Source organism: Xenopus tropicalis, chromosome 2, assembly GCF_000004195.4.
Source record: "Xenopus tropicalis strain Nigerian chromosome 2, UCB_Xtro_10.0, whole genome shotgun sequence".
NCBI lineage: Eukaryota > Metazoa > Chordata > Amphibia > Anura > Pipidae > Xenopus > Xenopus tropicalis.
In genome coordinates, this window is record NC_030678.2 from 150,478,816 (window position 1) to 150,550,904 (window position 72,089).

The following is a 72,089-nucleotide window of genomic DNA, read 5'->3' on the forward strand; positions in this document are numbered from 1 at the left end:
TTTAGAGAATGTCTGAAACACCTTAGAATCACTGAAAACAAAGAAATCAAGTGAAAGTGAAGACTATTTCTGCAGCCTTCAAAAATAAGAGCGGCATTTGTTTCCAATGTCATTTACTACCTGGGACTCAAATGGCAATTGGATCACAAATCAGCAACCATAAGATGCGATTTTCTGCTCCGGCTGGATGCATACACCTGTTTATACACTTAATATAGTTTAATTAAAAGGTTAATCTGCTCTAAAAATTGCTTTTCTCTGAAGCCACCTGAAATCAATTTAAACCCAATTACAAATGGTTAGCCATTGTTTACGGAGCCTAAGATTAGCGTATACATGACTGCTATCAGTGGGACGGCAGCGTGTTCTGTTCACTGGAGAATCGGATCCTTGAGTGCTCTTTAATAGGCAGGGAGAAACCATTAGCAAATGCAATCAGTCATATTTGACAATTTTGACCTTGGTGCTTGGTGGACATTAAGGGTCTAATAATTTCAGTTTGGTGGGTGCTACCATTTTCTATTGTGCTGATCTTCCTTCATCAAGGCATTCTAAAGAGCGTGTATTTCACATTGGCTAATGGAATAAGAACTGCATAGGGAATCATTAAATGTTGTAAATGGCACCTTTTATAGTTTTGGAAAGCCCTGAGATTGACAGCTACCTTGCCATGCTAAGCTTTGACATGCTTCTGTGCTTCTTTTTCTCTTCTTACAATACTAATCTGATTTTAAAAGACTTGCTATGGAAAAGAGAGATTATCTTATTTTATGCAAGGCACATTTCATAACTTTATAGGGCCACAACTCTTTACACATAGGGTGCCAGACCACTGCTTTCTATCTAACTAGCCAGAAAGACTGCTCTAGAAAACCAGATGCTACCAGATGTTTTCAATCTATCATATTTTAAATGTTTTGTTTTTTTAAATGCAGAATCTATTATTTCCTAGCATGGTTTAATTAATATTATACAAGTGTATTGCGGCTGATCACTTCCAGCTGCAAGTGATATGTTGCAGCAATTAAGAAGTGATTTCCAAATAGTGGGGCTTCCCTTGGGGGAGGGCTAGGAGCAGTGGCCTGAGGGCAAGTTTGGGCGATGTTTGTAAAGAATGACGCCATGAGGTCCCCTTAATAAACCTTGAAGCTCAGTTTGTAGGTCAGCTAGGGTAAGATTAAGGGGCACATTTACTTACCAACGAATGGGTCGAATGCGTCCGATTGCATTTTTTCATAATGATCGGTATTTGGCGATTTTTCGGAAAATTGTCGCAACTTTTTCGTTGCCATTCCGAATGTTGCGCAAAATTTGGCGATTTTTTCGTAGCGTTACTACTTGCGCGAAAAGTCACGACTTTTTCGTAGCCTTCGCGCCGAGTACGAAAGATTCGGATTCATTCAAGCCTGAGTCTGAAAGTTTCGCCCGCCGCTTACGAGCGTTCAATACGAAAAAGTCGCAACAAGATACGAGCGCATCGTAATGGCTACGAAAAACTCGCGGTTTTTCGAGCAAATCGTATTGGTAACGAAAAAGTCAGCGACAATTTCCGAAAAGTCATAAAGGCGCCGAAAAAAATCGCAAAAAATACGAAAAAGTTGCAAAATGTTCGTTTTCCAATCGGAATTTTTCCAATTCGGATTCGTGGGTTAGTAAATGTGCCCCTAAGGGTTGAAATATATATGATTTCATAGAAATTTTTGAAGCTGTGCTTGAATGATTGATAAATAGATATGTTCCTATACCTGTAACCTGCTTTTGTGCTATGGGAGCCCTGACAAGAGGTTGGACATCCAAGGGAGGCTTTAACTGAAAAACCAACACTTACATGAAGGAAAACTGTAAAGTCAGGGATTTGAAGTAATTTCTATCCATTGTCAGACCCTTTTTATAAGCAGTGTTTATATTCATTGTATTTTTTGTAAGTACAGGTATAGGACCCATTATCCAGAATGCTCGGGACCAAGGGTATTCCGGATAAGGGATCTTTCCGTAATTTGGAACTCCATACCTTAAGTCTACTAAAAAATCAATAAAACATTAATTAAACCCAATAGGATTGTTTTGCATCCAATAAGGATTATTTATATCTTAGTTAGGATCAATTACAAGGTACTGTTCTGTTTCTACAGAGAAGAAGGAAATCAGTTTAAAAATTCTGAATTATTTGATTAAAATGGAGTCTATGGGAGATAGGCTTTCTGTAATTCGGAGCTTTCTGGATAACGGGTTTCCGGATAAGGGATCCCATACCTGTATTTATTAAAAAATATACTTATTCCAGATTATCGGATGATTGTGTTTATGTGTTGCCATTTCCAGACCAGTTGCTATGATGAGTACATGTTAAACCAGATACATTGATGATAATAAAACATTTACTTCCAACTGTTTGATCTGTTTTGCTTCACCAAAAGAAATGCATAATTGCTGGACAATTTACATAATGGCGACATTTTGCTAATTTTCACCTGTTACATTGGAGACTACATTCCAAGACATTTTTTTTAATGCTACAATAAGATATACACACATATTTCCAATTTCTTCCAAACATGGTGCCCGGACAGCTCCTTAGATAGAGAGTGCTGAGTAGGGGCACATAATAATGATGCAAGGGGTGCATTATAATCATGGTGTTTTTTTCCAGCACAAAGACCCATTTTTTCTGGTTAAAGAAATGGCAAAATTGTACGACAGATTTGTGAAACTTTAAACCACTGGCCAAAATTGCAAAATTGCAAAATTGTACTGGGCTAAAAAGTTCCCAATCGCTACTCCTTTATGTGACCATATAGGCGACCATACACAGCCCAATTCTAGCTGCTGATATTGTTCCCTTAGACTGATTCGGCAGCTTATCGGCCCGTGTGTGACACTAATGACAGGCCTCAATCGGGCAGGTTTGTTTTATCGATGGATAGGGGACAGCATAAGCTCGGTGATGCGGTCCCCTCACTGACGGCGCCTATACCTGCCGTTCTAGTTCAATCGTAAATGAGAAGATATTCGTGCTTTTTGAAAAAGCAAGTTTAGTTATGGTAGAAAAAAAAAAAACATTTCACAAACATGAATTTTTATTAATATGCCACTGTGACGGTCTTTGCCAGTATTTTTGCATCTTTATTTTTTTTTAAGTCCCACGTGGCATAGCTCAGGTAAATTGATTGCACCAGTTAGCTCAGAGTTTAGTGTTTTGAAATAGATTTTATATACAGGTATAGGACCCATTATCCAGAATGCTCGGGACCAGGGGTATTCCGGATAAGGGGTCTTTCCATAATTTGGATCTCCATACCTTAAGTCTACTAAAAAATTAATAAAACATTAATTAACCCCAATAGGATTGTTTTGCATCCAATAAGGATTATTTATATCTTAGTTGGGATCAATTACAAGGTTCTGTTTTATTTCTACACAAAAAAAGGAAATCAGTTTTAAAATTCTGAATTATTTGCTTATAATGGAGTCTATGGGAGACGGGCTTTCTGTAATTCGGAGCTTTCTGGATAATGGGTTTCCGGATAAGGGGTCCGATACCTGTATAACCTTCAAGGGGGGGGGGGGGTTAGATTTAATCAGGTCATATATGGTTGGAAATCGTGTCCCTTCTGTGCATGCACTATTTAATCCTAAGAATCTCATCACTTCATAACATGGATTAACACTTGTACTTGACGACCATCCAGCTTATCCATGACCTGTTTATTACACAATAAAATGCTGAGCCTAGCTCCCAATTTGTCATTCTATTTTGCTCATTTCAGGTAGGAGATTTCTTCCTGTCTTTTCATGCAGGCTCTTTAAAGTAACATGAGTGCTGAAGCTAATGAGCCGAGGGAAGGCAAGCTGGTGCGCTCAGTGTGGCTAATGGCTCCATTCTCAGGAGCCTAATCAGAGATTGGGATATATCATTTGCTGTTAAGTCAGCTTTAGCCACCTGCCAGTTTTCAGCACCTGAAATCGCACATTTTCTGTTTCTATTTGATTCCATCACCGTTTCTAAAGGTTAAAAAGAGCCTCACTACTAACAGTAACTCCTTGCCCATCTACTGATCAAACAGGATGCTTCAAACTGATTGAAAGGTTTAAAATCTCTAATCTAATGTTTAAAATCTCTATTCTTAATATACATGTGTGTGTGTGTGTGTGTGTGTGTGAGACATCTTTTGAGATTTTTGTAGAGTGTTGAGATATCTTGAATAACATGAACTTGAGGAACATGTAGGTGCAGCCCGGGATTGCCTGAAATACTCTACTGAGGAAAAGCACTCATTCTAGACAAAACCGCCAAGACCCTCTGCAAACTTGTGTTACTTGGTATGGTCTGGGACATTGGGAGTCAAGGTGCAAAGTGCAAGACACTAAGGGGTATATTTATCATGCTGTGTAAAAAGTGGAGTAAAACATCACCGGTGATAGCAGCCAATTAGATGCTTTGCTTTGGTTTTCTAACTGTTGAAATCTAGTTGCCAATTGGTTGCCCTAGGCACCATCACCAAAAATGCTTCACTCCACTTTTTACACAGCATGATAAATATACCCGTAAGACTGGCCAAGATATTTATCAATTACCTGCAAATGTCTACTGCAAAAACGATTAATAAATAGAATCTAAGGTAGTGTCCTAAACTTGAGTACACAATGAGCCAAAATAAAATGTTTTTTGTTCTGCCAAGCAGAATGTGTTTGTGTGGGATTATTATTATTATTGATCTTTTGTAACAGCTTAATTGTACTGTAAATACTATTGAATTTACAGCATTGGTAACAGCTTCAAACAAGTAGATACCTCACATTTTTAACTCATTGCTGACCAGGCTTGTCTGTATACAAATCAAGTCAAGTGCAGTGGTTTTAACTATGTTAATAGAGACTAAAATAATAGTAGACTTTGCCCACTTGGCTGCCACAACTTTGTAACCTTTTTGTCATGGGATTATAGAAAGGCTATAAATTCATGTTAAACTAAAACTAAACCTACAAATGGAATTAGTCATATATTCAATGTTTCCGTTAGAATTAGATAAATGCAAAATTGTAAAAAAAAAATATATATATATATAATATATACTGTGTATAAGACACCACTATAGGTGAAAAGTTTGCTTAATTTTTTGTTACCCATAGCAACCAATTAGCAGGTCTGTTATTGGAAAGCTAGGGCTTAATAGATCCACAGACAACTGCGCGTGCTGTTCCATTGCTCCATGAATGTATTATCCTCATGCTCCAGAGATTTATTTGGGAAATGGTTTATTTACTTTATGGTCCTTTTATTAAATTCTCATCGCAGTATTCAAGATTTTACTTTTGATTTAGCTCTTGTTTATTTCTTTGCATTATACACTGTATATGACATCCATCATTCTAACAGGTTTTTTTTGTGTCTAATTAGATTAATTACTTCTCTCACCTCATTGGATATTTTGTAAAAATTCCCAATTCAAAATGCATCTTTGTGCGTTTTATTTTTCATTAGCAGCTGCATGTAGGCAAAACACTGGCACAATTGGCTGCATCAATACGGCATTTGTCCCATTGCCATATTCACACAATAGCTATTTTTTATGCTTTTTTTGTGCCTTTATTCAAAAGTGTATGAACAAGTTTTATTTTCCAGGTTTGGAATTTTTAAAGTTTTAAGTTAAAACTTATGCAGAATTGGTACCTAAAGATACTTTGCTTTCTTTTGTACAACAAACAATTTGAACTTGCTGCTATGGCCACTTCAGTTCTTGCATGTTCTGAGAGAACAATTGTTGGTTGCATTTGTGGTACCAAATACTTGTAGTAAAATGATCCATCAAATGAGCTTGTTGTATCCATATGAGTTTTTTGGACAGAGGGAAGCAATGCCCTAAGCCAGGTTGTACAATGGAGGGGTTGCACCTGGAAAGCTATTTAATCTCCCTACATCCAGACTACATTGCTTGGAGACAGTTACAGAGTTATGTTTCTTCCAATATAACAGGCTGGCACAAAAGTGGACCATCATGCAGAAGTGACGCAGTTAAAAAATGGTTTATTTAGCAAAGAAACAAAAAATAAATGCTGAGCGCTGTATGTAGATCTCTACCGCTGTTTAGGACGGCGCCACAATAGGGCGCAACTACGCAACCCTGCCTAGGTATAAGTAGCTTTCCACCCTTTCATTTTGTTTTCTCAAATAAACGGCAACTAAATGAGGTGTGGGATTAGAACAGCTAAACGATATTTTTGCAGTTCATGACTAGGATGATAGCTACTATAACCAGCGTTTGTGATTGAAATTCTGTGAATGGATGCATTAACAAGGAGTTTCTTAGACTGATTAACAAACGGCTGGTATAAACACAGCATTGCCATGATTGGCTCTTAGCCCTACTCTCAATGAATTTGTGATTTTCTTCACACATGTATATATTGTATATAGCTCACCCACTTATGAATTTGGCGCTCCCCTATCACTCCATCTCCTTTTTTTCCGGGGGTAATTTAATGTATAATATTGATGGGTAATACAATGAATTCCCTTATCATTGTGCGTGAATGAAATGATTTGAACTGGAATAAATCTGTCACCCGGAATGTTATCAGTTGATTTTGAGTCGATTTGATTTTACAATTTGTTTGTAGATTGGATATTTAATGAATTTATAAATTAATTTTAGTATATCAATAAAGATGAATTTTTAAGGCATAACACTAAATATAGATTGCTTCAAAAAATAAACAAGCCTTACATGTTTGAGCACCCATTCCCCCACCTCTTTTGGCAAGTCTACCCCATACTTTGTATGAACTGGATTTTCTTTAGTTACCAAGTTAACCTAAACTAAAATCTATACATCTTTATGATACCATAAGGTAAGTTAAACCCTGGAAATCTGAGGCATTTGGCACCTTTTCCACCTCCTGCTGCTGAGCTGAGTCCACAGAGTTGAGCTTCTTATAAAAGAATAATGTATAGCTCTTCTAAAATCTGTCCCTCTAATGCAATGGTTCCCAAACTGTGTGGCAGGCCTCCAAGGGGAATTGGAGAAGTGGCATGGGCCTCAGCCTAAAGGCCAATTAGGATGAAAAACTGGTGACAACGGGCATTTGCTGTCCTATATATTCTCAGAACTATGACTAACTATGACTGAATGATACAGGGATATTTTCCCACTGCTGTAATGGCTACCTGGCCACCAGCCCTACAGTTTGCTGAGGCCTCGGCAGTAGGCCCTGGGGGCGCCAGTGTTTGTTCAAGTCATATTGCATTCAACAAAGACCAGAAGCAACAAGTCACAAAATAACCCTTAGCAGCAGGCACATGGAAATATTTTCCTACTTGCATACACTAGCAAAGTTCACAAATTCACTAAAGGAAAGTCAACAATAAAAAATGAAGGAAATTAAAATCAAAGGTCACTGTCACTATATTGTTAGCTCACTAACAACAGAGACACGGTCTTTATTATTTTTACACATAAAAAATAAGGGATATCCTAATGGCAATCGTCCAATTCCTCTTATTTATAGGGTATGTACCAAATCACTGCACTCATTAGAGCTGAATTGAATCAAGACCTTAAATGCACTGGATAAATGAAAGTGGCAGTTTTTCTTCAGATGATGCTTTTTTTTCCTTCCAGTTGTAGGCAATAATTTAGCACTGTGAGAGTACAGTAGTTTGAAGGATAGCTTCCCCTTTATAATAGAAATATTTTGAGATACACATATAACATTGTACTATATATTGTTGTATGGTCTTTTCCCTATATTTCCACAGAACTGGCTTAGCATGGGGGTGTGTGGGGCATTTGCATGATCACATGTGAGATAACTGGTCAAACGGAAAATCTATTGGGCCATTACCCCCCCCCCCAGTAACCCCAAATCTCCACATGATTTTTCAATCAGTTTTAATAAACCAGCCTTCCTGCATCACGTGGACATTGTCTGTGGTTGGATTGTACTATTCTTTGAGGCAAAATTCCAGAAGTGCAGCATTTGGTCATTTTTGCCCAAACAATGAGGTTGCAGCTTGGCAATGGTGTTGTATAGTGATGAGCAAATCTGTCCCGTTTCGCTTTGCGAAACAGCAGGAAAATTCACAAAACGGTGAAAAATCAAGTTGTTTTTGACATGACCAGGCCCATTTTGACACGACACACCTATTTTGACGAGCAACAATTTTTTTTTCTCAGAAAATTTTTGCAGAAGTTTCGGGAAACAATTCGCCAATGACGAATATTCGCTCATCACTAGTGTTGTACTCTGTGGTGTGTTTCTAAAAATATCATATTTTAATGTTTTGGTCTCTTTTGGTCTACAAGTTTCCCCTTTATTCTAAAAACTCATGAAAATACCTTTATATTTTAAGAGCTCATTATGAAGATTTTTGTTGTCATTCTAATATTATGGAAGAAGTGGAGCCATTAGTTTGTGGTGAAATAGTTGCAAAATTAGCTTAGAGGTGACACAAGTCAGCCTCATTACTTCCCTAAGGACATGGACATGTCTATTATATATACATATTAATGGAAGAATTCTTTTCTTCCTTCTACATAGTTTGTGATCTGTTATGACGCTATAGAAATGTAGATATGGAAAGGCACATGGATATATAGATGATAAATATGGGTAGATAGATAGAAACAGCCCCTTCCCATTATTTGTCTTATTTTTAATTAGAAGCTTATTCGCCTCATAATGAGGAGAACCTGCGACCTACATTTTCAAACCTGTCAGGGCATGGAGGTTCCATAATTAGGCTGTCTCTGGCTTCTGTTTCAGCGCGTCATTAAGTCACATGGAAGTCATTATGCAAAATGAAAAAAACAAGAATGATATGCCTCATTTTTATAGAAATAAGGATTATGTTAGAAATTGGGTTATCTAAAATTATATTGCAAGAAATCTGTCATCACTCTTAAGGAGTTTGGTTCTTGTGACTGAATCTCAATGAAATATAATGTGACAGTTGTAGGAATCCTTGTGCCATAAGTCAACAAGTTTCCGGGACTGAAAAGCTGGAAATGGTTTTCTATCATGCTCCCCAGAACCCCCAAACACAATATCAGCTTATTCAGGTTTCCACAATTCAACAAAAAAACAACCAAAAAATGTGAATATACTTAAGAACATTTTTTAAAAACTCAGTTGCAATTTACTAAAGAAAAAAAATATGAAATTTTGCATTAAAAAGCTGCCATATTTCTATAGAAGGTAATGTCAATTGCCATGGCAGATTTCAAGCAACTTGATTTCATTGTTTATTACAATGGATATAAAACATAGATTATATTAAAATAGATTTTCAGCCTCATTAAAAATGATCAAAACAATGTGATTTTCGTTTGTCTGCAATTTTTCCCCCTGCGTTTATGTTTTTCTTCCCCTCAAACTGAAAAATGAATACGTTCCTTGATCTGCTGGTGTCCCGCCATACTTAGCACCTAACATGACTTCCTTGATTGCTTTAAAAACCCTGTAATGCACTTTGAGTCCCATGTATGAATAGTATTAGCGAAGTTCCCCTTCCCGTACTTACTATAATACCCAATACAATCTCTAATAAGAATAAGTATATAGCTAAGTTAGCGACTGACCCATTTGTACTCGAGTCACCCAACCTATCACTATACTATATAATGGTTTGCTTTGTGTCTGTATTTTTTTACATTGCTTCTGCCCTGCCACCCCCTTTGCCAAGGAACCATATGTTTTATATTGATGACAATATCCCTTTTGTAGTTCTAGTGGATCCTTCAGTATTCTTTATAGGGCTCATTTTCATCTGCAAGTACAATATGCGAAGCGATATTTCAGGTGCAACCGGCATGTTTTTTTTCCCATATTGTAGAGTTTTCTCCCAGAATTCCAGTGGTATTGATGCCATTGCGATAACAGTTTTCCAAGCCTGGTTGACATCATTTGCGGTGTTCAGTGTGCGCCTGATTGTTTAAGTGCTCTATACAGGGAACTGAGGGTCTGTTACGGAGGAGCCATTAGCTATAGGGTTCCTATATTATTATTATTAACAATTATTTATAAAGCGCCAACATATTCCGCAGCGCTGTACAATAAGTGGGTTTCATACATTGGACATACAGAGTAACATATAAAGCAATCAATAACCGAAACAAGAGGTGAAGAGAGCCCTGCCCAAAAGAGCTTACAATCTACAAGGAGAAAGAGTTGATACATCAATAGGTGCAAGTGTGCTTGATTCAGAACGAGCAGCGTTGAGCACAACTATACACAAGTGCAAAGAGTGCATTTTTACACAAATACCATTAATGAATGGAGTTTTATGTGAAACTCACTGGACGTTAATTTGTACAAACACAACTGTTGTAGCAGATGTTAATAAACCCTTGTGTGTCTATCACATATGTACTATTACTCTTTGCTTTGCTTATACCAGGAAGCACAACATTCTGAGCTTAAAACATGGAGTACAATGAAAGAGAGGAAAAACTCATATACTGTACGCTCCAATATAGGCAAAATTGGAAATATAGATATTTATTTCCATTGCTCTTATTTACTTAACCAGTGTGTTTTACTAAAACGAACTCATTACAGTTACCAGTTGGAAAGCAGCGAACCTTTCCATGTATTGTTCCAGTTGTTTTGATATAGAATGCCTAATGAATGGTCCCCCCAGCTTGAAGCCTTTGTGACATGATCTGATCATTATCAGCTCATTAGCAATAAGCCATAAAAAGGGCAATAAAGCTCTGCCAAATTTTCTCTGAGTCACAATCTGACTTCCTGTCTGAGCTTGTGTCTCATTTTCCACTGGGCTAAAAATGGCAGGATACGATGCAAATGAACGTGTTTATGTCTAGAAAATAAAAACAATTCAGAAAATGTTATTTGTCACTGTAGATCCTTATATAATGTTATGGAACATAGGTAACTGTAAGGTAGGAAGATGTTTCTGCTATAAAGGAAGCTATAGGATCAGGGCTGTGGAGTCGGAGTCGGAGGAAATTTTGGGTACCTGGAGTCGGAGTCGGCAAAAAATTATAAAGCAAGTTTAAATGTCCCAATTCACAAACAGTCATAATTAATTACTTCTCTGCTATAAGAATAAAGCCCAATGCAGAGCCAGTAGTTCTGTGGTTAAATGACATGTATGTCTCCTTCCTTTCCTTCAATGAATGTATAAAATACATTAGCATATTAAAAACAGAGGAGTCGGAAGTATCAGAAACTGAGGAGTCGGAGGAGAATTTATCTACCGACTCCACAGCCCTGTATAGGATTTGCAGCTAGTGGAAAAAGATTCCTAGATTGTCCCAAGTCCCAGATTGCCATGTCTTTTGTGGAAAAGAACTAGGGATTTTCTTTAAACAGGTTGCTAAGAATCACTGAACTTTAACAGAAGTTTTATATACATTAACCAAAATATTTTAAGCAAAAGGGACTTCAGTACCCAGATTTAGCCTAGGAAGGATAGCCACCTACCAGATAAACTCGGCAGTCTGACCCTTTACCTGATGTAGTATTATCTAAACTGACCATACATGATAGGATCCGTTAATTTAGTGAGCAGATCTTTATCTGGTTTGACCACCAACACAGTGGACCAAATAGGAATAACCCAATAATTTGGCTCCTGGGCCCAATGATTGGATCAAAATAGAGGCCTATGGAGACCCATTGGGAGAGGACTGCATTATTGCCAGAAATGTATACTTATTTATCAACACTGGGCAAATTTGCCCAGTGTTTGTCCAGTAACCCATAGCAACCAATCAGTGATTGGCTTTTTTCAGCCAGCTGCAGGTAGAATAATGAATGCAACATTTTGATTGGTTGCCATGGGTTACTATCAGTACTTTGACTCTGGAGATGTGAACAGGGCAGAACTCCATGGCTGACCGGCAGCAGTGCAAGTATATGAAGTCCAGGTTTCTATACAAAATTAGAAGTCATCAGTGAAGATGGCAGTTCAGGCAGTGGAGGGTAAGAAGTTAGGTAGAGGCTTAAAAAAATTTTTTATTAACTAAAACCGCAAATGCCGAGTAATTTATTAAAACAGCCTAATGTAAAAAACATGAATGAAAAATCCCACAAAAAAAACCCTCAAAATTCTCCTTTTCCCTAAATTTTCGTGTGCTTACAAATGAAAAATAAACCCAAAACCTCTAAAACTACCAATTTAATAAAGATTGTTATAATGTGCCTTGGGCTGCTCCCATTGACTTGCTGATTAGATGGCATAGTTTTGACTTTTTTTGGGGAGGGGGTTACAGTTAATAAAGTGCAAATTTTTCATGTTTTTGAGTAATAATTATAATCCACGAATTTTAGCACTAAAAAATACAATTTGTGAAAACAAAAAATGTATGAACATTAGTAAATAGGCCCTTTAGTGTCTGTGTTAGATTTGATCCATTCTGACAATAAGGGGAGTAGTGATGAGCGAATATGTTGCGTTGGTCATTTTTTTGACAATTTTTTTTATGACGCATATCATTGTTTTTTACGCGGGCTATAATTTTTGCGCAGTGAATTTTTACGTGGTGAGCTTTGTCGCCTGGTTCACAAAAAAATCCGCCGATGGTGAAATATGGAGCTTTGAAGTGAATGCATGTCTGCTGAAAAATTTTGCCCATCACTAAAGGGAAGCAAGTACTAACGCTTGATTCTTTTTTTCCGGATTCGTGTTTTTTGCAACAAAACACAATTTTGTCGTGGAAAAAAAATGTTTTTTTTCCAATATTTATTAGGGGACAAAACTGTGACAAATCTGAAAGCAAAAATCTGTCGAGATTATGTAAAAGTCAATGGCAGGTGTCCCTTTTACATCTGGAATATCTTTATTTGCGATTTTAGAGGTTTTCTGGGGGTTTTTTTGATGCTGTGAATTTGTGTGACAATACAAAAAGGTTTGCATTTCCTTCTGTGTCTTTTTCCATTTGTGCTATTTCAATTCGGATCTTTTGATAAATGACTGAGATTCGTGAAAATGAGTTTAGCTGTCGTTCCAAAAATCTCTAAAGCCACAAAAATTGAAATGTTGATAAACGGGCCTTTCTGTTTTACCTTATATATAAAACATATACTTGCATGTAAGGCACTTGATCAAGCTGTGATGTTCCACTGAGAGGCCAATGCAAGTTCAAGACCACGTAGCAGATATTTTTAAGTGCAGTAAACACTTGTCCTCATATAATCTTGAGTACATTCCTAGCATCAAGGATAAATTGCTTCTTAATCCATGTTTGTTTATTGACTAAGTGAATGTAAATTCCATTCATAGACTGCATGGCTACTCAAGGAACGCAAGTGGTCGAACGCATTGATAGAGTTCAGTAAACTCATATGCAGTCCATTAGGGTACCCAAAGTGCACTTCAAAAATCTATTTTTACAGTGAGGAGAACAGGCTTGACTTATAAAAATGAATCTTGTCCAGTAGTAAAGGCACAAAAACTAGTCATAATGTTCAGTGATGGAGTTTCTGAGGACTAAGTTAACATATAAAGGAAATATTTTCTGCAGGCAAAACATAAATAGAATATTAAAAGGTTCATTTACCTTAAAGAACACAGTGTGCACAGTGCAAAGGCCGCAGTCACCATATTTGGGCACTCTGCAATCCATTGGGCGCAAGTGCTTAAGTGAGCGCTGAGGGCCACACTCTTGCACCCTATAGCACTCTAGCATCGGCATCCTGGGGGTATGTGCATGAACCCTACAGTTTTTTCCTGAAAACTAAAATATTAATTTCATACATTTTCAATAGTAGCATCATATTCCCCATTATTATACTACAGGTATGGAACCTGTTATCCAGAATGCTCAGGACTGGGGTTTTCTGAATATGGGACCATAATTTGGATCTTCATACCTTAAGCCTACTAATAAATAATTTAAACAATATTTAAACCAAATAGGATTGGTTTGCCTCCAATAAGAATTAAATATATCTTAATTGGGAATCGAGTACAAGGTACTGTTTTATTACAGATAAAAAAATAATTTTGTAAAAATTAGAATTTGATTAAAATTGAGTCTATGGAGATGGACTTTCTGGATAACCGATCCCATACCTGTATATACCAACAAGCGTTCAGCACATTATTGTCTAAATATAATAACAACAGGGGATCCATGCTAACTAAAGGGACAAAACATACCTATATTCAATAGCATTATGCAGCCATTATTTTTATAGGAAAATATTGCTTTTTTATTTGATGCACTAAGCAGTGCAGAACAATAAAAGTGAAAGTAATTTATTTATACACTCAATCACCACTGCACCCCCTTGGTAAATTTGGAAACTATGAGAAGATAATTATTTGGATGACCCTTCCAAGTTAAATCCCCCATGTAATAACCTGAAAACAAAGGCAACTGGTTGTAAGGGGTTTCTTATACAGAACCCATTTCTTTCTAAAAACGAACTCCTTGTGCACTGCTGCAGCACTGCAAGTAACAAATGACATTTACGAATTGAAATGCAAGCATGCAAAGTGCAATTTCGGACGCAATTCAGTACATTTTTTTTTCACCCACAGCATAATTTTTCTATTGTATCTGGTGCATTTAAACACATGCAATTGTGCTTGCGCATTGTGACAAATCAGATGTAATTGTGATGAAAGAATAACATCTGCACAACAAGGTGTTATATCAGTGATGCAGTACAGTAATGCAGGCAGGCTTTTAACAGTTGACCATCTTTATTCCCTACACACAGAGACTTGTTTCCCAGTCTCCCTCTACTATTTCCCAAGGCTGCAACATTCTAAAACCCTTCAAAAAACACAGTTTATGCAAATACATAACAGAAGGAAAGGTAAAAACTAAGTAAGCTTTATCACAAAGGTCTATGTAAATACAACACTTACAAAACTGCTGCTCTGAGTCCTCAGTGAAAAGAAACATTTCTTTCCTTTTATTCTGTATACATGATCTTCTGTGCCAGACTATCTTCTTTTAGAAAAATCCTTCAGGGCACGGCACGAGTCTGCTCAGTTTGCTCATATATATATATATATATATATATATATATATATATATATATATATATATATATATATATATATAATATACAGTGGCTTGCAAAAGTATTCGGCCCCCTTGAACTTTTCCACATTTTGTCACATTACAGCCACAAACATGAATCACTTTTGTTGGAATTCCACGTGAAAGACCAATACAAAGTGGTGTACACGTGAGAAGTGGACCAAATATCATACATGATTCCAAACATTTTTTTACAAATAAATAACTGCAAAGTGGGGTGTGCGTAATTATTCAGCCCCCTGAGTCAATACTTTGTAGAACCACCTTTTGCTGCAATTACAGCTGCCAGTCTTTTAGGGTATGTCTCTACCAGCTTTGCACATCTAGAGACTGAAATCCTTGCCCATTCTTCTTTGCAAAACAGCTCCAGCTCAGTCAGATTAGATGGACAGCGTTTGGGAACAGCAGTTTTCAGATCTTGCCACAGATTCTCCATTGGATTTAGATCTGGACTGTGACTGGGCCATTCTAACACATGGATATGTTTTGTTTTAAACCATTCCATTGTTGCCCTGGCTTTATGTTTAGGGTCGTTGTCCTGCTGGAAGGTGAACCTCCGCCCCAGTCTCAAGTCTTTTGCAGACTCCAAGAGGTTTTCTTCCAAGATTGCCCTGTATTTGGCTCCATCCATCTTCCCATCAACTCTGACCAGCTTCCCTGTCCCTGCTGAAGAGAAGCCCCCCCCAGAGCATGATGCTGCCCCCCCATATTTGACAGTGGGGATGGTGTGTTCAGAGTGATGTGCAGTGTTAGTTTTCCGCCACACATAGCGTTTTGCATTTTGGCCAAAAAGTTCCATTTTGGTCTCATCTGACCAGAGCCCCTTCTTCCACATGTTTGCTGTGTCCCCCACATGGCTTGTTAACAATGGCTTTCCTCTTGCCACTCTTCCATAAAGGCCAACTTTGTGCAGTGCACGACTAATAGTTGTCCTATGGACAGATTCCCCCACCTGAGCTGTAGATCTCTGCAGCTCGTCCAGAGTCACCATGGGCCTCTTGGCTGCATTTCTGATCAGCGCTCTCCTTGTTCGGCCTGTGAGTTTAGGTGGACGGCCTTGTCTTGGTAGGTTTACAGTTGTGCCATACTCCTTCCATTTCTGAATGATCGCTTGAACAGTGCTCCGTGGGATGTTCAAGGCTTTGGAAATCTTTTTGTAGCCTAAGCCTGCTTTAAATTTCTCAATAACTTTATCCCTGACCTGTCTGGTGTGTTCTTTGGACTTCATGGTGTTGTTGCTCCCAATATTCTCTTAGACAACCTCTGAGGCCGTCACAGAGCAGCTGTATTTGTACTGACATTAGATTACACACAGGTGCACTCTATTTAGTCATTAGCACTCATCAGGCAATGTCTATGGGCAACTGACTGCACTCAGACCAAAGGGGGCTGAATAATTACGCACACCCCACTTTGCAGTTATTTATTTGTAAAAAATGTTTGGAATCATGTATGATTTTCCTTCCACTTCTCACGTGTACACCACTTTGTATTGGTCTTTCACGTGGAATTTCAATAAAATTGGGGCGAATACTTTTGCAAGCCACTGTATATATATATATATATATATATATATATATATAGGAGCAAACTGGAATATATATATATATATATATGTAGCCCACTTTAGTGACAGTGCTGCTACCTGCTGATCCTTTTGGCGCTAACAGGAGTTCTGAGCCCCCGCTTACTTGGGGGAACAGGTGTTACTTTACTTGATGGTGTGCCTCCACCCAGGATAGGGACAGATTAAACTGTAACTCCCCTCCCTGGGAACTTGATACTGTACTGTACTCTGGTCAGGACTCCTAGCACTCCTGGTACCTTGCCCCTTCCCTTTGGGGTAGCTGCTTACCAGGCAGTGAGGATCCTCTTTGGATGAAGAGACCAGGACACTGGAATGATGCTTAACCAGTGGAACTTATTTATTGCAGATAGAGCAGACAGGCAGGTTACACAGGAGTACTGCTAAACATCAGGTTGCACTCTCACTTCCCTTTGGAGACCCTCTCTCCCTGGGGCTACTCGCAGTACTCCCGCCAAGTGATCCTCCTTTGGGGTTCCCTCCGGTACTCACGCCAGAAGACCCTCTCTAGGGCTCTCCCCGGTACTCCCGCCAAGCGGACACCCCCTTGAGACCTCACCCCGGTACTCACGCCCGAGCACCACTGGATTAGGTAATATCCTGATCTAAACACTGTTATCCCTGACTCCAGCTATGAGTGCTGGGGGATCTTAATCCCTCTATCTCCTGTAGGGGTGATGTCTGCCCACTAATTAACCTGTCTCCCACTCCTAGAGTGAGCTAGTACCTCTGTACTGCTACCTAAGTGCTAACCCGTTATAAGCCTCTGAGGGAGGTCCCGGGCTAGAAAACCTGCTGAACCAGGAAACCTTCCCTTTTTATATCTTAACACACCACCCAGTGGCTGCTACCCGAACTGCAGGGAAACTCCCTTTTTCACAGAAAAACCACTAGGACCACCTTTAGGTGTCCAAATCCCATGAGGCCACCCTCTAGTGCCTGTCTAAATGGGAACCCTCCTGGGGACCAATTTTGGGGATCCCTTTATATATATATATATTACAGTATATATAGCAAAAGAAAATGTTCCGCACTCACAGGTCTTAAATGAATAATAGAGGTGTTTAATTCAAATCAACATCTAACGTTTCGGCTGCGTATTATATATAATATAATATTCCAGTTTGGTAAGGTACTTTAATAGGTCAATTAATGTGATATAAACTATTTGTTAGTTAAGTATTCATACTGGAGGTATAATTTTCCTTTAAAAGGTCTGAGCCTATTGAAGCAGTCCACATTGGGGTCCCTGCAATCACCTTCACCTTCAAAGTGGTGGTTTCTCCAGGGTTCCCCTGCATCAATAGGAACACTTGCATGCTATTCATCTGGACCGACTGGACACAATGGGGACTACAGGGGGTGTGTTTAGCACCCATTTCTGTGTGACTGCAAGCCCTCTTGTTTAAGCAATTAAAGATGTCCAGGTTGTTTGCTTAGGCAGTACAGGACATTACTTTGTCAAAACAGGACAGTTATATGGGAACCCAGGTACTGGCTAAGCACAAAGAGCTTCGGCGTGCTTCAGAGCTGGCCACAGGGTAATGTCAAGCTATTTATAACTAAAATTCCATTCATTAAAAAGAACATGGACAGGTTGTGAGCTGCCTTAAAACAGAGGAAATTATTATATTATTTAACACTTTGTTATTTTTGTTGTCCGTTCTAACAGGAAGCATTTGGATCAATTTGCAAGATGTGTGCGGTGAAACGTGACGGCGATGTTTGGTGGAAGGAAAAGGAAGCACGTGCCACTTTACGGTGACTAATATGGGAAATGCACTAACTGCCGTCACAATGGGGGCAAAAACAGCAGCGTTCTGCTAGAACATGCAAAACACATCTTCCTAGGCAAAGCTAGGGGCTCCAGACATGATTACGGAACTATAAATAATATTAAATAACACATTAGCTGAATTCTCAGAGCAACAAATGATGTTCTTTTATAGCTGACCTTTCCAGCCGACCGGCTTTCAGTGAGCAATCAAGTTATTCTGATATATAAGGATGTATTTGATAACGTGTGCCTTTATTTACCTTAGCTACTATCTGATTATGCCAAAGCTATTATGACTATGACTATTATGATAGGTTGGACTTCATCTGGCAAAAATATCAATAAGCAAACAGGGGCAGCACAAGTTCCGGTCAATCATAATTAATATTACCATTGATAGGAGGCTTCATGGGACATATATTAGGCTTTAAGTCCATGATTATAGTAAAGGAAAACTATACTCCAGAATGAATAATTAAACAAAATATAGTTTATATCAGTAAGTGGCCTAGAATCTTACCCAAAAAAATATTTATCAGTAAATATTGCCCTTAGCATCGTTTTCCTTGAGCCGCCATTTAGTGATGGGCTGTATGCTCCCTCAGAGATCAGCTGACAGGAAATAATGCAGCTCGGACTGTAACAGGAAGTAGAACTGGCAGAACTGTGTCCATTAATTGGCTGATGTGACTTAACATGTATGTGTGCATTGGTTTGTTTGTTGCAGGGGGGGCAGCCCTTAGTACTTAAAATGGCAGTTTTCTATTTGGGATTACTCAGTGCTCAGTACTCGCTGAATCTTCCAGCTGCATCAGGGTAGCCCATCTTGGGCTGGGACTGACCCACTCCTCCACGGAGGCTTCCGAGCATCCTACGCATGTTATTTCTCTATACATTAAAAGGTTCATCAATTAGGTAACAGGAAGTATCAATACTTTTTAATCAAAACTCTGTAAAACAATTTCACTGTTAGTTCTCCAGTCAAATATTGCACAAATTATAACTTACAGTTTGAACATGATCCTTAAAGGGGTAGTTCATATTTAATTTAACTTTTAATATGATGTAGACATTGATATTCTGAGACGATTTGCAATTGGTCTTCATTTTTTATTGTAATGGTTATTTAGCTTTTTTGTTCAGCAGCTGTGTATTTGGTATTTTAGCAGCTATCTGGTTTCTACGCTCTTATTTACTCTAGCAACCAGGCAGTGGTTTGAACAAGAGATGGGAATATGAACAGTAGAGTCAGTGACGCCCATTTGAAAGCTGGAAAGAGGCAGACAAGAAAGGCAAGTAATTCAAAAACTATAAAGAATAAATAATGAAAACTAACTGCAAGTGTTTTGTGTCACAAAGGCAAAAAAATTTAATTTTTCCATGTGGGTAAAATGTGAGAGAACATTTAGCACATTACAGACCATACACGGACCAATAAAAGCTGCTAATGGACTGAGCAGATTACCTGTCTGTGTATGGGGCCCTCAGATGGGCCTACCCGACCAATATCTGGCTGAAAATTGACAAAATGATGATAGGGCAGTTTTAAAAATCCCATCAGGGTGAGGAACGTACCGGCTTATTGGTGCAGTCCTTGCCCCAAAGGCCTAAATCCCATCAATGTGAGATTTACAAGATTACAAAGTAGGGTAAAATGATTGTAACCCCTTCCTGGCTGTAACCAAGCCAACAGCAGGGCTAGTGTAGATTTAGAGCATGGAGTACACGCGTCTCAATCCTTCAGGATGGGCCTTCTCTAAGTGGAAGTGACCAAACAAAGCTATGGTGTTGTGTAACTACAACTCGCTGTAGCTGTATGTAGTGCAGTTTAACAAATGGACGGCAGAAGGTTCTTGCAGTTCAACAATAGAATTGGTTTATTGTCAGAGACAATCAATGTGCAATACTCACACAGAGGAAATATCAGGTAATTGCACAGGAGGTAGAAAAATATGGTGTCGACCCATATAGCCCACTTCAGCCGAGGGTGGGGAAGGTAAGGACCACCAACCAGCACTGCCTCCCTGTGGAGAGTAGCCCGGCCAAGTATCTGTATCTTCAGGGTGTCCCTTAGCAGCCAAGGATCCCTCACAGCCAAATATGGATCAGGGATAGGAACTGACCTGATACCTGCGTCTTGACCGTGTCCTGTTTTAAGGCAACAATGCCTGTAGGTAAGAATACTTCCAGCTAATCTCTCCTGGTTGGAGCCAGAAACTGCTCTTTCTAACTAATCCCACTATCTCACTTTCCTAGAAATTGCTCTTTATAAATTATCCTGATACTTACTACTCCTCATTCACGGGGTCCCTGTTCCCCGACTTCACTAGAGCTAGATGCACCTCTAGGGTAGAAGGCTTTACTGGGGCCATGTTGATCCCAGGCTCCGTGTAACTTCCACCTGGATCATCAGAGGCAGCCAAAGAGGAAGACCTACCCCCTGGTAAGCACTATATCAGAGTGCCAAGGGAGTGGTCTCCCTGTTAACCAATAAGACACATATGCAAAACTATAAACTGATACATGGGTCTTTGCCCAGTAACAGCACAGACTAAGGAAGTTGTAGGGTTTAAAGCCATAGGGACATGTTCACCCTATGTGTCCCTACATGATCATAGTGTTTAACGGACCCCAGTAAGTTTGGCCAAAGAGCACTCACATACAGCATAAAGTGCCTGCAGGACGTAGTTGCATAGCACAGACAGACTAAATGTAAATTAGAAAGGGTAAGAAATGAATAGACAGACACACAACCTTCCACTAAAAAGAAATCCCCTATTGCATATAGATGAGCCAATCAGAGCTGTACTCACTGAGAGGTGATTGGTCGGCATAATTAAGCAATTATAATATAAAGGCACAGAATAATGGCTCTTGATATACAGCTTATACTTCAATTATCAAAAGCCAAAAGAGAATCATTAATTTTTATTACACAGTCATATATGTTCCCGGAATGAGAGTGAAATAACCAATCAGTAAGGAAGGATGAAGCCTAATTCTTTATACATGCAGCTACTGAATTGGCTTCTTCTTAATATATTATGATACAGTATGTTATGGCGTACTCGATTAAATATTTTAATTTAAATATATTGCAAAATATGAAGGCAAAATATTCAGCATTTTACTTACCTGTAAAGGGTGGTTTCCTGGGCTGTGCAATGCTTTGTTACAGAAATTCCTTTTTCTGATGCCAATAGGTAGGCTTTTCTCACCTCTTCAACTTAATTTCCAAAAGGTCTAATGCAAAGACCCATGTATCTAATGCCCTTTATTCTGCACTATTACCCCCCCCCCCCCCATGTCCTTACACTCATTTGGGCCTTTATGCACACAATAGATACTGCTTAGATGTTTAAAAGGACTATTTGATTCTATTAACAATTCAAATGTCATTTCTTATGTTTCTACTTGTATGTTGTTTTTTGTATGGTAATATTCCAGCTTGTCCTGGCTGGGTTTGTAATTGGGAAGAAGTTATGCTATTACCAGGGGCTGGACGAATTGAAAGGATCAGTGGGTTCATATTTGATAATAAAGCCATAGCTGACTTTAACCAAAGCTGTGGGCTCCACATCTGTTCATTGAAGTTGTCCCTTTTGTCCCAAGCTGTCCATCATGTCCGAACCATAGAGCAAGGGTATGTATCTCCATACTCCATTCATTCTTTGCATATATATTTATACATACAGACTGAATAATTAATCATTAGGCACTCTATAATAATGTCTATAAAAACCAATGGAATGATTGGAAATTGTGGTGATTTTAATGGCCACCCCTTGGTAACTTTGCAGAAGTCATTGCTTCATATGGTTTGGTAGCACATCCAAAGATGTAATAGGGCAAGATATTCCAATAGCAGGTCTTGCTGAGCAAGGTGGCATGGTAAAATAATTTGGCTCATTTGTATCCGCAATGTGTGGACAATGTGTGCTTTTCCCCACAGTGAGTTGTGCATAGAGCCACTTTCAGTAAAGTTACTTGCGTCATGCGCTTCTTGCACTTCCATATACAGTAGTTGCATTCAGCACTGCTCAGTCCTTCCTTCCTTCCATTCCAAATCAGATGCTGCTGCCCCCTATTGATGCAGGAGAACCCTGGAGCTACTGCCACCCCCTGACCAGGCAGCAGGCTGAGGTTCTCTTTGCACGCACTATCAATGCTGCAGCGCGGTTGCGCCAAAAGAATAAAGCACACAATTCATATGTTGTACACCAAACCGAGAAATGAGGCCAACAAACACCAGAAATGACACCAGGCAGACTTAGAGAGTATGTGATGCCCTTTTGTACCCTATTGTGCACGCAGAAGCAAACTGGGCACAATTGCAGTTGGCGCAGTGCAATTGCGTAAAGAAAAGCACCCAAGCACCCATGGCTCCAAAATTTGGGGGGAAAATGGTGCATTATAGGAAAAAACATGGCCTGAAATTGCACTTTGCTCACTGGAACTGCCAGATGTAAACAAGCCCTATAATTATTGTAAATTAATTAATGCCCATGTGAATTATATATACATTCTACATATACAGTTGAGTAGAAATATTTTAAATGTTTTCTGAACTATACCTTTAAAAACCCATAAAATATAATGCCATTATCAATTACATTTTTAAATATTGTGCTCTTTTATAACTGTTCTGACTGATCTAACTAACCATGAGCATTTCTATATACTGTAAACCAGGCTGCGTATTTGGGGAGCAGGATTTGGGTGAGATTTCGGTTAAAGCAACTGTGATACAGTTACTACCTTACAGATGGCTTCTATGAAATGAATTTATTATTCCCCTTTGCCAGCTTAGGGCTGTAGTAGGTGACTAAAACTACAGTAAAAGCTGAGCCTGAGACACCTTTACATGGGCAAAGTCACCAATATGCATTATTAGTTGTAAAAAATTGCCCCTGGGTTTCATCCCTCAAATGCCATGTCAATTGGTGGTAGAAGTTGTTTGCTTAAAGCCCATGGAGCAGGGGTTGTCAGGTTTTCAAACTCCCTGTAAAGGTCCAGCCTTCATTCTCCAGCTCATATGAAAGTCAAAGAAATAGAAAAACATTGGTATATGTATCATTTGACCATGGTTCCAAAAATATCTTGTAGGCATGCACCGAATCCAGGATGGGGTTGGGGATTCTGCCTCTTTCAGCAGGATTTGGATTCAGCCAAATCCATGCTTCTGGCTGAACCGAATCTGAATCCTTAAAATCATGTGACTTTTTGTCACATAAACAAGGAAGTTGACAATTTTTTCAGTGTGCTTTGCGTGGGGGTTCTCTGTAACCCAACCCTTCCATATGCAAATTAGGATTTGATTCGGTATTTGGGGTTCACACGTATCCTAAAATAGTGGATTTGGTGAGTCCCCAATATCTAGGGCAGAAAATTAACATTTTCACCTTAATTGTGATGCTAACTGACCATTAAACTGGGCTTTCTGGTGTATCTAGGACAGGGGTCCCCAACCCCTTTTTTTACTTGTGAGTCGCATTCAAATGTAAAAAGAGATGGAGAGCAACACAAGCACGCAAAAAGTTCCTGGGGTGCCAAATAAGTGCTGTGATTGGTTATTTGGTAGCCCCTATGTGGACTGGCAGCCTACAGGAGGCTCTGTTTGTCAGTACACCTGGTTTTTATTCAACCAAAACTTGCCTACAAGCCAGGAATTAAAAAAATAAGCAACTGCTTTGAGGCCCATGGGAGCAACATCCAAGGGGTTGGGGAGCAACTTGTTGCTCAAGAGCCACTGGTTGGGGATCACTGGTCTAGGAAATAAATAAGCATTCTCCCCTGGCCTTGTGGCTTAGCCCTGGTGCCATTGCTCCAGGCCCCTTTAGGGGAGCCAAAGTCCTACCTGATGGCAAATATCTTCATATTGTTAGTACCTTTAGCCAAGCAGTTAATTAGATTCAATAGAATCTTATCAATTTGTCTCTCTCTCTTTTTTTTTTTTTTTTTTTTTTTAAAGAATTTCTATCCAATCTGTGACAGACCACACAGTGGTCCTATTGGAGTAAAGGAGTTTGATGCTCTACAAAAACCCCACAAGTTCTCAGGCCATTTAATGAGAGGAGCAGTGTACGGCTCAGAACTTTTCTGCAAGTGCATGTGACTAATCATCAATCTGGTTAATAATGGGGACAGCGTATTCTTTTTCCCCTCTCTAAGTTAAATCTGTACAAATAGTAGCAAATTGGCTTCATTCAGGGAAAGGCAGGGAGTGATAAAGGACTCCTAAAAGCATTTCCAAGCTGTACGCAGGGCAGGGATATAATGCCCAATCTGAGCTAAATGCAATTATATAATTATAAAAATGTTAGCATAACGATCTCTGCAGGATTAGACTTCGTTAGCTCAGTTTCATTTATATACATTAGAATAAGAATAACAGCAAAATGACTGGAGGGTGGAAGGCAGCAGTCAGCGCACAATAAAGCCTTTATAATCCTACAAGCAGCGGGCATTTTATTCAACAATATCTTCATTTTTCAATCTTTTTCAGAAATGAAAACGTACTGAATCCACTGGCTCTTACTGAGCTGTAATTAATTAGATTCTTTCATGGAAACAAAATTGTTCTTGTGTTTTTGTTCTTTTATTATAGTGTTCTTTTATTATATGTGGTAGGAAAGCAAACATGGTTTTTGCGAGCGAAATTTCATGTAATGTTTCTTATAGTCAGCACGGTTCTACACTAGTCCTATACTAGACCTGTTTCCAGAATGATCGGAACCTGGGGTTTTCCGGATAATGGATCTTTCTGTAAATGGGATCTCTATACTTTGTGGGGGTGGGGCATTTACTAACAGTTGGATTTTTATTTTTTATCTGATTCTGATTTTTTAGCGCTAAAAGTCACAGAAAATTTGCTACTTTTTCTAGATCAGGGGAGGCCAATATGACGATCGCGGTCCACCAGTCGATTCCCCAAGGTTTCCTGGTGGACCGCGATCAAGCCAGGGATGCAGAAGTGCTTGATGAATGCGAATGTATGCTGCGTCGCGTACGTATGCACACCGCACTTCCGCGTCGGCCCAGTCAATCGCGACCGGACCAAGTCTGGCCACCCCTGTTCTAGATTTACTGTGTAATAAAACTGATAAAAATCTGAATCCAACAATTCGCCAGCTAAAACTTAACCCATCAATTAAACATATTAAACACAAATGCGATTATACTCTATATTCTTAAGAACCAGGAATAGTCAGTATTTATTAAAAAAAAAAAAAAAAGGAAACCCATTATCCAGATTCTAAATTACAGAAAGGACATCTCCCATAGACTCCACTATTTAGACTCCATCAAATAATTCAGATTTTTAAAAATGATTTCCTTTTTCTCTGTAATAGTAAAACAGTACCTTGTACTTGATCCCAACTGGAGCCAAAACAATCCTATTGGGTTTAATTACTGTTTAAATAATTTTATTAGCAGACTTAAGGTAGGAGATCCAAATTACATAAAGACCCCTTATCTGAAAAACTCCAGGTCCCGAGCATTCTGGATAACTGGTCCCATACCTGTATTAAAACATTTGAGTTGACGCCCCAATAGATTTACCTGTGGAATAGATTTAAGTATGTGATATGTATCGGCCCCAAAATGAACATACCCCATATGATCTATTATTTCTAAAAATCAACACATTGACAGCATTTCTTTTTACACCACTTTAGACCTTGGGGCTGATTTACTTACCCACGAACAGGTCGAATGGAGTCCGATTGCGTTTTTTTTGTAATGATCGGTATTTTGCGATTTTTTTCGTATGTTTTGCGATTTTTTCGGATTCTTTACGAATTTTTCGTTACCAATACGATTTTTGCGTAAAAACGCGAGTTTTCCTATCCATTACGAAAGTTGCGTAAAAAGTTGCGCATTTTTCGTAGCGTTAAAACTTACGCGAAAAGTTGCGCATTTTTCGTAGCGTTAAGTTTTAACGCTACGAAAAATGCGCAACTTTTCGCGTAAGTTTTAACGCTACGAAAAATGCGCAACTTTTTACGCAACTTTCGTAATGGATACGAAAAACTCGCGTTTTTACGCAAAAATCGTATTGGTAACGAAAAATTCGTACAGAATCCGAAAAAATCGCAAAACATACGAAAAAGACGCAAAATGTTCGTTTTCAAGTCGGAACTTTTCCAATTCGGGTCGGATTCGTGGGTTAGTAAATCAGCCCCCTTGTGTTCCGGCAGAAGTCGCTCTAAGAAAAAAAATGCATAAAAACTTGTGCCATTTTTTATGTGCCGAGTTTTTTCGCATTTTTTACACCGCAAAATACATTTGCCCTGAATTGTAATGGGAACTCACGACTTCATAGTTGAATAAAAGTTTTGCTGATGTCCTAAATTATAATGACTGTGTGATTTATGATCAATATAATAAGTATTGTAACAGTCAGTTTGGGAGAAATCTCTCTGAGCTGCCGAATGCTTCTGTATTCTGTGCTTGAACCAATAAAGCTCCTTCACTGATGAAACATTTGCTACAGCTCCTGTTGCAGTGTTTTGGAGGTTGTCACGCCTAACTAGACCTCACACTATATAACAGGAAGTTTTCCGCCCTTTGCTAGGACAGTTTTCCACTCAATGCTGGAGAAATATTACTGGCATTTGCTTAAATTCAGCCTCCAGCGCATTAGTGAGGTTGGGCAGTGATGCTGAGAGACCAATCCAGCTTGCACTTGGTGTTACTATTCATCCCACAGGTATTTAGTTGGGTTGAGGTCGGAGTTCTATGTAGTCCAGTTAAGTCTTTACACTCCTATCTCAGCAAATTGGCTCTGTACAGAATTTACTGGTGCACTGGCACATTATTGTGCTGAAACTGAAAAGGGCCTTGCCCAAAGTGTTACTAAAATGTAGGAAGCACAGAATTGTCAAGAATATAATTGTACACTATAGTATTAAGCTTTGCTATTACCTGAACCAAGTAACCTAGCCTAAACCATGATATACTTTCCCAAGTCATTATTCCTTCACAGTTGGATTTACACATCCAGGGAAGTAGCAGTTCTCCTAAAATCCAGCCCGAATTATCACTTTAGACAAGCTATTTCTACCACCCCGGAGTCCCATAGCCTAAATTGATACACTTCTCCTGCCAATGCATGGCATTGCACATGGTAATGTTTGGCATGGATGTGGCTCCTCATCCTTAAAAACATCAGTGGTTTGGATGAATAATTCTTCAGCAGACGTTGCTTCTAGAGACCGCAGTAACCATTTCAGAAGGGATTTCCCACTGCTTTTGGTTGTATAGTGCAGTTTCGCTATATATTATATATATATAGATATATATATATATATATATACAAATGTAGATAGATATATATCTATCTATATATATATAGATATATATCTATCTATATATATATATATATATATATAGATATATATACACACATTGGAGGAGAAGAACCAATGACTCCTTCAGACAAATCAGAATCTACTTTTGAAGAAGCAAGGAAAAAGAGCATAGTTTAAAGCAGAATATAATCAAAATATTTTCTTTTGTATTTTCCATTAGACATATACAAATAGAAAGAAATAATCGGCTCAAAGCACAGACCATGTCTGAGTTTAGTTCCCCTTTAATGTGTTTGTTTGACAGTAATTTTAGGCTTAGAGATTCTCCATGCTGTGTCCCCTGAAGGCTCAGTGACAAGAAGTTTGTACATTGGCACATCTATATCTATCTATAAGCAAAGCATTATTTACATCTATTTACTTCTAGTAAGCTTACCAAATCTGTCTTTTTGCATGAATATTAACTTTAGGCTGATCGTGTACCCAGTATCCAGTGGCCTGCGCTCTGTCTGACAGCACGGCTAGCACAGTAAAAGTCAGTAAGAAGAGATTTAATTTGCCTATTAATATATGTGTAATCACACTGCAGCATGCCATTTCCCATATCAAATATGCTGCCTTTTGGGCAGGACCATGGGTAATTGGATTCATTATAGCTCAAATTATACTTCAATTCCTCTTGAATTTCTGCCATTTGAAAATTGAAGGCTAAAGACTATAATTATATCTCCAGCCAAGCAGCCTTCTAATCTCAGATCTTTTATACTGTAGTAGCAACTGTTACCAAAGGCTTTTAAATGATGGAAGGTCACTCCATAATGAGAATTTACCTCAGCTCAGCAAGATTTTTAGGGGGCTCTGCCCTTAATAGGTAGTAGTGAGTAGTGAGTAAGTATACTAGAGTAATACTGGCATGTAGATCTTTCTGTCATCCAACCCATGAATATGGGAAATAGCACAATGAGTACTACCTGCTACAATACTGTGTACTCTCTCTGCATAAAGCACATGTAGTGCTTAGGTGCATAGAGGCTCTACCTGTATAAAGAACACATACAGGGCTCAGATACATAGGGGATTTACCTGTATAAAGAACACATACAGGGCTCAGATACATAGGGGATTTACCTGTATAAAGAACACATACAGTGCTCAGATACATAGGGGATTTACCTGTATAAAGAACACATACAGTGCTCAGATACATAGGAGATTTAACTGTATAAAGAACACATACAGTGCTCAGATACATAGGGGATTTAACTGTATAAAGAACACATACAGTGCTCAGGTACATAGGGGATTTAACTGTATAAAGAACACATACAGTGCTCAGATACATAGGGGATTTACCTGTATAAAGAACACATACAGTGCTCAGATACATAGGAGATTTAACTGTATAAAGAACACATACAGTGCTCAGATACATAGGGGATTTACCTGTATAAAGAACACATACAGTGCTCAGATACATAGGAGATTTAACTGTATAAAGAACACATACAGTGCTCAGATACATAGGGGATTTAACTGTATAAAGAACACATACAGTGCTCAGGTACACATATTTTTTATCCAATCATTCTAGCATAATTGCAGCCACACTCTGAGTTGTGTCTATCGCAGCTGATGATATGGATTCTGTTGTTGCCTATCTGGAACTCACAGTGCTAGTCTAGTGTGACACTGACAGCTACCAGGTTACCATACACGTTGAGATCTGCTCATTTGTTAAGGTTGCCAAACGAGTAGATCTTCTAATTTGATTGTTTTGCCGTAACAGGCATAGGCACTGTCGGACAGAGGACCATATCAATGAACCATATCAATGATTGCGGTTCCCCAATCCAACAGGAAAGTCAAATCTGTCCAATCAACACCTGGCCAATATTTGGCCAGATATCGATCAGGGAGGCCCATTGGGAGGGAATGTCCTTTATTATCAGGTGTCTTTGGCAAAAGCCACTCATTAAAGCACATGCGTTTCCCTATATTTGTGTCAGTGTCCTTCCTATGGACTTTGCACTACTTGTGAGCCAACAGATTGGGTTAATTACTGGAAAATGTAACTTTAATGGCAGAAGTATGAAGTATTCTTTTGGAGCCTCATCAATTATCAAGAAATGATGCCATTTAAGTGGGAGTGTTAGTTGGCACGGTTTAATGGAAGCCAGAGCTCTGGGAGGATTGCTTTCTATCTGCTCCGCTATCACAATAACAGCTGTGCCAATCAGCTTAATGTATGGGCAACCTCATATGCACTTCATTGGCATCATAGTTTTCTACATGGTTGTGTGTGTGTATCAGACCAATTGCAAGTCTGTTAGACCAATTGCATAAGTTAACTCATTCACCTTTGGTGATGTTGGTTTGCTAATAGCTAATTTAGACGTTTATGTATACTTTCTATTAAGTAAATTAGTAATTTAGTTTATTAACTGAACACACGCTAATTTATTAATGGTATGTGTATTTGTGAGTGTAGTGTATGTGAGGGTGAATGTATACATGTGTGTGTATATGTGTGTATGTGAGGGCGAATGTATACATGTGTGTGTATATGTGTGTATGTGATTTGGATGTCTGGGTCAGTTTGTGTGTATAGGTGCTTATGTGTATACATGTGCAAGTGGATGTGTTTGTCTACACAAATGTAGGGATTTGAGAGTCTACAGACAAAAGTTCTTAGGGTGATTTCTTTTCATTACTATTATTATTCTTGAATACTATTGTACTGACATGTTACAAATAGCTTTTCAGGGATTACACATCTATCCCTGCCCCAGTGGAGTTTACAATCCAAGGTCCCTATCACATCACATCAACACACAGTAGGATTAGTTTTATAGGTAACTAGTTAACCTGCCTGCTATAAATGTGGGAGGAAACCAGAGTTCCCAGAGGGAACCCACAACACAGATACCTAGGACTCTGATCTGCTAATGCACTACTAAACCTTTCTGCTTATTATAATAAACTGATCCTTTAGACCCACGGTCTATAGCACTAGAGCAAGTAGTAAAGCACAGTAATGCATACAGTATTGTCTGTACTGCAGGGCCTTATGACCTTCTTCTAAACACCAAGGCTGGAAATGCTGTGTAGGGCCCTGCTTATCTCTGTCTATGGGCACATGGGACACAAGCTAAGGAATGCTGCAGGAATTCTACAGTAACAAACAATTGCAACCATTTGCTATAAGGCATATGCTTGTCTCTGGTTAGCATAGTATACAGGGTTATATTATCAATGGACAAAACCATAATACTTCAGGAGTGCAGACAATCTCAATGCTCAGGGCTCACCCTTTTGATATCATATAAGACTGGTCCTCTTGTATTGACCACCTGTGAAACTATAACAGTCACAAGTAGCAGCAGCCCGCTTTTCTCTATGTGTGGCATAGGCAACTTGTAATAGGTCTTAACTCTAGAAAATATCAGTGGAGAAGACAACATCTTCCATCAATTACTCCCAATTCTCTAGCTCATACTAGTACTACTTGTACTTTTGGTTTATGTGCTTTGTGACATAGAATTTTATTGCAGTTCTTATATTTTTGTAAGATCATCAACCACCTTAAATTATCCTTGTTGGATGGGTACTTCGGCAGCCTAAACCCTTGCCACCCTTGCAAAAGATGAAGGTGATATTACGGTCAAAAACTAGATGGCGTTTCAGGCCTTGAGAAAGAGCAAGAGAAGGCCCAAAATGTCACCTGGTCTCAGGCTTGAGAAAGGACAAGAGAAGGCACCAAACAATGCCTCGCCTCAGTTATGAGACAGGGCAAGAGAAGACCCCAAATATCACATTGCCTCAGGCTTGAGAAAGGGCAAGAGAAGGCATCTAACTTTGCCTGGTCTTTGACCTTGATAAACACCTTCATCTTTTGCAAATGGAAGTGCTGCAGCGTGTTCTATTAATCCATGGAATGCTTTTGCAAGCCTTGACCTCAGCAGCAGACACACACAAACACATGTGCAAAGCCCATTTTACAAGATAATGCAGCCAAAGACAGCAAAACTTAAATACTCTGCACACATTCTAACAGATGAGAGGGGGAAGTAGATGAGTAGGAAGACACAGTTGTGAAGAGAAAAAATAAGGGCTGCGTAGGCTCCTGTTTTTGTAGCCAATAGGCATATACTTTTTTTTTATGCAACAAAGGGAATAAAAACAGTTTGATTTTATCTAGTGGAATTAAGTCTAAAACAACTGGACTTTTCTGAGTTTTTTTTCTTGAAAATGTTTCACCACTCATCCGAGTGGCTTCTTCAGTTCAAATGACTGGTAGGGAATTCCCCGGTATTTAAACCCTTGAGGGTAGTGTAGTCACAGACATCCAATCATAATGGTTCTTTTGTGAGTTCCATTGAACTTATTCAGTTAGGTGTTGGCTGAAACTGACAGGTGTAAGAAGGTATGATCCAGTCACAATGGTACCATAATTCTCATAGATCCAGGTGTTAATCCTTCAAAGTACATGAAGTGTGAACTGTTGTGAAACCGCTGGGGTAAGGATGTCAAAGCGACATTGTATGTTGATGACAAGCGGTGTCGCAGGCCCCCTCCTCTATTCAGGGATGGGTTTTCCAGGCTGGCATAAATGGCCTCTTTCATACCTCCTGCTGAGTCTTGTCCTATGTTGGGCCATTCTCTTACAGAGAGGTTGTTTTGTCTCCCTAATGTATAAGTCAGAGCACTCTTTACTACACTGGACAGCATAGACCACATTACTTTTTATGTGCTTTGGTGTAGGGTCTTTAGGGTGCACCAACTTTTGTCTCGGAGTTCTCCTAAGTGTTTCTGATGGGATGACTATGTTGCTTCACCTGCTGTGTTCCTCCCTTCTGTTTGTTGGTCTGGTCTTTCTGCTTGTTTTTGATTTAGTTTTGATAAAGGCCCAGTCTGGGTAGCCGCAAGTTTTGAGAACTCCTTTTAAATGTTTCTATTCCTTCTCTTTAGCCTCTGCATTGGATGCTTTGATAACTATTGCACAGTCCAAAAATGCCAGTTTGCGGTCTTTCGCATCTTCCCTTTTGAACCCGATGTTTTTGTCCACCGAGTTTGTGTTCGGTGAAGGCTGGAACCTTGCATGTTTTAATTTTGACTCAGGTGTCATCCACATATCTGAACCAATGACTTGGTGTTGTTCCCTTGAAGGTGTCCAGGGCTTTCTTTTCTACTTCTTCCATGTAAAGGTTCACTACAATTGGAGACACAGGCAAACCCATGGTACAGCCATGTTTTTGTCTTGTGCTTGAAGTAAGTGGTATTGAGACATAGTAAGGAACAAACAAGCACAAGGAAGTTTTCTATAGACAAAAACATGGCTGTGCCATGGGTTTGCCCCAAGACATGATCGAATGTTACAGGCAAGGGTGGAAAGAACACAATGAGTACCATAATCAATACATGAAATCAGTGTGCTCCCACCTCTGGGAAAATCTGTAATGTAATTGTAAGTAGATTTTGCTGTGCGCTATCAGCCCTTTCTCAGTGCTCATAAGTAATGAAGCAACTCCAGCTTGGCCAGTCTTTCTTCATAATTGAGATTCATAACTGAGAAAAAAAATGCTCAGAAAAGTGTTTCACAATGCTCACAAAATGCTGGGAGCCTACAGGCTCTTTGTCAAGTGCCAGTAGACTCAAAACATGTTGTGTGGACAATAAACACTTTTCTGAGCATTATTCTCTGCCTCATAGCACAATTCTTGTTACCCTATTTTTATATTTTCATTGGAAATTGACCTGTGGCCGAGGTTCCAGGGTCACTTCTCTTAAATTTTCATATGTTACCCTCAAATGTAAATAGGATGATATTATCAGGTTAGCATTTTTTCTATTCTAGATTTTTGTTTAGCTATAGTAGAATGACACATACATAAATGAGTTTATTTATTTGTTTATATATATGCTTACAGAGAGCATGCAGGCCGAAGACAGGCGACTACTCTTACATTCTTTTTACGTCTCAGAGTAGTCAGCCAGATCAGCAGGGGAACAGGGGTCAGGCTTAGGGAACTGTTCCAAACCATATTATTACATTAAAAATCATGAAAAAGTTGCATATTTTTCAATTGATATATATTGCAAAGTTGCTTGATATTATGTTTACTTTTCAAGTTGTGTTTAGGTGGAGTTCCACTTTAAGTACAATATCTAGAATATGCCTTTCCACTCCGATCCAAATCTGGCTGCTCTGACTACAGCCTGACTGACTTCTGCTAATGCTTACTCCCTGGTACCTCGCTAGACCTCACCGGCCTCTCTCCACTCCCCCAGCTGCCTGTACTTCTCCCAGGTTAGCCTGGTGCCCATGTGGGCTGCTCATGGGCTTCTGTCAATGCCTGATTCCGATCCGGACAAAAGAGGTCCAATACATAGTGATTGCTGATAACAGAATACACCAGAACATAAGGTCACCACTTCCAAATTAAAAATCAGTTGACAATTTCAGTACTTTTTTAAAGACTTCAAACTATTCTGGGCTCACACAGCACACCGTGGTCTGCCAAATAAACAAACCGGCCTGTTGCTAGTGATCTTTACACTGTGGGTCCATCTATATATTTAGCAAATAGGAAAGATACTGAAATACAATGCCAACATCTGAATTTAATCAGTACAGTGCTTGCAGTTGCAGCTACACATAACGCTGAGTCCTTAAATGACCTCAGTGAAACAAATAAAAAAAACAGACTGAGGGTTAAAATATACTGTAATTAAAACATTCTAGACAACTGACACACTAGACAGGGGATATGAGAACAGAGATGTACTTATCTAAGATCAGTATCTTGGTAGGTGAGTTATACTGAGTCAGCACTGTGTAAGATGCATAAAATGCTTGGGATATTATTCTTTTTAGGTTACAGATCATAGTCATACCCATGGAGCTATTTTAGGGTATGCATATTTACAGTAGTCAAGGTGCCCTCATAAATATGTACAGCATAATTCTGCAGAGTTTATGCTATAAAGCTACAAGGAATAAGCATTTCATGCCATTGCTTCCAAATTTGAACATTCTACGTGGTTCAGGGTTACTTACCCTTATTCAGAAGTGACCCAAATTAGTCTAAGACTCAGCTTCATGACCCAAACAAATTGGTTTAAAGTCAGTTATGCGCCTTATTTGTTATTGTAGCAATGACCCACCATAAACAGCATGGGGACTCCATTTTGGGTCCCAACCCATAAGATTCACTGGTGTCGTTATTAAAATAAGGGCTACCATTAGCAACACCCCGCTATGCCAGAGATGCCAAAACTCTGCCCATGATATGCCCCAATCCCTATTCATTCCTTCGTCTTGCCCATTTTGCAACCCAACAAAACACTCTTTTCAGTCTTAGGGCTCCCCTTTTCTACAGAAAGAGCATGCCGCACAGACTGTAGCCTTTGACTCCCCTGGTGTTCCTGTAGAATAACTTACAGAATCCTAGGGATAATAAAGGGTACCTATAGGTTGAAATTTTTTCCCCTACCAGGTGGGAGCACCCCTGATTTTCACAAAATGGCATTGTCTCTAGTTGGGGAAACAATTTTCCACTGATAGGTGCCTTATAAGTGACAGGTCCCTAAAAATTAAAGGGAACTATCACCTTGAATTCTATATGGCTAAGGCCACACAGGGCTGTTTGCCTTCATCAGATCTGTAAGGTAATTATTCATCTATTGTGAATTATAGAGATATAAATATAACCATGCAGCCAGATATAAAATATATCTGGTTGCATTTGTTTTTGACCTATAGACCTGTTACATTCTATGTACAGCAGTACTAGTATTCAGCCCTGAGCAATAATAAACTGATGGAACTGAGATGATGAAAATGAACAAATTGTCTGACAATTGTTTGATTTTAGACCAAATGTTGCAGACTTTAAATGGATTCTGATGGTGTCATTTTTACTACTAAATTACACTGTGTATATTGCAAATAATTCATTCTATCATATACATTTTATTCTTAAACCAATAAATGTATTATTAGCTATTTTATTTAATATTGGTGTGTAGGCGCCATCTCTGCATTGTGCCTGAGCTTTCAGAAGGAGCCAGCGCTACACATTAGACCTGCTTTCAGGTAACCTATTGTTTCTCCTACTCCCATGTAACTGGGGGAGTCATGGCCAGACTTGTGTGTTCTACTATTGAGTGCTATTCTCATATCTACCACTCCCAGGGTCATGGGAGCATTTTCATCAATACAATTGTCAGAGAGCTGTTATCTTGTTACCTTCCCATTGTTCTGCTGATCGGCTGCTGGGGGGAAAGGCAGAGGGATGATATCACTCCAACTTGCAGCACAGCAGTAAAGAGATAATGCGGTTTTTAGAGCACAAGTCACATGGCTGAGGGCACCTGGGAAATGAAGAATATGGCTAGCCCCATGTCAGATTTCAAAAATAAAAATAAAAGAATCTGTTTGCTCTTTTGAAAATTGAATTTTAATTTTGATTCTGCTCGAGGAGCTCTATTAACTGAAGCATTTTGTAAAAAACCATGACAGCGACACTGTGACAGAATCCCTTGAAGAACACTCCAGTTTTAGCTTGGCTGCTCAGGTAATGAGTGGAAAACGTAAGCTCTGGTGGTGCTTCTGGCTTGGCACAAAAATAGGTGTACCTAGAGTTCAGCAAATAATTGTATAGGAACTGTTGATAGTTACATAGTTACATAGGGTTGAAAAAAGACCAGAGTCCATCAAGTTCAACCCATCCAAGTAAACCCAGCACACACAACCCACACCTACCAATCTATACACTCACATACATAAACTATATATACAACCAGTAATACTAACTGTAGATATTAGTATCACAATAGCCTTGGATATTCTGATTGATCAAGAACTCATCCAGGCCCCTCTTAAAGGCATTAACAGAATCTGCCATTACAGCACCTCTTTTCCAGAGAAAACAACACCAACCCTGACAGTCTAACCTCATAGCTTAAATCTTCCATCCCCTTTACCAGTTTAGTTGCACGTCTCTGCACTCTCTCCAGCTTATATATAGCTGATATAGCTGACAGTTCACCATAGACAAAAACACTTAACAGTTACTCATCAGGCTCATTTAATGTGCCTACCCATACTGGTGGGGCCAGGGGCATTATCAGCCTGTGTATAATGGAATATTAATGTGTTCATTATATTGCTTTTCCAAATACATCCGAAATGTCTAAAACATCTGTTGTTTTCCCAAAATGCTTGGAAAAATGGTGCAATGCCTGACTAGTGAGCCATGACTTTTTATTCAAGGTTTTGCTCAAACATGGGAGTGCCCTTAGCTGCCACAGTGTCACACAGTGTTATTCCGTGTTACATACCCATAACTGTTCAGTATAATGTGTCTTTAAAAAGTACCTTTATAAATGGGAGGGTGAACTGTAAGCTGTTTGGCACCCCAAACATAGGTTATTGCCTCGCCCTTGGTTATCTACAGAGTTCCATGTAGCATGGAGCTGTACCTTTAGCAGGAAATGCAATCTCACGTCCTTTCAGATTCATCTGTATATCTGCATTGGTTCCCAGTCCCATAGTGCCTTTTAGGCTTGGTCTCCCTACCCTTTGCCATAAGTCCTAAAACAAATCTAACACCTGGGAACCTGTATGTTACTGGAATACACAAAGTATAAATAACTACCTTCCAGATGGATGTAGCCCTAAAACATATATCTCTGTGAATGGAATTATTACATAAATATAAAACAAACTTAGTAGGGTAGGAGGGTTGCCACCTTTTTTGCTATTAATACCGACCTTTACTTTGGGGGCAGGCGGCGACGTAACTTGGAGGGGGGAATTGGCTGGCTACACAGGGGAATGGGTGGATGGGCAGGGGCAGAGGCTGGCCTCTATATAAAAGGGGTTGACCTGCTGCCAACAGAAGAATTAGGGAAGGGAGACATTATAGGTAGGGTTGGCACCCTTACAAATTTACCAGCAGATATATTGGCCACTAGGCTGGTCAAATACTGTCCGGGTGGTAACCCTATCACTGAGCCTATATAATGCCCCCATGGCAGGTAGAACATTTTCGAAAGAGGCTAAAGATCCAGGAGAGCTGTAAATCAGGGTCGCAAATTGATTAATATTTGCTTTATTGTTGTGTGCAGTGCTTTTGTTTTAATTCAGACTGTATCACAATCCCATTTAGCCAGGAACGTGCTATAAAGGAAGATTATATATGCAGCACAGTATGATGGGATTGGAAAATGACTGCATGATCTATTCATACAGGATTTTATTATGAAGCCTTTCACACATACATAATAAAAGAAGGCTTAAATGGAAAGTGTAATTTAAAGAGAAAGTCATTCACACAAGTTTCATTGAGCATGAAAGACTAGCAGTAATTACTCAGATAATTACAGTCATATGACAGAAACAGTCATATAAACTTGCTTTTAATCCCACTAACTACTGTACATCAGTTGCAGGAATCGTGTTTGATGAAACAATGGCTTAATGAGGCTCAGGTCATAACGATGCCACCCTGCCTCACACAGCACCCATGTCCCCCATAGTGGGGAGTTATAAAACCTGTGCCCATAATAAGTGCAAAGTGAACAAACACTGCTCCAATAAGTGTGCCAGCCCAGGGTCTAGGCCTGGCAGAGACCTGGTCTTGCATTGGAGGATAAGGTGCTGGTAGGATGTATAACATGACGCCTCTATGGAAATGCCTTGACCTTCAGTACTGCCCAGAAGCCAAGTGATGGAAGGACAGAGTGCAATATATAACAGTTGTGGAATCCCAACACTCCATGTACCAAAAGTTCCTGCTATTGCAGTTACTGTCACAATACGCTACAGTAGTACAGTCGGGTTCAGGAAAGGACATACATGTGGCTCCCGTGCTTATCTCCAAATGAATGTCCATGTAAAGTCATTAGTAAATGCTAAACCATATCAACATGATTTCCATAACTTCCTTTCCAGGAAACAATTTCAGGACAATGCATCAAGCGTTCAATATAAATATAAAATCAGACCAAAAACAGGAAGATCCATGATGATATAAAGGGACCTCGGTGCCCATAAATAAAAATAAAACACTGTAAGGTAATTACCCATAGTGAACGCAGTCTAATAACGTGCATGGATATTTTACAGGACATAAATCTCGCAGCCGTGTCATTTTAGAATTGAACGTGATTAAAATCACGGACATAACTTTATCTACAGGGAAGTTGGATTTATATGATAAAAAAATAATTATTCGGCCAACTGGATATTTCCAAAGATAACGCCAGCTGGCACCAGTGTAAATGGAAAAAAGGAGACAGCAATTGTACCTGCACTTACTAAAAACTATCCCGTATGTGATGAATGGATATGGTAATAAGAAATAGTACTGCGTAGGGGCGGATATTTTTGCAAATCTGTGACAATTTCACCCTGCATTTTGTTTGGAGGAATAAACATATTATCAGAAAAAAACACAGGGTTAAACTGCCAATGGCATTATTCATCAGGCCAGTTCCACTTATCACTAGCACTGATGGTAGAACTGAAACGTGCAAGAAAATCTGAAGTTTTAGTAGTTAAACTTGGCTAGAGAGACTCTGATTTGTTTTACTTAATCAACAGTGACAGCATTTCATTAGATTGGTATTTGTCAGATAAAAAATGGAGATAAAAAATGTAATGCGTTATATTATAGGGTTGGGGTGAATTCATGTATAAAGTATTGAAAGGAAAGTGGGCTTCAGAGATTAATTCTATTAATACAAATGGAGATGTTAATTTCAGGGTCAACATTAGGAAGATTTATGCAACATTCATAGACTGTGGCCCACCTTATTTTGAGCACTTCTGTCCTTCTGCACTGGTCAAAATAAAACAGTGAAATTGAATTTGTTTTACAAAAAAAAGTATGTATTTGTAAATCTAATAGTATGCTAAACTGCCAAAAGTATCCAGACACACTACATGGCAAAAGTATTGGGATTCACTTTAAAAAACTGCATGTTTTGTTTTTTAATAATACAGTACAGTTTATACTGTGTTTGAGAGAAGAACTCCAAAAATGTAACTATGCAATAAAATATGCCTCTTTAGATACAGCATTCAAAAAGACAAGCAACACCAGGTTTTTATGCAAAACAAAAGTGTATCAGTTTAGTGTGACCAAGATAAGCAGGACCTGTATATAGCAATAGAAAATAGCAAGGTTGCCCTCTATAGGATGAGTGTGCTGGGTTAATATGCAGCAGAATACAAATATCTAGTTCCAATGCTATACAGATTTGGTAGTTTCTGATTGAACTGCTTTATGTCCATATACCAATATTAAACCCGTGGGCTGCTCAGTTAGATACAACAAAAGTCATTGCATGAGACTATGGAGCAAATTGTATTATACAGATATCTACTGGCAAAAAGAATTTGACATATATATATATATATATATATATATATATATATATATATGAGGAAGGAACACAACAGTGGTATTTATTACTGGAGTGTGATTATGTAAATGCTAATATTTTTGTCAGTTGTGGGTAATATGGTTCTTACAGTTGTGAAATGGTTAAAAATAACCGCACCTCGAGCCAAGAGCTGTAACAGGGTGAGAATGAGGCATGAGCCTGTTAAGTGAGATGTCAGACTCTTTGCTTTGACAAGTATGAGTGCGGCACATTTTAATGATGCATAAATTATATAATCATGATCTGCTGCCTTTGGCAATATAAATCAAGACAGATTAGAATAATGAATTGCATCTCTTTGCTTTGTGTGCCTGTGGATCATGGCGCGGTATATAAAAATAGGGAAGAATTTGAGCGGGGGAAGTGGGGGGGGGGGGCGAGGTATTGAGTTTTGGCAAGAGAATCAGTATTGTCAGGGAAAGGGAGGGATGAAATGTCAGTTTTATGACTCCACAAGATAAATATTCAGTATTTGGGGGGTTTTAGATATTTACATTTACAAATCTATTAGTTTATTGCAAAATCATTTGAAAGAAATTATACCAAATCTACATCAGAGTCTGGGTAGGTCTCAGTGTGTCAGATATCGGGGGACAGGTTGGGGAGCATTACATAATACAAAACGACTGAGAAAAGATGCAAGCATTAGTTATCAATATCAGAGCTCACTACTGTAAAATCCCCCCACTCTCTAATTACTTGGAATTGATTCATTTATTAATGGGTGAAAGTTTACGTTCACCATTTGATAAATATGCCTCTAAAAATCCTACAGAAATGTACAAAATAGAGTGGTGGAAGTTTACTGTGAGCTCTAATTTTACACTTTGATAAATCAGCCCCTAAGAGGGGCCGTTAAGACATGTCCACCCACAGGGACCTTAGCAGATCTATGAGGATCCCCAGTAAAGGGCACATTTATAAAGATAATGTTCATTCTTATCCCAGAGTGAAAACTAAAACATATAGTTGTCATCATTACCTACAAGATTGGGGGGGGTCACATGCTATATATCTTTCTAAAAATTAGAACATGGTCAGAATCACCAGAAAGATTTTCTTAAACAGATATCTCAGATAACTATTGGTATACTACACCCAAGAAATATCTAGTATAAGTAAATCTAAAGCAACTGGACTTGCTAAGTAATGAAAATGAGCAGCTTCTTCAGTTCAACTGAAGGGTCAACTGCATAGGGTCCTCAGCATATGAACTCTTCCACTAATCCAATCACAGTGGCACATTGTAACTACTCAGACAGGTCCGGATTTGTGGCGAGGCTGCCCTCAAACTTTGCTCACAAATGGAGCAATGGGGACCTCTCCCCACTGCTCCCTATGTAAGTTTAAATGAACGCACGAATGCACATGCACTCTCAGGGGGGATATGGATTCGCAAATGTGAAAGCTATAAGTTCCATGCAGGATGCAAATGCACTTTGGTAGATATAAATGCAAGTTCTACACTAAATGGTAGTTTGTTGGGGAATCCTAAATTGAGAAGTATTTGGGGGATTTTGTGGATAACACGCTGTATAACACTAGACATTAATTTAAGGGATGAAAATATAATTTTGCCCTTTATAGGTTTCTGACAAGGCCTCACCTTGAGTATGCAGTGCAGTTTTGGGCTCCTGTCCTTAAAAAAGGATATGGACAGATAGTGGGGGATCTTTTCTTCTATAGAAAAGATCAGTGCACCAGATGCCCCCCTTTAGATTAGAGGAACAGAATTTTCATTTGAAGCAGTGGAAATGGTTCTTCATGGTGAGGGCAGTGAGGTTGGGGAATGCCCTGCCAGGTGATGTTGGGATGGCAGATTCTATTAATGCCATTAAAGAGGGGCTTGAATGATTTCTTAAAAAGCAAGGCTTGATCCAAGGCTATTGGGATCTTGAGATCTAAAGATCTTAGTTGGTATAGGCATTGGTATATATAATTTTTTATATGAGAGTTTATAGATAGTTCGGTATAAGTATGTGTATATCTGTGCACTGGGGGTTCAGTTGGAAGGGTTGTACTTGATGGACTTTGGTTACTTTTCAACCCAACTTAACTATGTAACTCCAACTGTCAAATTCAAGTTAAAACCAACTGCAAGCTTATTATAGTGGGATTGCAGCTTTTTACAACATTTACTGGAACTTACAGTGCTATGTTACACTTGCTTATCCTATGTCAAAATTCATAATATATTAAAGTTAATACATGTAAAATCTTCTCATGAGAGAGAGAGGGGTCTATGGGGCTTGCACGAGTCAAGGATAAAACAATTGTCAGCAAGATCTTTGTAATAGTCCATCTCAGAGATGTAAGATAGTTAGGAAACTGTATAAAGTGCAGCGCTTGGCTCCACTGATGATTGATAGACTGATGGTTGTTCTCCCAGGTGATACCTTGCCGAAAAGCTATGGGATACCCAGTGGGACAGAGCACAAGTTTAGTTTTAGTTACTGGAGGTGATCTGGACTACTGGCAGGTATTCTACAAAGGTTAATTTAAACCTAAAAAGACCCATCTCCTATGTGGTACCAGTGCATATTTATATTGATTGTCTCTAGAGCTTTCAACTGCCTCATATGGAGCTTTGTACTGAGTGAGCACATTACACTGTGTTAAATAAACATATTAGATGGTTACATGCCACTGGCGACCAAAGTTCTTCATTTATAGCACATAATTTGTAGATGAACAAAATAATCCCTTTCTGCAATCAATACTCTGAGAAAGGGGGTCACCAATGTAACAGTGCTCAACCCGGGAGTAGCTAATATAATTGTTTTATGCCAAGAAAGGGTTACAGGTGTTTATACAGAACTTACAGCATGGAGAAAATGAGCCACATCCCTATATATGTAAACACACATAATACTTGAATATACTAGAAAGGTAGGCGCACTCTATTAATCCAGCAACCTTAGGCAGTTAGAAAAAATCTATATCCCAGATACACTGGACGTCAATCCCTTGCGTCACTGGCTTCAATTACTAGCGTTTCTTCCCTGTGCAGATTCTGTCCATCGGTGCACCTCAACTCTTAATAGTATCCTAATGCAATATACTGCCTTTCAGTGTGAGAAGGGTCAGAAAACAAATATGGTGAGATTTATTAACCTGCTGTGACATTTCAGAAAGCTTCAGCTCAACAGAAAAAAAACAATGTAAAAATAATTGGAATTAAATGATAAGCTTCCCCGGCTAAGCACATTACAAGGCCAGGTAGTGTTTGCTTTATAAATGGCTCCGGCTTTGCTGATTTGCTAATCAACAGGTTATTTCAGGAACCGCTGAAACAGAAAAAGTTTAACCACAACCTTATTATCAGAAGTGAAACAATCAGATTGTGTTAAAGTGCCTGCTGTTAAGATATGGCCACCTGTGATACTAGACATAACAGACCCAATAAGTAGGTTGAGCTAATATATAATCAGAACTATAATTAGCCTTTGGTTAATATGTAATGAAGGGAAAGTCTAAATACACAAACCACTATCTATAAGTGTCTGGCAAGTGGGAACCGTCATGTGATGTCTTGTGCAAACTCATCTCACTTGCACAGATGATATTGTATCATCCGAGCGCCTTACCCTTAGGGCAAGGTACTCTCGTTCGATGCCCATGTGCCCGAAGACAGCATGTGCGGGCAGACCCACCTTCGCCGAAGCTAGGGCGGGGACCACCAAGTCAGGGCCTAGGGCCTAGCCACGAGGACTAGGACACCTATCCGGGTGCTCAAATCCAACACAAAAAGGGTGCGGAAGTGTGCGGGTGCAATGCCATTAGTCTCTTTGTTCAGGCCCCAGCTGGCAGCTGGTGCAGTTTCGAAAAATAAAAATGTAGAGCATGATTAGGCATAATAAGCATGTGCAAAGCCCCCGACAAAAAGGTCGGCAGCCCTTCCCAAAAGGGAGCACAGCTTCTCCGCTTTCATCATGCCCCCCGCTTCGTCACAAGTAGCAATTATCTGATCTGAAACTGATAAGAACAGATACTACACTTGATCTTAGCCAAAAGGCCGAGATCTCACTTGCACAGATTTTTTCTCACTTGCACAGATAATAAACTCACAGAGCAATTCAATATAGAGTATAGAGAGTTGTGGACATACCCACAACTAAAGCTGGTCTTACACCTAAGGGCTGTGGCAGACGGGGAGATTAGTCGCCGCATGACAAATCTCCCTTGTTGCGGGCGACTAATCTCCCCGAAATGCCATCCCACCGGCTAGAATGTAAATCGCCGGTGGGATGACATAGACGGCGGTGAAATCACTGATTTTCCTCTTAAGGCAAATCGCAGCTCCGCGTATGCCATCCCACCGGAGATTTTCATTCTAGCTGGTGGGATGGCATTTCAGGGAGATTTGTCGCGGGTGACTAATTCACTGTCTGCCACGACCCTTTAAATGCATTAAATCCAGTTCTGCTATGCTAGCCAGGAGAGCTATTGCCTCTGTAGTAATAAGCATATTAAAGAAAGGTGCCAACTAACCAGCTAGGAGGCAGTTAATTACAAATCCCAACGTATTACTGGCATAAATGTATAAGCCTGCGAATTGTAAAGCCCAGTCAAAATGTACCAATATACCATATATACAACACAATCGATCAGGTTTAATATGTAACACTTTTAAAGTGTTTAATTTTAAAGCTTCTGTTGTCAGGTAACTGCACCCTTGTCAGTTTGTCCCCACTATCAGTGATGAGCGAAACTTATTGGCAGGCATTGAATTTGCGGTGAATTTCCGCTTTTTGCCATTGGCGTATTTTTTCACGGGCTCAAAATGTCACAGCGGGAAGAGTAGAGAAATAATGCACATCAAAAATAATTGTTGAGTGCGTTTAAAAAAAAATAGACACGCAACAATTTTTTGGCCCATGCGTCAAAAACAATGATGCGCACAAGATTTTTTTTTTTACGCATGCCATTTTCACTGTTTTGCAGATTTTCGGGAATGTTTTCAAAGATTCGAGAATTTTTCTGCAAAGCAAAATACCATCATCACAACCCACTATGCATTCTACCTAAAACCACAATTTGTTTTATTTTATCTATGGATTTCCTTATAACAATTAAAGTTGTAGCGCTGCAGTCAATGCAATTACTTCTCTAGCTAACCGGCCTATGACATCACAAAGGATCAGGGAGGACACTGATTGCTGCTTCTCAATAAGGTGATGACATCACAATGCAGCTCTTATCAGCAGTGTTATTAGAAGCAGCAGCTGTTAGACTGTCACTCTTCATCTGCACTTCGAAGAGACATCTAGCAATATTAACTTACTTACATCTAGAAATATCAACTTACTTACATCTATCAATATGGACTTATCTACATTTAATACAAAAAATTTAATCACAAAAGTTCGAGCTAAACCAAGATATAGAAATCACTCTAATAGAAAGCCTTATCAGAAGCCTAAAGAGCTCTCAGTTGTAGATCCACAATGGGAGGTTCTGGATCCAAAACCAGATATTCACGCCCTATATAAGGAATTTAATGTCAAATTCTTTAAAGGGAAATTGCCTGAAGTTGACCTTAAATGGAGCAACAGAGTCACTAAGTAAGTTATGAACTAAACTTTGTAATTTTACACCTCGCCGTTACTGGTAGATTGACTGATATAGTATATGGTGCATTTAATGATAAATATAGTAATACAATTTAAGAAAATAAGTATAATTAACAGTAGAAGAATCATGTGCTTATCTTGTACAGTAAAGGCAAAAGAATACGAAATGTTAAAGATTCACATATTGTTTTGCAGAGGTTCTGGGATCACCAAGCGGACCACTACCGGAAAGTACATAGTTCGCTTATATAAGCCTCTTCTTGATTTAAGGCCAAGGAGTACTACAGTGGAAGTAAGTCTTTTGCTTTCTTTTCCTTTATTCTGTAGGGTATATTTGTTATATAGATATATCAGTGTTAATTTATAGTAATTAGATTAAAAGAAACAAGATTTTAGCAACACGTTAAAGGCTGTCAATGTACTTATATTATAAACTAGTAATAATATTCATGTAACTGAATTTTTCTTTACTCTACAGATCCTCCTGCATGAAATGATACATGTATATCAGCTTACCAATGGTAGAAAAGATTGGGAGCATGGACCGACCTTTCACTACCATAAGAGGCGTATTAATAAACTGACTGGTGCAAATATTACGGTAAGAGGTTAAACACTTATTTTGCCATATTAGAAGCAATCTGTTAATTCCATTTGTATTAAAAATGATTCCATTTGCATTTTTCTCATTATTTTATAGGCCTACCCTGATTACGAGGAAGAATATGATTTACTGAAGCGCCATTGGTGGCAGTGCAATGGCCCCTGTGGAGAAATAGAAAGAAGAATTATGAACCGTCCTCCTTCTACCAAGGCACACAAGCGCAAATGTGGAGGAAAATTTATCAAAATTTCAGACCCTGAAGACAGTCCCTCAAAAAAGAGAAGGAAAGTCTAACCTACAGAGTTATAGAGACATAATACAAATTTTAGAAAAGCAAATTTAATGGGACCTACGTATTCAACAAAATATGAAGACAACTTACGTAAACTAGAGCCCTGCATGGGTCTGCAAAGCCGAGTTGGACCCTGACCCATGACCCCGGCCTAGAGATACTGTTAATTTACTAGCCTATAGATTGATTTGTCTTTGCCTGCATCAGGCACTTGTAAATATAGAGAATTGTGTAAATAATTATAAAAAAAATAAAACAATAAAAAGACAACCTTCTATTTCTTGTCCATCTGTATTTCCTTAATAATACTGATGTTTACAAAAGTGCTCAGCTACATTCTGACACCGTCTCCAATGATAAAAGCGGTTCATTGTTCCTTATTAGCAGCAACCAGATAATCTGCACCTTTCCTCCCAATCTCATGTTTCTGCTGCAAAACTGCTCCAGATGTAAGAAAAACACCCTCCCCATTAAAATGAATCTTGCCAAGTAATGACTGAATTACCCACGTCATAGCCTTCTTCTTGCCCATAAACTTTCAAAGGTGTCATGCCAAAACAGTATTTCTCTGGCATGTCTAGGGTTAAACCTGGCAACATTTGGCTTTGGGTCCACAAGAGACCCTTAATTCATTAAATATGCAACAAGGGACTGTGGGAAGGTGATACACTTATCTGGGTTAGAAGACAATTCGGAGCCAGACCATCTGGGCGGGGAAGCTGGGGCAATTGGTTTCTTTGATCTGTTGATCAAAGAAAGGGAATTGTGGACCTAAGAACTGCAGGGGGTGCAGCTATGAGAAAATATGGATTATAAAAAGGGATCCATATCCCTTTTGCTTTAGGGTTCACATCCTAATGAATCACATATTGGTTATGAGGAGGTCCCATGCTTCCCAATGATACCAAACAAGGACAGCCTATACCCACCAGTTTAAAGGGATAGTTTCTGGGGGACTGGAACAGGAGACACCCCTCATGTTTGGTATCATTCTGATCGCCCACATATGGATTACAGCAAGCCCATATTTTCATAATAATATTGGATACTGGCAAGTGCCAATATTATATGACAGAAACTGGCCTGAGAATTGCAGCCCTCTACAGGGGGTTATAAGCGACAAGTTCCTGGGCACTCCCCCCTCATGCATACGGTAATGACGAAGGGTCCCAGCAAGGGATAAAAGGGCAAAAGGCCCTCTTACTACAGCTCATACCTGAGGTCCAATTCTGTTGGGGGTGTGTGCCCAGGTTTCCAAACTCTTGCCTCAGGAGGACACAAAGGAAATTCCTAACTTAGTAACGTACATAGGGTTTCTCTGTGTTTTATTCCCTTTTATTTTATTTACTGTTTGCAGTGTAATGTGTGTCTCTTTTTGTAATATCTTTGTAAATGCACTGTTTACAGGTATCTGGCCCCTTATCTGGAAACCCATTATCCAGAAAGTTCCGAATTACGGAAAGGCCATAGACTCCATTTTAACCAATAATTCACATTTTTAAAAATTATTAAATTTTTCTCTCATAATAAAACAGTAGCTTGTACTTGATCCCAACTAAGATATAATTAATCCTTTCTGGAGCCTAAACAATCCTGTTGGGTTTAATCACAATTAGTTATAATTTTATTAGCAGACTTAAGGTAAGAGATCCGAATTACGGAAAGACCCCTTATCCGGAAAACCCCAGGTCCCGAGCATTCTGGATAATGGGTCCCATACCTGTACCTGTTGTAGATAGCAGGGAAATATTTAGATTAGGTTTCTATCACCTGTTAAGGATAGATGGTGGCAGCGAATAGTTATTTGGGGCGGTGGTGTTTTTGGGGGTGTCTGAAGTTAATCTAACCTAATCTAACAGGTTACACAACATATCCTCCAGTAGTAATGTCAAACCAGCCATGGTGCCTATGTTCAGGACAAGGCTCATGCAGGTAACCACCATTTTTCTGGGGCTAGCAGTACCCCAAAGTCCTCTGCCCCTTCCTTCATGACTTCCAGAGTGAACACATGCCATTCTGAGGCAGCGGAGCCAATACACAGAAAGCCATCCAAATAATGCACTATAAACTACATTTACAGCCTCTAGTGCAGTTACAGTCACACAAATTTCCCTGCAGTCAGTTGCATCTACTTGCAATTAAAGGTACTTATGTCAAAAGGCTGCTTGTACTTCCAGATTGTAGTCCTCAGAACTGCCCAATCCTTCCTACCTTTATTTCTGAATTGAGAGCCGTCTGTAGGGGCCAAGGTGGCAACTTTTAGCAGCCTGTGAGTAGCCTGAGTAATATGTATACAGAAATACACAAGGGAATAGTCAGTATTTTTCTCAAAGATATGCTGACACCAGTGCTCCCTGTGTATGCCAGCTTGTATGAGTTTTCAAGTTGTATTTTTGATTTTTTTCCTGCCCAAATATTGAGCTACTTTGGTAATGCCATCAGCTGCAAAAAGATTTTTCAGAATGAGTAGTAGATGCTATTTAACTGAAAATATGAGCCCACAATTATGCATTAAGCAAAATTTGATTCATTTTAGCCCTTCTTCAGGTTAAAAATATAGCTGACCAAAGAAGTATGTTCACAGAATTCATGGGAGACTTTCATAGTATGCATCTCTTTTGGTGCATTTTTGCTCAGATACATGGTTGTGCCAGTGTTGTGCCTACCTCTTAAAGAAAACATATCAACACATCTTCACACCATGAGACCCATACTACCCATGCTGGATTATCTTGGTCTTGGAAGCCTAGAAATCATTTTTCTCTGCTCGTTGGAACCCAGGACATTCCAGTGGCAGGGTGCTTCCCTTCAGCCCTCAACCCAGGACCCTGCTGGCACCGTGTGTGACATGAATACACATAGGCTAGGGCCTAGGTGTTGATTATTTAAGTTTGATATTTATCCCCTGTATGTGATTACCCATTCATATAACTGGAGCTCCAAGCTGAAAATTGTGAATGGAATGGAAAACTTTATCCCAGCTGTCCTATTTTTGCAGGATAATCCTGGATCATGGGTGGGACTTCAAGAAAATGGGCAGAGCATGTAAAGGTGTAATTATGGTGGACCAGGGGAGTGACCTATTTTAACCCATGTTTCAAAATTACGGGACGCGGTGACGTGACTCGCTGGGGTCGAGGACCACAGGTAGTGGCCAGGGGTGAGGACGGGGGCTGGGTAAATAGGGGCCATATCTGGTCCATGGGCTGTAGTTTGAGGTCTCCTGTTGTAGAGCATATTTTCCATACTGACAAATGTTTTTTATCTCATATATCTGCATATTTGTGTTTATTCGCATAATATGGGAGCATAAATATTTCCCTTATTCTCGGATGAAGGCCCACACTGTGCCAAAATCCTGAGAATGAATAAGAGTTTTCTTTTTCTGGGCTACAAGTTGTGCCCAGAAACTCAAGCACCAGCTGGTGGCACTGTGAAGGTGCGGCATTGGAACAGAAGATATTTGTATTCATGGCTGCAAATCCAAAAGCTGTACGTCTAGCAGATATCTATGATACACAGAGAATCAGGCCTGAGAAATTATATGAAATAATTCCACTTTTCTGAAGTTTTCAGGCACAATTATTGTTTCAGATTGGCTCACAATATCCCCATCTCTGATACTTACACTGGACAGTAAAGTCATGACTGATTTTCTCTGTCTTCATATTCATGTTAACTAGAATTCCTCCGGTCTATTTTATCTGGCCTGTGGGGAAAATACAGCTCAACGCATCTATAAGTTCATTTAGAGCAAGTGTATTAACAATAATAAGGATTTACCCTGTGTCCCTCTTTGGTCACATGAACTGGAATTAAAACAACAGTGATGTTTTGAATGGCGCAGAAAACCTGAGGGTAACCACAAGAACCCACTGTTTTGTCTCAGGCACTGTTTGTGAACACAGATAATAAAGTTCTGAATTTAAACAAATACCAGAACCTTCTCTAATGTTTAGTTTAACTGGAGATTGTGTGGGAAAAAGCTAAAATACAATGTTTATTTCTACGTCTTATCGTTTAACCATAGCATCACTTTGATTTATAACTTACATAATAAGTAAACGTTTTGGAAATGTATCTTTATCAGTTGCGATAGTGTTACATGAACTGAGAATATTTCATACTTCTTGGTTCAGTGGAAACATTCCCAAGTTTCCCATAAAATACAGCAAAAATTAGCATGAGGTAAACAATGTGATACAGGCCCAACACAAGCAGAATTTAAGGATATCCCCTATGTGAATTCATGTGTGTTTATCAGCAGAGGATTCATTATACAGTACAAGATCTTTTTGTGCCATTTATATCCCTTAGGCTCAAGTAGGGTTGCCACTTGGCTGGTGTTTATTTTAAAGATCTTTGATGGCAATATTAGTAATGGATAGGTAACAGATAGGAAGGCAGTTGGTTTTTTTCTAAAGAGGTGGCAACCATATATTCCATTTATTTTAATTGTTAAGCGTTCACTTCATGAAACAACACTGCAGAAAGAAATACTTTAGGAATGAGTGGCTAAAATGTTACTTTATTCTAGGGATGCACCCTAGAATATTTTTTGCGGAAGTACTTTTTGCAGGATTTAAAAGTTCTTAAGCTAAATGGAATTCAAACTCAGCAACGTAACTTGGTCTTTTCCTTTAGTTACATCTTTAACATCCCCCCTTCCACCCACACCCCTAAGTACAATAAATTGTAAGCTAGAGTGTATTATTCTATGCAAATGTTTTGAAGTGTCAGGGAAAAACACCTGAATTAATTTTCATTTTCTGTAAAAATAACTGCCAACAGTGCCAATCTGTATTCTGCAAATTCAAATAAAATGGAAAGGAAACAAGAACTTGCCAGTTACAGTAAGAAGCTATATCATTTGGTGCAAGATGAATAAATACAGGGAACCTACACTTTATTAACAGTGGGTTTTGGGATTGTTGAAGTGTTATACAGCCACTGGGAATTTCATCCCTCCTGTGCCCATCCAGCTATTGGAAAAACTGTCAGTCACAGAAGGGGGAGTGGAAATTGTGCTCAAGTTCAACCAAAAAATGTAAACCGCTGCTTAGGGAAGATGCCGAAAACAATGATCTAAGTGTGACAGATTTCTACCTTTAGCTTGTAATTGCTTTATGTCAGAAACAAAACATAATTAATTCTAACCAAACACTTTTCAAAAATTTTTCATCTGATGGGGGACTGCATTGATTCATTGATGTGGCCCTCGCTCCAACATTTCCTATCCCCGTCACTGCAATGTGAACATTTGACCCTAGAACCAAATGATTGCATTAGCTCAGGATGGACATAGTGGGTGAAAGATTTGCTCGCCAAACAAGCAAATCTTATCGTGTATAGTGGCCACCTTAAGATTGGGAATGCAATGAGCCTGAAACAAATGTTAGGGATAGGGAGGAGCAAAAAGTTTGAGCCAAAATGTGCATTTTCGCCAGCTGTTGAGCTAGAAAAAAACCCCTATAATTATGCACTTTCTATATTAACCAATAGGAGCCCTTCCCCTGTCTATGGAGCTTCTCCAACAAGGTAGATCATGTATTTGCAATTGCAGAGCTAAAACCGAGTAAACTGCAAGGTAATTTCACATTCCCCCTTGACTCTAATGCATTTCTGTGAAATTTTACTATTTCACAGATCTTTCCGTGGTTTCATGGAACGCCATAATTTTTTAACCCATAGTGTAGTGTTTTTTGTGGTTATTTTTTACAAAATAGTGCCCAATGTCCAGTTGACATAATTTCTGTTGTCTGTTGTAAAATTTTTTGTGGATCTGCAATTGACACAGGCCTCTATGGGATCCTGATAGCTACCAGCTGGTTTCAGAGGTGGCACGTTCCTACAGCGGCCTGCATCTATAGGCGCAAAGGCACTTCATTTGGAAAAGGAGGCAGGAAATGGTGCCGAGTAAATACAGGTATTGGATCTCTTATCCAGAAAGTTCCGAATTACGGAAAGGCCATCTCCCATAGACTCCATTATAAGCAAATAATTCTAATTTTTAAAAAATAATTTCCTTTTTCCCTGTAATAATAAAACAGTACCTGTACTTGATCCCAACTAAGATATAATTACCCCTTATTGGGGGCAGAACAGCCCTATTGGGTTTATTTAATGGTTAAGTGATTCCCTTTTCTCTGTAATAATAAAACAGTACCTTGTACTTGATCCCAACTAAGATATAATTACCCCTTATTGGGGGCAGAACAGCCCTATTGGGTTTATTTCATGGTTAAATGATTCCCTTTTCTCTGTAATAATAAAACAGTACCTGTACTTGATCCCAACTAAGATATAATTACCCCTTATTGGGGCAGAACAGCCCTATTGGGTTTATTTAATGGTTAAATGATTCCCTTTTCTCTGTAATAATAAAACAGTACCTGTACTTGATCCCAACTAAGATATAATTACCCCTTATTGGGGGCAGAACAGCCCTATTGGGTTTATTTAATGGTTAAATGATTCCCTTTTCTCTGTAATAATAAAACAGTACCTGTACTTGATCCCAACTAAGATATAATTAATCCTTATTGGAGGCAAAACAAGACTATTGGGTTTATTCAATATTTAAATGATTTTTAGCAGACTTATGGAGATCCAAATTACGGAAAGATCCCTTATCCGGAAAACCCCAGGTTCCAAGCATTCGGGATAATAGATCCCATACCTGTATAAGGAAATTAAAAAAAAACACATCCATGTACATTTAATTAATGGAATTTCGCTCGCAACTAACTGCAGCCGAGCTCAACTGCAGTATGGTAGAGTAAAGTAAATGGCCCCTATTGTCTCTCTGCTTACATAATGCTAATTTGACAGCCAGACATCATCAGGCAAAACTTTCCAATTTCCTTTAGAAACAGACAGAAATTGATAAAGCATCAGCCAAGTGTGGTCCCTGTATAGAGAATGGGGCAAGCTTTGATTGATTCCCTGAGAATATATTGGAGCACAAAGTTGGATGCAGGGAAATAAAGGAATATGCTATCCAGCTGGTATTTACCTCCACTTTACAAAAGCAAATCAGTGCACATTAATCCTGAATATTAAGAAGCAGAATAATAGCCCCTCTAAATAATTTACTGGAATTAATTCTGGGGTATGGAAATTAGAAAAATGTATGCCTGGAACTGTTCTGCCCATTTAGCAAATAAAGGCATTGAAAATCAGCCTCACGAGCAGCAATTTCTTTCATTTAGTGTGTACTTTAGAAATTACAGTGAGCAGCTTGACAGTAATGAGTAATTGTATATGTTATGCTGATGATATGAAGGTCGGCTCATTGTCTAAGGAGAGCGTTTGTATGAATTTTTCAAGGAGATGTATATTTACAGTTACCATGCTGGCCCCTTTTTTATGATTTGAATAGAATGCTAGAATATAGAATACGGTTTTATTACACATGGGGCCTCCATTATTAATGCTGGGCCGAGGTGCTGGGCTACCTGCTATTTGCTATTGGCTTGCAGTGTCCACAGGCATGTGATTGGGTGTCATAGAATAGAGCACAAAGAGTTGCATTTCTCTTTGTATACAGCACTGCCAGCAGAGTGGGTGGTAGGTGGGTGGCTCTGTGGGATCCACTGGAATGGCCCTTGCTTGTGTGTCATTCAGACTTGTGAGCCCATAGGAAGCCAAGGTGCTAGGGAGCCCCATACTTGCCATATGCCTATTGTCAGCATTAAGTACATGACTCCCTATGCTGTGGGACTAAGGGCCGCAATTTTGTGCCCCTTGGGGCTCAGGTACTTGTAACCATGGCAATAGTAAATGACCCCATATATACTATTAAATATACTAGTAAATGGTAAATGGCCCTATATATACTAATAAATACACTAGTAAATGTCCCTATATATACTAGTAAATGTCCCTATATATACTAGCAAATATACTAGTAAATGATAAATGGCCCTATGTATACTAGTAGATATACTAGTAAATATAATACTAAATGTCCATACTAGTAAATATACTACTAAATATCCCTATATATACTAGTAAATATACTAGTAAATGGTAAATGGCCCTATGTATACTAGTAAATATACTAGTAAATGGTAAATGGCCCTATAAAATACTAGTAAAACAAGTGCACAAGAGGTAAAAAAAAGACACAGCACAAATAAGCTTCCATGTTTATTCCAGAGCTCTACAAGTCACACAGGCCCCACATAAACTACAGAAGGCAGAATTAACATAGGAGTAACTTTTATATGAGAGAATATATGAGAATGAGTATATATATATGAGAATGAGCAGCTGTTATTTAAATGTTTTCTTCATTGCAGCACATATAAATATACATTATGTTTTGGGCTTCTGCATAGGCATTCTACCTCTACTTTAAAAAGCTAAAACAGACTTCACTCAAGTCCTATAGGGTGCCAAACTGACAGTGGAATGATGAGCCTCTTCATTTTGCTCCTCATCTTACATACACATTCTACAGCAGTGCTGTCCAACTGGGCATGCGGCCCGCAACCCCCCTCTGTGTGGCCCCCCACCTGTCTGGCTGCTTTGATGGCTTACTCTTGTGTAAGCTTTAAATGGTATCAGTACTGAGATTAACTGGCCCCCCTGCATGGTTCTCACCTCAGATTCAGGCTGTAATCCCCCTGTATTGTTTAAACATGTAATCCCCTGTGTTGTTCACACCTTTTAATCTCTGCATTGTTCACCCCCTGCAGTGTTCACACCTCAGGCTCAGGCTGTAATCACCCATATTGTTCCCCTGTTCACACCTCAGGAGCAGTAGAAACCCACAAATAATCCCTGCACACTACAAAAAGAACATATACTGAGGTGGTACTTCAATTAAAAAGTTTTTTAATATATAGTTATTGTGCAGACTGTAGGAGCAGTGCCAGCATTGTGTCACTGTATGCTGCCTGTGTGTGTCATACACACAGGCATCATAGGGCAAGAAGAGTATGGCACACACAGGCAGGGTAGGGAAGGCAGAGTATGGCACACACAGGCAGAGTATGGCACACACAGGCCAAGTATGGCACAAACCAGCCAAGAATGGCAAACACAGTGAAAGTATGGCACATGCAGGCAGGGTAGGGAAGGCAGAGTATGGCACACACAGGCAGGGTAGGGCAGGCAGAGTAGGGAAGGCAGAGTATGGCACACACAGGCAGGGTAGGGCAGGCAGAGTATGGCACACACAGGCAGGGTAGGAAAGGCAGAGTATGGCACACACAGGCAGGGTAGGGCAGGCAGAGTATGGCACACACAGGCCAAGTATGGTACAAACCAGCCAAGAATGGGACACACAGTGAAAGTATGGCACACAGGCAGGGTAGGGAAGGTAGAGTATGGCACACACAGGCAGGGTAGGGAAGGCAGAGTATGGCACACACAGGCAGGGTAGGGAAGGCAGAGTATGGCACACACAGGCAGGGTAGGGCAGGCAGAGTATGGCATGGTTTTGCTGTACTACAACAATTAATATGGGTATGGTCATGTGATAACATGGGTGTGGTTTCAAGTGGGTGCGGTTTCAAAAAGGGGAGTGGCCAAACTGGCTTCCATTATCGGCCCTCCACCACGTAGGTCGGAAAAATTCCGGCCCTCGGTACAACAGAAGTTGGACAGCACTGTTCTACAGCATTTTTCACGGCTTGTATCATTTCACATCAAAATCTACAAAACAGACTGTAGCAAGAAAGGCAAAGTTGTGCTCACCACTAAATTTGGGAGAAGCCGGTCACTCACTTTTATCTGATTCATTAGAAATTCTACAGCTTTATTACACAATTTATACAGGGACTGAGTTTTACCTGCGACTTGCTTGCTTCCGAAGTTAAAACCCTGCTGGAATCACCTGACTATAGCCGGGAAGGGTGGGAGCTACAACATGGAGCTGGCCACTTGTTTGAAGCATCTACAAATTTGAGACAGTTCAGTTGGAAAATGACTATTGCATTTAACATGCAGACATGGGGGGAACTGGTTGAGTGAAATGGAGAAAAGACACTTGTGACCATGTAGTGGTAAGCGAGATTAGCTGTCTGACTCACCGTGGTGCCATGGGCGCCATCACTGATATGTACAGCTGAGCGTGGGCACCAAGAAGGTAACAGGGATTTACTGTCTGACTCACAAGAGCGACAAGGCTGCCATCACTGGTGTGTACAGCTGAGCGTGGGCAATAACGAATAACAAGGCCTGCCAAAATGTTTTACTTCAACAGCCTGTACAGGAACATTTATAGAACCTAAAAAATACCTTCATATGAGCAGATACTTTTAATTATGGGTAAACCCTGCACTTAGTCAGCTCTCCCAGGATTAGAAGATCAGTTATGTGAATCATACAGTACAATACAATACCAAGTCAATGCACCTTGTTCTGTCCAATTATAAACTTGATGCTGGAGAGAAATGTCTCCCGAGGATGGAATGTCAGATGGGTACATTTTATGGAGTAACACATGGCTTGCAGTGCACCTTATGCTTGTGTGAAGCAGCTGGATCTCCAGATATCTTGTAAATCTCCTTTGTATTAAAAGTAGCACCTTGGGAAAATAATGTTTGGGTTATTAGGGAAGGTTCATTTACAATCACTCAGTATCTGTGCATCTTATGGCACTAATGTTACACATTTTGTAACACTTGTGTAACTTGCTTGTGTGAAATAACTGGTTCATGAAAGAACCAATTAAGAGACCAAATAATGGAAGAGTCCACATCTTAAGCAGTCTAGCAGCCTTAAAGGAACAGTTCAGTTTTAAAATAAAACTCTGTAAAAGGCTGTGCAAAATAAAAAATGTTTCTAATATAATTAGACAAAAATGTCATCTGTAAAGGCTGGAGCGGGTGGATGTCTAACATAATAGTCAGAGCACAAATTCCTCCTTTTAGCTCTCTAACCCTTTTAGTTAGTCAGTGACTTTAGGGGGGGGGGCACATTGGACATAACTGTTCAGTTAGTTTGATCCTGAGTCAGATTCAAAAGCAAACTAACTGAATAGTTATGTCCCATGTGCCACCCCCCCCCAAGTCACTTATTGGTTACTGTCTTAGAGAGCTCCAAAGGAGGAATTAGTGTTCTGGCTATTATGTTCATTGCAGTCTTTATACTGTAGATGACATTTTGCTAACTAGCTAGCTATATTGAATTCATTTTTTATTTTGCACCGCCTATCTATTTACCCTGTTTCATTTTGGTCCTGAACAGTTTCTTTAAAGGGGGTATTAATCCAAAAATGTATTACTTACTAAGTCGTCCTCCGAACACTTTTGCAATTTGTATTAATACTCTGTTTTAAATGGTTTAGCAGTTCTAGGCTGCTAATATCAGGTGTTAGGCTCAACAGCTCTCTGTGCATGTCAGAGTGTGAGTGACCCTAACTGTGAGTGCACTTCCTGTATAGTCAGGTAAACATAGGGTTTCTGACTTACAGAGGAAGATGTTGAGCCAAAAGCCTTGTGCTAACAGTCTAATAACTGCTAATATCTCAGAAACCATAGCAAAAAAAAAATAAAATACATGTCAGCAGGGGCTCCTGCCCCAGCATAGTAGAATATTGAATAATGAGCAAAATAAAGTGGAAGGGTCAAAGTTAAGCTGTTAATGAATTTCATAATTGTGCTACACTCAACATGTTTTAGGCTACTATGCACTTTACTGGGTAATTTAAAGGCACCGCAGCTATTTTTCGTCAACATAGGTCTATCCTGTATAGTTCTTGGGTGTGTTTCTCGTCTGTTCTAGTGTTCCTGACCCTTGCCTGGCCAATGACCATTGCTGTTTTGCTGCCTGAACTGACCTTTTGCCTATTTTTGACCAGGCTTCTGGATTCCAATTCTGTACCACACTGATAGTTTGGTCATTGACCTCGGCCTGGCTTACTGATTATGCTAAGCTCTTTCCCCATTATCTCTGTGACACGCTTTGGTTCCCTTGCTGGCCCAGAACTCCTGCCTTGGTTCACTCACTTTAAGACCAAGGGGCACATTCATGAAATCACGAGTTTGAATCCCGAAATAGGTAAAATTCAGATTGGACAGGATAATTTCTGAGGATCACAAATATCACGACAATGCTTATGAAAAAATCGGGATAGTCACGATAATATCGTATTGGTGATCCGAAAGTCACAAAATTTTCTAACCGAACGATTGTAAACAGCGGGAAAACCTTTCTGACTTTGATCCTTCTGTGCATGATTTTGGAAGCCTCCCAACCTGGCCCAAGGAAAGTCTCCCATAGGGCTCAATGGCACTCTGCAGCTCCAACCCGGCCCAAGGAAAGTCTCCCATAGGGCTCAATGGCACTCTGCAGCTCCAACCTGGCCCAAGGCAAGTCTCCCATAGGGCTCAATGGCACTCTGCAGCTCCAACCCGGCCCAAGGAAAGTCTCCCATAGGACTCAATGGCACTCTGCAGCTCCAACCTGGCCCAAGGAAAGTCTCCCATAGGGCTCAATGGCACTCTGCAGCTCCAACCTGGCCCAAGGAAAGTCTCCCATAGGGCTCAATGGCACTCTGCAGCTCCAACCCGGCCCAAGGAAAGTCTCCCATAGGGCTCAATGGCACTCTGCAGCTCCAACCCGGCCCAAGGAAAGTCTCCCATAGGGCTCAATGGCACTCTGCAGCTCCAACCCGGCCCAAGGAAAGTCTCCCATAGGGCTCAATGGCACTCTGCAGCTCCAACCCGGCCCAAGGAAAGTCTCCCATAGGGCTCAATGGCACTCTGCAGCTCCAACCCGGCCCAAGGCAAGCCTCCCATAGGGCTCAATGGCACTCTGCAGCTCCAACCCGGCCCAAGGCAAGTCTCCCATAGGGCTCAATGGCACTCTGCAGCTCCAACCTGGCCCAAGGAAAGTCTCCCATAGGGCCCAATGGCACTCTGCAGCTCCAACCCGGCCCAAGGAAAGTCTCCCATAGGGCCCAATGGCACTCTGCAGCTCCAACCCGGCCCAAGGAAAGTCTCCCATAGGGCCCAATGGCACTCTGCAGCTCCAACCCGGCCCAAGGAAAGTCTCCCATAGGGCTCAATGGCACTCTGCAGCTCCAACCTGGCCCAAGGAAAGTCACCATACCGAAGCTTGAATGAATCCAAAACTTTCATACTCGGCGCGAAAATACGATTTTGTTGCACAAATTTTATCGCAAGGTACAAAATTGTCGCCGAAAATATGCTTGGAGCATTCGTACATTGATAAATGCCCCCCCTAGTGTCATCCGAGTAATAGAGGGCTCCTCTTAAAGTGAAAGGCAGCTGTTATAGGCAGAACTGGGAGCCATGACTAGAATCTTGGCATTTGTTCTGGATTTTGGGACTCCTGCATGGCAGCCAGATCTCAATTGGGCAGGTCTGATTTTCCATCAGATCGGATCAGCTTGTTGGTGCGGCCCTCGGTCCAACAGCACCTATGCCTGCCATTGTAATTTGATCGTTTGGCCCTGAAGCCAAATGACTGAATTAGCCCAATATCACCCACCTTGGGTGGGCATATTGGGTGAAGATCCGCTCATTTGACGACCTCGCCAAATGAGTGAATCTTACTGTGTATGGCCATCTTAAGTTTACATTGGCTTTCCATTATCTTTAATGGGGCACTAACATCCCATATCATCATATCTTAACTTTTATTATTTAATTTTATTATATTTTATTATATATATATATATATACATACCATATCCTTGATACAGATGGGACTGTAAATAAAATCTCTTGCAGAAAAAAAAAAAGAATGTTTGAGCTCAGCCAAAATTCTGATGAGATGTGAAAGCTCGAGGGTTTGCGGCAGGGAGAGATTAAAGGATTAAGAACTGGCAATCTAAATACAATGGCCCAGGTACTTTAGCGAGTCATTATCCTATGTTATAATTTGAGGATTAAAGCTCATTTATAAGATTTAGGTGTCTGAAATGTAAACCCTACAATATGTCTGGGCAGCTCCCTCCTCTTTTACAGACACTTTCAAATACAATATTACTCTTCGGCTTTTATAAAATCTGTCATATAAACAGGACAAATAAGAAGAAATATTGACAAAACTTGTATTCTATGATTTCTTTAAATATTGTAATGATAATGTAAAGCCACCAAAAAGATCTGTGGGAGCTCCAATAAATGTGCCATTGTATTTCGTTCAGGCTGGTGTAATTGAATATATGGTACAATGCAGAACACACAATAACAAGATTGCTAAGAAGGTTAGTTAGGACACATGACAATGACAATCTATTACTAATTATTAACAGACATAAGGCCTTTAACCAGCGGCCAAGTTGATGCCGCCCCCCCTTGCTGATGCAAAAAAAACATTTTGGTTTTTTTGCATCAGTGGGGGAGCCACATCGCTAGTACAGAGAGTGCAATAGCGCAATAGAGCTCTCTGCACTAGAAGAGCCGACATTCAATCAGAATTTCGCCTTTTTAAACTACCAGGAGCTGCTTTTTGCCTTTTGCCTCCTTTAACAAAGTGCAGGGCAGCCATCCACCAAGTTTTTGCAATGTTGCCCCTGCCCTGGACAGAATAGCCACAAAGACCTACATCAGCCCCATGGTTACAGTGCTGCCTGCATTTAGCATTTTAGATTCCAGAGGGCCGTGCTGGGGGAGACACATAGATGTCAACCTTCCCTCCTACCCTTCCCTAACATGTGGTTCATTTAGATGCAGGGCTGGAACTAGGGGTAGGCAGAAGGGGCACGTGTCTAGGGTGGTAGTGGGGGGACTAGATACGTAACTTCTTCTTTGTGCCTAGCCCTAATCCGTGCTATTGTCCCCCCACAGACTGATCCATAGGTAACTTTGTCACTGCCGGTGAGTGAGAGGAGGGGAGGCGAGGTGGTCAGTCAGGTTGCCAACTGCCCTATGACAGTATGGACAGACAGGAACGTATGGCGACACAAGAGAAGAGATGTAGTGAGGAGCAGAGGAATTTGTAAGTTATTCTTTGTTTAATGGGAAGCCATAATAAGGACTTTAGCATTGGAGGGGCCTGTACTCTCTCGGATGAGAGGAGGATAATTCTGGCAGCAGTATTTAATACAGACTGTATAGGGAGGCCAGTTAGTAGTAGGTTACAGTAGTCCAGTCGGGATAGGATGAGAGCATGCATGAGCGTCCAACCTGTTACAGTTGAAAAAAAGGGGTGGATTTTGGCAATATTGTGTAAGAAATAGGGAAAGGTTTTGACAGTCGGGTTAATAAGGAGAGAGGAGTCAAAGATCACACCCAGACAGAGTAATAGTTGACAGGTTTAATGAGCGTGCCATCAATAAATATAGTACAGGGGAGTGTTTTGTATTTTTAGAAAATCTTTCTAGTTGCAGGAGATTGTATTGGCTAGACATTTTACATTTTGCTGTCTGTGCCATCAAACTCTTCACCAAGTTGGAGTGGCCGACCTCTAGGTGGGGGCCCTGTGGACTGCATAGTACATAAACCATTAAGAGTTGGGCAGTCCTGTCTTTGTTTTTAGTAACGCAAAAGGCACCACCCCAGTTTCTGACAATACTTTATATTTACACTTATTTACATATATTTTTATATAGATTGGGAATATTGCTGCCTATAGGTCTGATCCTGCATATCTGTCCACTTAAAAACTACAGTTTATGCAAAACCTGAGATGCTAAAACAAACCCACATGTCTGGTATTGCTAAGCCCCCCAGCTACTTGTGGTGTAGTACTTCCAATCTACTGCCTTATTTGTTCCCATATGACTTGCTAAAAGAGATAATTCATTTGTTGAACAGGGTATCATCAACCCTCAAAGTGCCACAGTGCAAGAGTAATCTTTTAAAGGTGAAGGAAAGGCAAAAATGTTAGGCACCCCCAAGTGACTTTAATCGCTTACCTTTTACCCCGGCCTGGTGCCACTGTACAGAGTAAACAGCACCAGCCCGGGGTAACTGCAGCGCTTCCTCCTTCCTGGTTTGCTCGCGCAAGCAAGCTCAGTAGAGTGAATAGTGGAACTTTAACAGAGAAGTCGGCTTTTCACTCTACTGCACATGCGCCTGTCCTTAGTCGTTCCAAGAATGAAGACGGAAGGACTTTCCTTGTCCTTTAAGGAAGGGGGTATATATAATTTATGTATTGAGGGTGATTGGCAAAGACACTATGGGCCCCATTTTAGGAAAATAAGGGTGAAAATCACTGTTCATACTGCAAATCTGGCCAATTTCCCTGTAAGAACACCCGTGGCAAACACATGCCCATGATAAATGTGACTTACTGTCAAGTGTTTATCACATTTGAGCACTTTGAGACAATTAAGCATGGTCGGAGGAACTGGTTAGCAACCGGTCTATATGCGCAGTTATTGATCAGTAATGTACCTACTATTCATTAGGAACACTGCAAACAATATTAGGTCATGTACTTGTATTTTAAAAGATCATGAAGCAAATAGGTTTTATAAATGGTTGTGCATATTGTATTTTGGACACTTCAGATTCATAATGATGAACATCAGTTCCCCATATAGTATATAATGTATTTGTCTACATTCACTGGTATTTCAGCCTCAAAACAACATATAAAGCCCAATATCCTGTTTCTCTTTAAATGGACAATATAGACCTATGTTCAATACAAAACAGATGACTAGGACTGCTTTGTTATATGTTACGGAGGCCAAACTAAAGCAGGTAAAGTCACAGACATAATTATTTAGAGCTCATGAGGAGTAATCTGATAAGCATCACTAAGTTTGCACCATGTCTTGTAACCCATAGCAACCAAGCAGAAGGTTACATTTGCTTGTCTGGGGTTTGAAAGCAAGCCTCTGATCAGTTTCTATGGGTTAACAGACCTGGTGCTAACATTTGCCTCATTTATTTTATTTAGTTCACATTCAGTCCAGTAATTCGGAATTCCCACTATATGTGAATATTTCCCCTTTAACAATATATTGGAACTCAAACCTTCCACATATCAATCCACAGGCTCGAAAGAAATGCTGTGCATAACATAGACTGAAATTGGCAGTTACTCAGTCACTATTTTAAATGCAAACTATACCCCCAAAATGAATACTTAACCAACAGTTTATATCACCTTAAAAAATCTTGCAAATATTACCCCTTTATATCTTTTCCCTTGAGCCGCCATTTAGTGATGGGCTTTGCGCTCCCTCAGAGATCAGCTGACAGGAAATAATGCAGCTCTGACTGTAACAGGAAGTAGTGTGGGGGTAAAAGACAGAACTTTGTTCATTGGCTGATGGGGCCTAGCATGTATGTGTGCCCCTGGGTTGGCTGTGTGCACCCTTAGTACTTAAAATGGCAATTTTCTATTTATGAGTATCCAAATTACTTACCATAAAAGAGTTTATTTTAAAGTATATTTTATGAAAATGGTTTATTTAGATGAAGCAAGGAGTACATAGAGACTGTTTTATGCAATATATTTTATAAAGACCTAAATAGTTTTGCTTTAAAAAGCCACAAAAGGAGATTCTACTCCAATTCTACTCCAAGCAACAGAGGTGGTTGAACCACAACTCTGAGCATTTAGCTGTGGATACTGACAGTAGAGACCTGTGTGTTTGATACTGTATGTGGAATTTGTGTCATGGTCGTTGAATAGTGACATAACTATATGTGTGGGAACCATTGGCTACATCTATCCCAGGAGAAGGGAGCAATGAGTGTGTGCTATCAGTTGGATCCTGTTGCTGCTAATAATGTTAATAAGGAAATAGGCATATTGGATTACGCTCTACAATGAGCTGCCCACAACCATAAACTTCTGATAATATACTACACCTATAAAATAAAAATAATTTCCTTGTAGCTATTATATTTGTAGCCACAAAGTCTAGCATCATCCTGGTATTCAGTAGAAAAAGCTAATGACACACATGCAGTACAGGTCTAGGACCCATTATCCAGAATGCTGGGGACCAAGGGTTTTCCGGATAAGGGGTCTTTCCGTAATTTGGATCTCCATATCTTAAGTCTACTGAAAAATCAATAAAACATTAATTAAACCCAATAGGATTATTTTGCATCCAATAAGGATTAATTATATCTTAGTTGGGATCAAATACAAGGTACTGTTTTATTACTACAGAGAAAAAGGAAATATATTTTAAAAAACTGAATTATATGATTAAAATGGAGTCTATGGGAGACAGGCTTTCCGTAATTTGGAGCTTTCTGGATAACAAGTTTCCGGATAACGGATCCCATAACTGTAATTGCAATTCCATTTCCTTTTATACACAAGCTTAGTTCAGTCACGTTTGACAATCTGATTTAGGTATTAAAGTAAGTAAACCTTTAAAAATGTTAAAAAAAAATAAATGTCATTTTTTTCAGTTTCAGAGCTATTTAAGTTTTTATCAGCTGCTTATGTAATGAATTTTGTGACTAGCCACCTGCTGGCCAGTGCTTGGAAAATGCATTAAATGTGCCCAGGACCCACAACAACAAATCATCAGGAAAATCAAATCAATAGAAAGAATTTACTGCTTACCTGTTTTAATGTAAACATCTTATTGGTTGCTATGGGTTACTGATCCTGGGTAAACTTAGTGGCTTTTACTACATATGGGGATATATGATTTTTGATTGGGTCCTGGTCAAGTAGTGTCTTTAGTGTAGAAATGCACCAAAACCAGTATTAATTTTGTAATCTGCCCAAACCCTGACACTTTTTGCAGAATTTAATTCCAACTCATTGCTAAGTGTTCAGCCAATCCGAATCCATTAAAGGAAAACTATACACCCAGAAAGAAGACTTAACCAACAGATAGTTTATATCATATTAAGTATTACACATTTTTACCAGACTGGAATATATATATCAGTAAATATTGCCATTTTACATCCTTTCACTTGAGCTGCCATTTAGTGATGGGCTGTGTGCTCCCCCAGAGATCAGCTGACAGGAAATAATGCAGCTCTGACTGTAACAGGAAGTAGAGTTGGAGTAAAAGGCAGAACTCTGTCCATTCATTGGCTGATTTGGCCTAACCTATCCCAGGGGGCGGCCCTTAGTACTTAAAATTTTCTATTTAGGATTACCCAATGGCACACACTACTAAAAAGTTTATTTTATTAAGAAAGGTTTATTTAGATGAAGCAGGGTTTTACATATCTGCTGTTTTATGCAATATAATTTCATAGAGACCTGCATTGTTAGGGGGTATAGTTTTCCTTTAAAGCTCTGAATGACCAAAAGCAACATCTTCTTTGGTCAAAATTGATGCTTTTTAAATTTTTTCTCAGATTTGAAGATGCACATTAGGTCATGGATTTGGTTTGGTTCATTTCCTTACAATGACAACAATATACACTGAGACTAAATCACTACTATAAAAGTTGTAAAGGGATAGAACAGCGGGGTAAATTATAGCAACGCACATAATATACTGTAATGTTCAAGTGAGGCAAGAAATCTGCCAGAATGTCCGTCAGAATGGTGAGTACGCAATTACAAGCAAAATAAAGCAGCACAGCTCTTTACAACAATGGGGGGGGGGCACATTAAGCAGAGTTCTGAAATAACACAGAAATCTCACCGGGGAATTTTCTGACCCTGTACAGCTCCGTATTGAAATATTCATATCCAGGTAAAAGTATGAAATGATTTCCTGATGTTTTACATGTATTTGTCACTAGGCACAAAGGCTCCAATCCAGCAATGATTGCTGCGGCCTGTAAGCTGAACATTAGGCTAATGGTGTATAAGAAGGGTTTCATGGATACCTGGTGCCTCTCGCATCCACACAGTATTTGTGATTGTGCTTATACACTTTCATAGAGAGCCTTGAAGGGTTTACGGAACCTGTCAAAAGCACGCATTATGGCAGCAACTTTACAGAAGCCTCAGCATTACACGACAAATGGGCACCCTATTTAGCTAAACATGCATAGTACATACCTTAAAAAGTAGGCAAAATGTATCTGCGTACAGGAGGCAGGGCAGATAGACACTACTTGCCCTGCATCATAATCATGAAACTGATCTTTGTATCTCTGAAATGAACCTCCAAAACCTCCATTAAAGGGATTCTGTCATGATTTGATTTTTATGGTGTAGTTTCTTTTACTAAATTACACTGTGTACATTACAAGTAATTAACTCTACCATTTAAACTTTTATTCTTGAAGCAATAAATGTCTTTTTTTAAGCTATTGTGCCTGAGTCTGAGCTTTCAGAAGGAGCCAGCGCTACACATTAGAACTGCTTTCAGCTAACCTATTGTTTCTCCTACTCCCATGTAACTGGAGGAGTCATAACTTGGCTGAGCAGGACTTGGATTTTTAATATTGAGTGGTGTTATCATACCTACCATTGGTTGGGGCATGGGAGTATTTTTAGCAATGCAGATGTCAGGGCGCTGCTATCTCTAAGTCAGACATGATACCATATATTAATATAAAGAACCCACTATTTTAAAATATAAAGGCATTAGAAGCCACCAAGCGGCCATTGTTTTAGTGGGTTATGTGACACAAGAGCATCTCTAAGGCTGGTTTCCCATGGAGCATGTTATTGTGTGACAATTGTGCTGCTCTTGTGGTAAACGGAGGCTATGGCAATCAAAGAATAGGCATGCAGCAACTAGGAGACATATAATGAGATGAGAAGACAAAGCTATTAATATAGTGCTCTCTGCAGGACAGATTTACAATTTATATAAAGTCACAAATAATTCCCAAAATTAATTTGGAATTAAATTGGAACTAATATGACAAGAGACAGTCAGTGCTTAGGCTTATGTCCAACAGAGCGAGTTAGTTGCCTGGGATAGATCTCTGCTATCGACTAACCACTCCGAAATGCCTTTCCACTGGCGACTCCTATTGTTACTGGTGGAAAGGCATTTTGAAGCGGTTAGTCGATAGCAGAGATCTAGGCAACTAACTCGCTTTGTTGGGCATAAGCCTAAGCACTGACTGTATCTTGTGATATGAGTTCCAATTAAATTAATTTTGGGGGTTATTTGTGACTTTATATAAATTGTAAATCTGTCCTGCAGTGAGCACTATATTAATAGCTTTGTCTTCTCATCTCAGTATATGTCTCCTAATTGCTGCATGTTTATTCTTTGATTGCCATAGCCACCATCTACCACAAGAGCAGCACAACTGTCACACAATCCCCAAAATAGCAGCACAACTAATGCTCACAATAGAAGCACAACTCTAACGCAAGGCAAAAAGCAATGTAGCATTGTGTCAAACAAATAACACATAGAATTCCCCAAAACCAAGAGATAAACAAGGCTGCATGATTTTTAGATAAATAATAACAACACACGCTAATATGACAGATGGGTTGTTATTGAAGAGGTTCCCAGTTAGAAATACAATAAGGCAGAAAACAGAATTCTAATTAATACAGCTTCTAACAATGCTGATGTCATTGTGTCTTCAGCTTAAGAAAATCTTGAACAAAAGAAATAATAGAAACACCAGCAACAGAATATAAAGAAATCTTAATGGTAAAACAGAAATATTCATTCAATATTCATGAATCAAGGTTCTGTCAGGAAGGGGGTAGGACACAATGCACTATACCTGTATTACTTTTGCAGTGGAAAAATTGATTATAAACCTATTCGGGTGCAAATATTAAAATGGCTTGGCTCTGCTTTATTAATACTTCCATAATTAAATAGAAACACAACAACAATTTGGGTTTCCAAGCGCACTATTCACTAGGGCTCATGTCTTGGGGTTCTCCCACCCTCTATGCAGTTTGTAGTGGGGAAGGAGGAAACCCTGAAACATTGTGCTACGGTATGTTAAATCTATGAAATGGGGATTTGATACCCAGTATGCTCCGAAGCAATTTGCCATTATGTATTTTTTGCGTTGGTTTTTTGAGCACAGTTCTGCCTGCCCAGGGCCAATGTGAACATATATCCATTGATCAAAATGAAGGAGTGTGTGCAATGTGGGTTGTCTACATATTGCTTCCTAGTACCCCACTGCCATGGTGATGTCGATGTGAAAAACTTCTTCTTCAAGGATCCCACCCCAACAGTAATATAGTATGCGCCATCTTAGTATATATAGTATATTCCATCTTATCCTATAATCACATGCTTCTTACTTGCCCTTGGTGTTGGGTCACATGTGGGATAGTTACCCTTTGAAAAGCTTGAACAAGCGCCATTGCATCCGTCCTCTATCTTCTGCTGAATTTGTGCAATTATTGACGCGGGGCAAAAGAATGAGGCGCTGTGGGTAAAAAAATATGGTGTTTTGAATTATAAATTGCCCTTGCATAAGTAAATGAGGCTCAGTGAGTAGCCTGCTCGAACATGAATGTACGTAGTAGTGCTTAGTGCTACTGTATATCAAGCAAATCCTCTTCATCATTTATTTTAAGGCGTCTCTTTATCAATCTTGTGTATCCCTTCTTACAGTGTCTCAATTATGCACCTCTACAGATTTGTTCATCAGATCTATGTCAGCAGACTACTGACTGTTTTTTATACTCCAAAAGGGTAGCCTAGGCAATTGTCTAGACAAAATATCATTAGCTGAAATTATCCTCTAATTGTAAGTCATTGTATCTCCACAATGCCCTGTGCTGCTGGGTAGTCTTGGTTAGGCTTTGGTTTGGCTGTTTTTCAGGGTTATATGAGGAATCATTAGCTGTTATTTGTGGCAAAAACATCATCAGGTCTCTCCGAATCTCTAACAGACACGCTCCATGTTTTTCAGTATGGAAAAGCCATTTCTAAAGCTTGTTTACTGTGCATTAAAAGTCTAGATTAGTATGTAGGGCAAGTTAGTGATTTTCTTTGCCTGCCCGTGGTCCATTTTTTTACATTCTTTTTTCTTATTTTAGGGTCAGATTATTATAAAATAATGATATCATACAATGAGGTCTATGGAGATTTCTAAAAACCTCTTGAAGGGCCAAACTCAATCATAAACCATCAGTTGAACAGCCCTGACACAAGTGATCTGAAGGAGATACTGTGATGTTTTATATGAAAGTATTTACTGATTTCTAGCCCTGAGCACAGAAAATAGTATTAAGTACTAAACAGGTTATGTAGTACCTACACCAGAAGCAAGGCACCACTTCCATCTGTCTCTCTGTTTTTCTGCCTGGTAATGGGACTATGGACTAATATCAAATGCCATAAGCAACAGTCAACCTTGGTAGGCCAATTAATCTAATTTCTTTTGGTTCCTTTTTAAGAGCTCCATGAGATGATTAGCAAGATGTCAATTATTTTTTATATGGTTTTGTTTGAGAATATGAAAAAGGCATGGTATTTTTTATATTTGAATTGTGTCTCTTACTTTTATGGTCCCTGATACTGAATGGAAGGTTGACATGGTGACTTGGAAGAGCCTAAGCTGTACTTCCCTTTGCTCTGATATTATAATGTTCTTACTATCCAGTAGCCTGCTGTGATTTGGGCACCTTCAACATCATCGGTCCCTTAGACAAATTCGGCAGCTAATCGGCCCGTGTATGGGCACTACCGACGGGCCTGCCCTAAAATCGGCCAGATATCGATCGAGTGGGTAAAAAATCTTGTCGGTAGGTGGGGATATCGGGAGAAGATGTCGCCAAGCGAGCGGATCTCAAGGTGTATGGGCACCTTTAGACACTGCTAAACTAAACGCTTTTTGTAATACACAAGTCTCTTGCCTGACCATAACCTTACATAATAGATGACATTAAAAATTGAAAGAGCAAAGGTTTATGGCATTTTAAAAAGAAAATATAGAATCAACAATTAAAGAACAACTAAGCACTTGTCAAGTTGTGAGGTCCTTAGGACCAGAAAGGGAGGACTAAGGAGGAAGCAGGGCAAAGAGAACCACAGAACACAGTCCAAGAAGGAAAGTAGCAGAAGTTAAAGGAACCCAGGGGTCAGGGCAGGCAGAAGCTAGGCATAGTCATGAATAGTAGTAAAAGTCCATTGGGTCAGTTAGGTACTTTGTACCCAGTAAATACAAGGTAGCCAAACAATTGTGCATTGACATATGGACAATACAGACTATTTAAATGTGAATTCGATGTCACAACATTGTGGATTTTCCAGTTCTGAGAAATAATTTCTTTACATTATGTTGCCCATGACTAGCGCTGCCTTACAGCCCCAAACAAACTAAATGAAGGACATGCCATAAGCCTGTTTGGTGAGAATGGAGTTAAAGTGATACTAGTATCCCATCATGCTCTGTATGTTGAGACATGCTTTATTAGAGTGTATTGGGGAATACTGGCACATCTCTAATACTGTCCCAGCCCAGTGCTGAAACAATTTAAAATCGTTTTATACAGGTATGGGACCTGTTATCCAGAATGCTCGGGACCTGGAGTTTTCCGGATAAGGGATCTTTTTGTAATTTGGATCTCCATACCTTAAGTCTACTAAAAGATTATGTAAACATTAATTAAACCCAATAGGATTGTATTGCCTCCTATAAGGATTATTTATATCTTAGTTGAGATCAAGTACAAGGTCCTGTTTTATTACAGAGAAACAGCAAAGAATTTTTAAATATTAGAATTATTTGCTTATAATGGAGTCTATGGGAGATGGCCTTTGGAACCTTGTGGATAACAGGTTTCCGGATCCTATGCCTGTACAAAGGAAAAATAAAACTGTGACTTTTAGCAGGAAGATCTGTGCTTCTGAAGATGCCCCAGTAGCCCCCCCATCTTCTGTCCTCCGAATTCACAGCACATGCTCTGGGCTGCTGTCCCTTACCTGAAATTAACTGTGCCCTTAAACGCAATACACAGTGTAAATATATATATATATTGTGCAAAATTAAATAAAAGGTTAAATAGTAATGAATCCAAGATTCACATCAGCTCAGCGACCAGTAGATTCTTCATCAGAATTTTAATAATCAGCCCTGTAGCATCCGCATCTATGGCAGATGAACCTCATTTTCTGCTTGATGATTTTGGACGAGCCCTCAGCAGCTGCCCAGAGCCCACTGAGCATGTGTAGTGTCACTGACACTGAAAGAATAGTCTAACAAGATCATGGATGGGGAGCTCCTGTGGACAACATTAATAGCCTAGATCTTACTGCTATAGTGCTGCTGCAGCTCTGGGCTGGTACTATACCATAAGCATATAACATACAAATTTTCTCACCATAGTACTTTTTAGGCTTTATTTATCCTTTAAACTGAATTAAAAATCAAATTTCTGTTAAATAGCTTTTCCTAATAGGTTCATCTGTTGCCTATTCGCATTCAGTAGTACTAGCAGGTAAAGCTAGATTTAGAGTTTTCAGTTACTACTGCAGAATGAATTTGGATATCTAAAAATCGATAAAACATATAAGGGGTAATTATCTAGAGTGTGACACAACTGTTAATGGCACCCCTTAAATTGCTGTTTATTTAGGACGTTCCCATTTATTTATCCTTGCTGCCATGAAAAATGCATTGTGCCCAGGTACCATTTGCACCTATGGGGCTGGACCCAGTGGCACAGCACCGTACACTTGCCCACAGGGGAGCTCTGTGCTGAACTC

The 72,089-nt window shown here is 39.5% G+C and overlaps 1 protein-coding gene and 1 pseudogene across 1 annotated transcript; one reads left to right on the forward strand and one right to left on the reverse strand.

The window, feature by feature from the left end:
- Positions 1–44,093: 44,093 nt before the first annotated feature.
- Positions 44,094–44,170, reverse strand: LOC116409049 (annotated as a pseudogene).
- A 1,182-nt stretch (positions 44,171–45,352) lies between these two features.
- Positions 45,353–46,893, forward strand: LOC116408712 (sprT-like domain-containing protein Spartan). Its single transcript, XM_031896371.1, has 4 exons — positions 45,353–45,713; positions 45,918–46,014; positions 46,201–46,323; positions 46,423–46,893. The coding sequence occupies exons 1-4, from the start codon at positions 45,472–45,474 to the stop codon at positions 46,618–46,620; spliced, it is 660 nt and encodes a 219-aa protein (XP_031752231.1). The 5' UTR covers positions 45,353–45,471; the 3' UTR covers positions 46,621–46,893.
- Positions 46,894–72,089: the final 25,196 nt, after the last annotated feature.

What these genes read in the sequence shown, in the direction of transcription:
- LOC116408712 (XM_031896371.1), top strand. Translation starts at nt 45,472, where the DNA reads ATGGACTTATCTACATTTAATACAAAAAATTTAATCACAAAAGTTCGA. An exon ending in TGGAGCAACAGAGTCACTAA is followed by an intron (nt 45,714 to 45,917) that starts GTAAGTTATGAA and finishes ATTGTTTTGCAG; the next exon opens with AGGTTCTGGGATCACCAAGC. An exon ending in TGACTGGTGCAAATATTACG is followed by an intron (nt 46,324 to 46,422) that starts GTAAGAGGTTAA and finishes ATTATTTTATAG; the next exon opens with GCCTACCCTGATTACGAGGA.